The 72,089-nt window shown below is 34.1% G+C and overlaps 2 protein-coding genes and 1 long non-coding RNA gene across 3 annotated transcripts in view; 2 read left to right on the forward strand and 1 right to left on the reverse strand.

The window, feature by feature from the left end:
• The first annotated feature begins 14,718 nt into the window (after positions 1-14,718).
• LOC128228823 (uncharacterized) lies at positions 14,719-58,633 on the forward strand. Its single transcript, XM_052940329.1, has 9 exons — positions 14,719-15,006; positions 49,565-49,743; positions 51,373-51,481; positions 52,911-53,054; positions 53,377-53,549; positions 53,824-53,953; positions 57,230-57,382; positions 57,880-58,029; positions 58,319-58,633. The coding sequence occupies exons 1-9, from the start codon at positions 14,958-14,960 to the stop codon at positions 58,396-58,398; spliced, it is 1,167 nt and encodes a 388-aa protein (XP_052796289.1). The 5' UTR covers positions 14,719-14,957; the 3' UTR covers positions 58,399-58,633.
• On the reverse strand, positions 32,255-34,849 carry LOC128228829 (uncharacterized). Its single transcript, XR_008259988.1, has 3 exons — positions 34,702-34,849; positions 33,386-34,368; positions 32,255-32,382 (listed from the first exon to the last, which is right to left on the reverse strand). It is a non-coding gene; the product is annotated as an uncharacterized LOC128228829 (long non-coding RNA).
• A 6,267-nt stretch (positions 58,634-64,900) lies between the features above and the next one.
• LOC128228068 (neuroendocrine convertase 2-like) overlaps positions 64,901-72,089 on the forward strand; it is a 14,522-nt gene continuing 7,333 nt past the window's right edge. Inside the window, exons 1-11 of the mRNA XM_052939152.1 lie at positions 64,901-65,243; positions 65,594-65,692; positions 67,330-67,467; positions 67,715-67,861; positions 68,207-68,301; positions 68,539-68,627; positions 68,852-69,231; positions 69,314-69,426; positions 69,651-69,757; positions 70,147-70,267; positions 70,502-70,788. Of these exons, the coding sequence (XP_052795112.1) occupies positions 65,043-65,243; positions 65,594-65,692; positions 67,330-67,467; positions 67,715-67,861; positions 68,207-68,301; positions 68,539-68,627; positions 68,852-69,231; positions 69,314-69,426; positions 69,651-69,757; positions 70,147-70,267; positions 70,502-70,788 (1,777 nt within the window). The 5' untranslated portion in view covers positions 64,901-65,042. The remainder of the gene's footprint in view (positions 65,244-65,593; positions 65,693-67,329; positions 67,468-67,714; positions 67,862-68,206; positions 68,302-68,538; positions 68,628-68,851; positions 69,232-69,313; positions 69,427-69,650; positions 69,758-70,146; positions 70,268-70,501; positions 70,789-72,089) is intronic.

Here is a 72,089-nt window from a genome sequence, read left to right on the forward strand (position 1 = left end):
TGAAAAATGAGTTTTTAAAGGAATGAATTAGTTCATGCCATTGATATTTGTGCAAAACGTAGTTGTGATAAAGTTTGAGAAATGACTTCAGTATTTTCATGAATTTGGGGCCTGACCACGAAAGTGGGGCCTGATCTTTTCCGAGGCTTACCATGAAATTGGGGTCAGAACTTTTCCTAAGGATTACCATAAAATTGGGGACTGACCTTTTCCTAAGGCTTACCATGAAATTTGGACCTGACCGATTCCTACAGCTTACCATGAAATTTGGACCTGACCGATTCCTACAGCTTACCATGAAATTGGGGCATGACCTTTTCCTAAAGCCTTTCATGCAATTGGTGTCTGACCTTCGCTTAAGGTTTACCATGTAATTGGGACTGACCTTGACTTAACGCTTACCATACATTTTGGGCCTGACCTTCACTTACGGCTAACTATGAAATTGGGGCCTGACCTTCACCTAAGGCTTACCATGAAATTGGACCTGACATTTTCCTAATGCTCTCCATTAAATTGAGGTCACAATTTTTCCTAAGGCTAACCATGAAATTGGGGCCTATCCTTTTCCTAAGGCTCACCATAAAATTGGGGCCTAACCTTTTCTTAATGCTCTCCATTAAATTGAGGTCAGACTTTTCCTAAGGCTTACCATGAAATTGGGGCCTGACCTATTCCTAAAGCTTATCATGAAATTGGGGTCTGACCTTCACTGAAGGCTTACCATTAAATTGGGGCCTGGCCTTGACTTAACGCTTACCATACAATTTGGGCCTGACCTTCACTTACGGCTTATTATGAAATTGGGGCCTGACCTTCACTAAAGGCTAACCATGAAATTGGGGCCTGACCTTCACTTAAGGTTTACCATGAAATTGTGGCCTGACATTTTCCTAATGCTCTTCATGAAATTGAGGTCAGATATTTTCCTAAGGCTTACCATGACATTGGGGCCTGACCTTTTCCTAATGCTTTCCATGAAATTGAGGTCAGACTTTTTCCTAAGGCTCGCTATGAAATTGGGGCCTGACCTACATTTAAGGCTTACCATGAAATTGGGGTCTGACCTTTACTTAAGGCTTACCATGAAATTAGGGCCTGGCCTTTACGTAAGGCTTTCCATAAAATTAGGGCCTGACCTTTTTTTAGGCTTACCATGAAATTGGGGCCTGACCTTTACGTAAGGCTTTCCATAAAATTGGGGCCTGACCTTTTCTTAGGCTTGCCATGAAATTGGGGCCTGACTTTTACGTAAGGCTTACCATGATATTAGGGCCTTGCCTTTACGTAAGGCTTTCCATAAAATTAGGGCCTGATCTTTTTTTAGGCTTACCATGAAATTTGGGCCTGACCTTTACGTAAGGCTTGCCATAAAATTGGGGCCTGACCTTTTCTTAGGCTTGCCATGAAATTGGGGCCTGACCTATTCTGAGGCTTACCATGAAATTTGGGCCTGACCTATTCCTAAGGCTTACCATGAAGTTTGGGTCAGACCTTTTCCTAAGGCTTACCATGAAATTTGGGCCTGACCTATTCCTAAGGCTTACCATGAAGTTTGGGTCAGACCTTTTCCTAAGGCTTACCATGAAATTGAGGCCTGACCTAATAGGCTTACCATGAAGTTAGGGTCTGACCTTTTCCTAAGGCTTACCATGAAATTGGGGCCTGGCCTTCACTTAAGGCTTACCATGAAATTAGGGACTGACATTTACTAAAGGTTCACAATGCAAATTAGGCCAGACCTTTACTGAAGGCAACTTAGACTTGTTTGACTTGAAAACAAAATTATCTGGTATTATTATATGACAATTACTTGAAAACATTTACACAATGGACCCTACAGAGATAAGCCCAGTCGTCGATCATGCATCTTCTTTATTTAATGACGATTAGTTCGCGTATATTTCTTTGGCTGTGTCATTTGTCGCTTTAATTATTTTGAATGCATGCAGCAGAGGAGATGTTGTTGTTTGTTCATTTAAATGTCCTTAGATAGATCTATAAAATCGATTTTACATTTTACTTATACATATTATGTACGGATTGTCTAAACATCAGGATGCACGGTACTGCCATAATTCATGTTCGTTTTGACATGTTATTTAGATAGGAATATTGCGATTTTCAAAATATCTTAGTGTAAGATCGTTATTATTTCATGAGTGTCATTGAAAAACATCGTTTCACAAGTGGCGAAGATAAGAGTGGAAATATAGTTGTTTTTTTCTATTATCACGAGTGAAATAAAAATACGATTTACACGGAAATAAACAAAGTTTTTGTTTCTTTTATGCTTATTTTTCGAGTTTTATTGTATTTTAATTTATTTTCTACCCCTTTTTTGAAAAGGGTTAAACCGTTGGACGCACAATTATAGCTAGTGGCGTAGTTTGTTGAGAAAAAGGTATAATTTTAAAGTTTATTAATCTATCATTTTAGTGCAATTAATCTATGTTCCAAAAAACACTATTATCTTACGCGGGGCATGAATACATAACCAAATTACTTCGCTGCCATTTATTGAATGAAAATATGAAAGATCTAAAATGTTAGCAAAACAATTGCGGATAATTATCGAATATAAAGTCATCTTACTGTCAGAGACCTGTCTGATTCGCTTTAACACATGTTGTTTTCTAATAACCGATGTGGACCACGCTTTTTTGTGGACAAATTTTGAGGGGTAAAACTATCAGTTAATCGGTAAATTGTTGTTTGAATTTTCTGGGAAGTTCGTATTACTTATACAATGAAAAATAGTTTAAAATACATTTAAATAATGATATAACAATATATTTATCCTCGAACAGTTGTTTTCGTCTGTAATTTGTTTGGTATGAAAGCAAATATTCGACAATTCAGCTTCAAGATGAAGAAAACGTTTGAGAAATGGGATAACCATATTTCTGATAAACGGATAGTTGTTTATTTCCAAATATATCTAGATTTAATCTTAAGTAACATTGTCAACATTTTCTAGTTCATTGTGAAGTGTTTTGTTTTGATCAAGGAAAAGTAGCTTCAATTGATTTTAAAAGTAGTTCTGAAAGTTGATATTTTCACTCCTTATTTTGCAGTCAAAATATTAAATTGATATATTCACTTTTATAATTTCTCTGTTAAAACTTCATATTTCATCGAAAAGCATGACAGAAACTTCGATCTTCTTTGACAGACATTGCCCCAAAACGGTGTGATATTGTCGGGTGAGCATAACGCTGAGTTGTTATTTTCTATCAGAATTTTTATTGGAATGACTGCGATAATATGTTTAGATTCATTGTTTGAATTCGTGATTATTATCAAATTTTTGTCCTTATTAACGTACCTTTGTCCAATGGGTACAATTTTGAAGAGTGTTTCATTAGTTTTGCCTTAATCTCGATTCATTTGGAAATATCATGGTGCTCAGCGGTGCAACAGTTCTGCATAATATCAATGAAGACAAAATTGAAATAATTGAAACCAGAACTAGTTAGCGGTTTGGGTCTGACTAACTTGGAGATATTTCTATCTAATAACCCTTCGTTATGGTATCAATAAGCAAACGTTTGTGATTTGCTGTTATATCAGGTAATTAATAAAGCTGTCATACTACAACATCGTCAACCATATACAGACACTTCTAAGCTTGTAGTAAGTTTTCTTGTTTGACCATTTGCTTAAAGATTGTGCATTGCAAATCTTTATTCGTCATAATTATGGCTGATCAATAAAAATTTCCATGTATTTATAATTGTTGCTTGCAATGTTTAATCTTATTTTTTTTAACTAACTTTCGCACGTGACCGATAAAAATTGAAAACGTGCATACACATATATCATTTTGACTCTTATTTATAATAAACGTTTTAATATTTAAAGGGGTTGTATGATACAATAGCAAAAAAATAAAGAAATTTGTCGAAAACTGACATAAATAATGTGTACTATGCATTGAAGTTTACTGACTGAAGTACCACATAGTTTACAATTTATTTATTTTTCGCAGTTTTTTCGTATTTTTCCATTAAAAAGATTACTAGGTATGTCTACCTAGTAGAATTCATTCCTTATGCGTGATTGGCTAGTCAATGTTATCACCGGATATTACCAAGTTAGGTATATAGCTTAAATAGTCCAGCCGTTTAGTAGCACAGTGGATACAGCACTGGACTGCAATTTTGGCGACACCGGTTCGAACCCGGCCCCCGACTCGATATATCTTTTTACATTTGGTATTTGTTTTACAATTATGATATCAAAGAGAAAAACATTTTATTAAATAATCTAGTGTTAAGTCCCTTTAAAAACGTGTATAAGTATTTGATTTAATATTGAAAATAAGAATGATTCTTTGATGAAATTCGTTACCAGAAAGTGAATGAAACAAACAATATTACTACAATTAGTTTATTTATGTCGTTCATATAACAATTTTTCAAAGATGCATTCGAATAATAAAACAGCATGTAGAAGTGTTAGTTACGTTCATTCGATGTTTTCAAACGTTTCACTATATTTACTGTCATTTTTCGACTATATTGTACACTGTTACTGAATTGTTGCCATATTCCGTTACAATAAGTTTGCTCAGTTGCATGCAATAGTAGGCATAAATAGGACATTGTATCCCCTCTTTTTCACCGATCAGTTGAGTCATCCGACCGTCGGACAAATTAAGTATCATAATTATGTTACTTCCGATACCACAAGCTAACAATTGGTTTCCAACTCCCATGACACCTCTAGGTCCTTCCAATGCAGGGTCCTGGAACGTCTTTATGACGTTCAGGTTCATGTCAAGCTTTGTGATTATTTCCTTGCAACGGTCTGATACGTAGATGAAAGCCGTCACACCTTCAAATACCACTGTTACGTAAAGGGGCAGTTGAAACACTTTCTGGCAACTCTCTTTATATATGCTTCTTATAACATGCCCATTCATATTCAGAACAGCTACCTTTCCGTTATAAAATGACACTATCAATCTTTCGTCATGATAAGCAATACCTTGACAGTCACCATCAACTAATAAACAGTCACCAATAGTTAGATTTCCTCGAGCTTCAAGAATCTGAATACCTTTACTTGCCATAGTTACAGCAACTCTGTCTCCGGGAAGAAGGCATATGTCCCATGGATTACCTGGTACACTTATCTGGGACACCAGGCTGTTGGTCTGCATATCTACCAGCTTCACTGTAGAATTGTTAAAGTCAGCTAGAAGCAACCTGGTCCCGGCCAAATGCTGAATGCTTGACAGGAAACAGTTTTTGTTGTCAGTTGGACCCTTCACTGGTATGTCCACAGTTGGTATAAACTGTAGTCTAGTTAAGTCTACAGCGGCCTGCTTCACTGCATTGAATTATATATATAATATATTTATATTAACATTAACTCAATTTATTGCACCTTATTAAAGTACAAGCATATAGCAATACGGTTTATAATCACAATGCCATATTAATAACCGTCCAGTAATATATTATCAATATTACGATATTGAAAGTATTTTAACGACGTTTTGTTTTTATTTATTCTTAATGCTTATCGAAAAAATAATAGTGCTAAGGATTACATTAACAATAAGAAATTCGAACTACACATATGTTTATGACTCTCTGTGTTCATACCTGTTGTGTTGGCAGATGCATTGGTTTCACTGAAGCCGTAAGCTTGATGTTGGTCATGGTCGCGCTCTGCTGTGATTTAAAACAATTTTTTAATTATTCATCAAATGAATTACTTTAGTGTGAGAGGCTTCTTGGTTACCTTAACTTATGTTCGAACTTTTATTTTCGTATTAAAAAACTGTGACAGTTGTTCCGATGTATAAATAAACATGTCACTTCATCGAGTCATTGATTATAGTGTTGAACTTCTTTCACTTTGAAAGGCATTGCTTGCAGATTCCTTATTTATATAAATAAATCACCGAAATTACATTGTATATATAGTTATTGCAGTTTTAAGTGTGTTTTTATTGAAACAAAAAGCGTGCATGATTTGTACTTTGTTAAACTAAATATCGGCACATTTGAACAACGGTTACTATATGAGAGAAGCTTAAATTGTAAAACTTTAATTATTAATATTGCAACCTTATGCTATGTCAAACGATGTAGAATTTCATCACTACCTTTATTATCAAACCTAAACAAAGTCTTTATTTGCATTCCTTTATTCAATATCAACCATTTGAAATGAATATAATTATACTTAGTCTAAGGTGTAAAATGTTGAACTTCAATTGGAAACCAAATACCAGACGCTGTTGTGTCTTCAGTCATAATGCTCTCTACTTTCCCAAGGCTAGTGCCAGATGCAATTAGTCTCTCTGTGACTGGATCCCTTTTGAATTCGTAGTGTTGAATAACATGTTCCTTGTTAATATCAGCATGGTCATTCTGCAGATCCTCTTAAAGCTTTTTCGCTCTTTTGGTCTCTATGAACAACTGGATCGGGTTATTTTCTTGTGCTTTAAGTTTGACATTTATTTGATCTAGCCTGGACTTAAGGTTTGTATATTTCGGTTTTGGGACCCTAGTAGTTCTTCATCCAAATTTTTCATCTTCTCTATTAACTTAAACAATTCTTGTTCTCTTTCTTCAAAATGCTTGGTTATTACCTCACGATACCTTCTCAGCTTGTTTACCTCATCTTCAAACAGCTATTCTACACATTTGACGTTGTTCTGCACATCAGATGTACAATAATTAATGTCCTCAAATAACCTGGCAATAGTTTTTATGATATATCCATACTCTTGGCCATCCTTGAACACCCTAGATGTATCTGATATAATATCAACATGACATGACCGATGGTTCTGCACTACACAGTGCCCACAATCCAGGGTTTGGTGGGTTGGGCAGAAGTATTTGATAAACTCGTTGGGGTGGACCCCGCATGGCTCTGTGCATTCATGGTCAACTTCTTGGCCATTGATAGAAGAAGGCATATTAGACTTGTCAAGGAGGGTATGAGATCTAGACATTTTCTGTTTTCTATGGAGACTTGCGCATTTGTAGCAGAAGAACTCTTTGCAGACAGTACAGTATGCCTCAGCAGGGAGAATTTTGTCATCCTGTTCACAGGGCTGGCAGTAGATTGTGTCCTCTGCACATGGTCCTGCTTTCAATTTCTTCCCTGGAACTTCCATAATCTGGTTGCCTGTGGAGAAAAGAAATTCCGATTATAAAATGCGTCGTATTTAATTAATAAATTATCAAATATATATCGGACAGTTGAAGCGACGAAGCCTACCATCAATAATGTAAATTAAGTGCGATACTTTCTTTATATACATGTATTGTACAATTCAAAACATGCAAATTGACTTCGAAACGCGAAAAAGTACACGGGGATTTTAACCCCGACATGGTAGTGTATACTTTTGATGAATATATATAAGAATACGATGAATACAAATAAGATTTCCTGCGAGAAACACGGTAACAGTTAACAACATTGGCATCATTACATTTCTAATCACGTGACCTTCTGTAGATTAACAAAATGCGTACTATGTCGGAGAGTGTTATCGTATATACATTAACTCATAGGGGCAGGGACAAGAAGAATAATGAAAAGATGAAAGATGAATGGTTTAAGTATCAAAGCGATGAATTATAACGCTTTCCATCGATACGTTCCCTTATTAATTAATTCTGTAGTAGACAACATTGAACAAAACAGTTCCTTGTGGCCTACTGCACTCGTGATTTTTTCAATAACACGGGATGTGAGTGCAGTGCAATGTTTATTACATAATGTTGTGTAATAGAATTCAAGATTATACTACTAAAGATGTAAGTTGACACTGATATATAAGTTCAATTATTAAAATAGACTAAAAAGTCATTTTAGAATATCGGCTTCTGCTTAATAATGTCTCGAATAAATTGAAAATCGAAACTAGACCAACCGGTTTTCAGAAAAGCCTAAAAGGTCACATATTCAGTAACCCATGTCTTTAAACACTGATGTGTACATGGTACAACCAAACTCAGTAAACATGTGTATACTCATTAGTAATATATATATATTAATGTACGTTATAATAGAAATAATTTCAAGCTTAATGGGAAAGAGGAAGTAAATAATGAAAATTACACTGGGAGATAAACATGATCAGAAATTAGGTCAGGGCTAGTAAGGTAACTCTAAACTGATATTTACCTGTACGGATATAGCTTGTGTTAAAAGTGAAAATGAAATAAGTTTCAATAGAATCGAGACTTTAGTATGGATGTTTAGGCATAAAAATAAAAGATCCTAATACAGGTTTATTAACGAAATATATTTATTATCTGAAAAACAAATCCATAACAAATATGTAAACAACATTTTATCAAATTCTTAAGACATACAGAAATGATTTAAAAATCGAAAAAAATTCTAGCTAGATAAATATTTGGACTTTCATTATGTGGCATGTCAAAGGTAAATAAGTTGTATGCCTTGTTTTCTGTGTATATGAAAAAAAATATGTAAACGGAATTGTGTCATTAAACTTATCTTAGTATGCAAGGAAATAATTCTAAATACCTTTATACCTATGTATATAGTTGTACTAACTCTAAGAAAACTTAAGTAATCTGAAATATTTGCCTTAATCAGCATCAGACTCATGTTTGGAATAAAAAGCCATATAAAAAAAAATAAAAAAAAAACAAAAGTCATCTGAGTAATTTGAACAATCTTATCGATAGATACATGCAGTTGGATTTAGGTTGGTTATGTAGTTGCGATTAGTGTTTTCGGTCATAGCAAATTTATTCTTAATTAAGCGTAACCACCCGCGACCCCCCCCCCCCCCCACTCCCTCCCCCATTTTAATAGCCTACCTACCAGAAAAGAATAAGCAAATAAAACGCGCTGTAGCCCTAATTCAAATACCGAGTTTTATGAGTACTCTCTTAAAATTATGAGTTTAGTTCATTTGTTTCGAGTAATTGACAAACCAGGATGGAAATTGAAAAAATGTCATTTATTCACATTAAATGACGTATATCGTTACAAACGAACAATATACATGGCCTAAACAAAGTTAGCGGTAAAGAAGGTCCCCAAAAAGCCGTACTCCACAATAGAGTAAACAAGAATTGGCCCCAATAGCCGAATTCTACAGTAGAGTTATATAACAATAGGCCCCAATAGCCGTACTCAACAATAGAGTTATATAACAATAGGCCCCAATAGCCGAACTCCACAAAAGAGTAATACAACAGTCAACCCCAACAGTTGTTCACTACAAAAAGAGGTACACTAATATCGGCCCCAAAAGCCTAACTCCGCAAAAAAGAGTTATACAACAATCGGCCAAAATAGCCGAACTATTTATATATACCAGGGCTCTCGCGAAGAGCTGACTTTGGCAAAGTGGTCGTCTAAAATTCCCTAACTTCATCTATATGTCACATCAAGTGACATTGACTTGCCGACAATATTTGCACTTGTAAATCAGTCAATAAGAGAGTATATGGCCATTGTCGAATCCGATATAATGATAGTCAACCAATCAGAATGTACATTGAGAAGACCCTGATCAAACAACACAAGTTTGCCAAAATATGATAGAGAAAGTGACAAAATTATGAAAAATCGTGTCAAGCATGAATTAAGTAAAGCATAATTGATATACATGTAAGTATTGCACAAACAAGCTTACTCATTCTAAACATAGTTGCATTTGAAGCGTACAAAAAATAAATAAAAATAAATAACATGACATATAAACAAAAATATGAGTGGTTGTAGTGAAATCTTCATGATATTTATATTTTGTAATTACAATATAAATATTTCTTGCTTTATGAAGAGTTCACTTACGATATTGTCCTCGATAAGTTACGTTGCCAGAAATTTTGGCAAAATGAAACGCCATTTTGTCAGAACAATTTTCATAGAATATCTCTTGATAATGTTTTAATCAAGGAATGTGACATTCGTACCCTATCCTGATCGTACCAAAATCAGATTGGTCCTTGCACCGAATGAGAAATATGTATGGCAGGAAGTAATTTATGATTGTGAAAGCATTGAATGTAATGAATGATCAGAAACTTTTAAGGTTGACGGAAATCGGTTATAAATGAATGTGCATACTGTGCACTGAACAATTAAATGTAAATTAACAACAACAAAAACAAAAACAATATTGCCATGCTCAAACAAATTAAAATAAATTGTCAAAGTCTCTCTGTGTATGGAGAAATTCGGCAGGAGTTGAGCAATGTACAAAGTTAATGTAGTCTCTAACACCGAATAACAGCTCCTAAGAGTGCCGTGGAATAAAAATTGAGTCCTCTGGCGTTAAAAAGTACACCGTCCAGGCAGATAACGTTGGGGGGGGGGGGGCGGCAGTTGTAGCACTTACTAAAGCCAGTAATGAAAACAGCCCTGAGGTCCATATTTAGTTTTCAGGGCTCGATGGAATAAACATGAACCTCGTTAAATCTCACAACACTAATGTTAATGTTCCTTGTGTCTCATTGAGGAAGTAGCTGTGGAATAAAAAATCCTTGTAGATGGAAGCGGGTTGCCCATAGCGATACCAAGGCAAACATGCACAACACCATTGGGGATCCACTATTCCATTCGCGCTGACCACGCCGTTTTCTCCAATCATCATGATAATATAGAGATAATTTCCTTTCAAAGTTGCAGATAACACTGCAGACTGTGAATCGTCCACTACAAAAGCATCTTCCACCGTACTAGAATCCTCGAGGAGGAAATGATAAAGTCCATTAACGAAGGGATCGTTCAAAATAAGTTCATCCAGTTTCTTTGTTTACATCTGAAACTAATGTTACGTAAACACACATTAAGAACTGAAAAAACATGTTCGTAGCTGGACGAGACTGCCCAAATGCGTATATCCATAAAAGGTTAACAATTAATCAAATGAAATCGATCAAAAAATGAACACTGAAGTCCTTCAATTGGGAATTAACTTGAAAATAAAAAGCTTATGAAAATACTGCGTAATTCAGGTTAGCATAAGTTATCTGTGAAATTATTGCGTTGTGTTATCCGCAAGATAATATGGTTATTATTAGTTCCGTAGTGCTACTTTAATAACATAGACTGAGGTGACATATACATGTCGTATTTTTCGAATCCCGTTAAAAGTACTATCGTATCCCGTCAAAACAAGTTAAAGTCTCGTTTAACGAGGTGCGTATTGTATAAAGGGGTTTTAATAATTATATTTTGTGGTTAGGATTGTGCGGCTGGTAGAATTATAGAACGCTCTCCCCCTCCTCTTTCGGTTTCCCCATCCCTCCCCCACCCCACCCCTACACACGATATACAGTACATTCAACGAGTTAGACTCCCTTTCCATTCCTCCGCGGAGTTTCGCTTTCGTGGCCAACGCTATGAATTTACCGACTGTCCGCATTCCATGAATTTTGAATTTTAGGCCTTCGGAGGGTGATCAATCGACTGACTGAAGTATTCCTCGGAGAGATTAACTCCGGGAAACTCCGAGAAAAGACAGAAATATTTTTTTCTTTTTTTTTAATAAAACTTTTTTCGATTATGATTGCTTTACTTAATTGCTGTTATTTTTGTTTAGATACACTTCTGAGTTAATATTAAGAACCTTTCAAACATTACGTTTTGCATGAAATTAGCTTACCACAAATATGAAGTTGTATATGCCTATGTGTATCAGAATGTGAATTCTGCTCTTGTTGACAATATTTGATTATATCATTACTGAAAAAAGTGCCATTTCATTTTGATATAAAATAACAAAATAACAAAAACATTACACCCGAAATAGTATGTAAAACAAACACTTTGAATAATGGTTTACATTACTGTATGGAACACATTGTATGTTTATGTACGCACATAACAGCTCTTCTTAAATGAACTTTAAGAAGAGAAAGGTAAGGTAATCATAGCATAGCAAAATAATTGTAAAATGTATTTATCATTTATTAAGTACACATATGAAAATAATTTTTCGAAGGTGGTTCACAGTAAAAAAATGAGATTGCATTGACGATTTGATACGCCTACATCACTAACGCGTTGTTACGATTACGATTAACAATGAATAGCAGAAAAGAGTTACTGGTAAATTTGCTGCAGTAATTAGACTATTCAAAATATTTGGAAAAATACACTTCATACCTGGTTAAGCTCCAGAACTTTATCTTCCATTTTGTGTCTGATATGACTTAGGCCCTCTACAAGAAACGCAATGTCGAAAATGCTACACGCCTGCCAAAAGACTTTCAATCGGCCTCCTGTGTTTGGCTCAATTTTTGAGTGTAGAATATACTAAAGCGTATTTTTATGTGTAACTGTTTACCCATCAAATTATTAATTAATGAATGCTGGAACCGGGCATGACTTTCGTATGGCTTCAATATCATAAAATTACTGTGTTGTACTTTTATAAAATAAAGAATAATAATATAGTCCATAATATATAGAGAATAGTTGGCAAGTGTCGTGAATAGGTAAAATAAACCAGGTACTTGGAATTCATCGTATGAGCCATACACGAATCTGATAAATGCTGCATCTGCGCCAGAAAACGTTTGCTGTCAAAGGCACTTCCCTGTTATTCTATGTTATCTGTCCTGTTTGTTGTAAACCTCATCTTCAAAAACTTCATTTTAATCAGCTACATGTTTTAAAGAAAAAAGCAACTTGTAAATAAGATAATGACGCATGTACGTAAAAGGAAATATTTCGGCGAACTTACCAAGCTTAATGTTAAAAGGATGATCATAGACATTTAAATGTACCTAGCATGCTCATTTCTGTGCACATAGTAAAGCAGACTTTAGTTCATCGACAGTGACACGCATTTTGAATCATGTCGCCATTTTTTCCCGACAAATACTACATATATCCTCTCTGTATTTCTTATTGGCCACGTAACCAACTTATCGCAGATTGAAATCACGTGGTACTCTGACCTGATAAAGCAATGTGTGTCAGGACGGGTCCATTAGATTGACATTAGAGGTGGCGTAAGTTAGGGGTTCAACCTTTTGACATTCGCCCACCCTCAAAAACGAAATATAAATGCCTTAAAAGGTTGGGTGGGTGGTTGAAGCTTACTCCCGCAAAAAAACAATTCTAATGCGAATTGCTGCATTTTAAGCGTATATTATGGTTTTGTTCTCCGAAATTGACATATAAGGGATTTTGGACGATTTCAAGGGTATAGCGCACCAGTGCCCTCACACCCTAAACCTGCTAGTGTTTATCAGGTACCCTGTTATCAACGTCGATTTGTTTGCTAGTGACATGATAAAACCCATGACCTTTTTGTACGTTCTTAATCGGATTGAGAACAACCCTTGTTTGCAAATAAACATCCGTTTGTATGTGATGCAATAGTATTAGTTGATTTGTTCATGTATGTAACAATTCCGTTACGACAATTCAAAGAGAGTGTTGTTTTGCTATGGTGACAGTTGGATGCGTTCGAGTTAGCGAAATAGCTATAGAATACAAACCACATTTTCAGTCAATGAAATTGCAGTCAGGCTTAATGTACTTGGCTTAATCATTACGAATTTTAACTTTCGCGGGTGTTTAAAGGTCCGCCTACTGCCACTCATCCGATACACTTCCTGCGTCAGAGTTTGCGTTGAAAATTTGTCAGCCAAGGAGGTTGTATTCGAAGATGGTAATAAATATGACATGAAATAATATTTCAATCATTAAGAAGGGCTCGTTCGCTAGGTTCAACCCAACCAAGTTCCTTATAATAAACTGTTACTTCATGTCATCTTACTTTTGCTTATTTCAGCGTCACCTTTACATATGTATGTGAAGGTAGCGGCCAAGCGGCCAAGCGGCGTGAAGTTAGTGGCCTAGCGACGTGAAGTTAGAGGCCTAGCAGCCTAGCGGCGTGATGTTGGCGGCCTTGCGGCCTATTTTTCCTCTATTTCTCAGCAAATGTGCATGTGTTTTCTTGGAAAACAATGATAAATCAATGTTTTTTATTCATACATTTACATAGCGGCCTTAAATTGTTTTCTATTCAGAGCATTTTATATGTGTTTTCTTCTAAAACGATGATAAATTAACTGTTTTAATGCACAAATTATAAATCTGAAGCGAATATAAACAATTTTCAAACAACGATATATTTACTGTTTTTATGCACAAATTATCACTCTGTAGCGCTTCAGCGGCGTGAAGTTAGCGGCCTAAAATGGTTTCCTATTTCAAAGTATGTATACATGCCAGTTCTTCTAAAATAGTGATTTACAGTGGAACACAGTTAATCCGAAATCGTAGGGACCCAAATATTTATTTCGGAATAGCGATATTTCGGATAAACAATTTTCAGAAAATGACAGCGTTCGCAAATTATAGATGAAGTGAAATACTAAGTCGTGAATATTGCAATGTCGATAACACGTTTAAATTACCAATACGATACGTTTGGTTTGAGTGATCTTTCGTATACAAAAATATTTGTTAATTTTATTGTTTCATAAATGACAAATAATTCGTTATTATACTTCTTTATTCAAGCAACATAAAACATTTAAGACAAAATGACAGCACATGTATGCTTTCGGAACATAGCTGTTGAAAATTCGGTTTTCCATTCGGAACACCTCGGCCATTTTTATCAAAAATAAACTCGGATGTATTTGGACGGTTTACATACGCAAAAAGAGGTACGTTTAAGTCCGCTGCAAGTAGATCGCGTATTATTTTTATGTAGCAGTCAAACTTTATGACTTAACTCTTAGCAATCTTAACTATGCTTGCAATATTATACTTCACTGGCAATCAATTTAACTTACTGGCTTCACGCATACAGCACGACGTATCAGATGTTATCTTGGATTTTCTGAAAATCGCGTATTTTCTGTTTGCGAACCGGGACAAAAACACGTACGCTTCTGTTAGAGCTGTCTTAAGTTTATACATTCAGGCCTGCAGAAGTTTAAACACATCTACACAGTGAATTCAAAATGAAATACTTCATGCAGTTATGGTTCATATGGATATTCAACATTTACCGTAAGTACACGAATAAGATTATTATTACAATGCTAAAATATGTTATTGTATTATGTATAAACATTAGTTGATGATTATATTTATTTATGCACCAGTCAATTGAAACCACGCCCACCCACCCCAGGTCCGGCGGTTTTTGTTGAGTGCTTATCTCAATAACAAAGTATTGGGGTTTTTTTTCAGAAAATAGTGGGCGATATTGCTAAATAAGTTTAAGTCATAAATGTGATAAAAAGCCTCGATACAGAATTAATAAAAGTAAATTGGTATCCAGTGGCGTAGCTTCATACAGGCCTTGTAGGTCTGGACCTACAGCTTTTTTTTGCAAAAAAATAATAAGCAAAAATGCATTAAAACAAAAAGCTACCCAAACACTTTGAACTACTCAAACGTTTGTTTTATTTTAACCAAAGTTTTGTTTTTATTTAAACTACATGTATTGTAGGATGTATTGCTTGATTTTATTGAAATAATTGCAAATAAAATTAAGTGTTTGAAATGCACATAAAAATGTCCCAAAACTCACATAGAACCATCGGGCCTACACGTTAATTAGGCCTAGCTATGCCCCTGGACTATCTGCGTGACACTGGTAATTAAATGCAACTACATGTATAGTCTTTATGTTTAAATTTGATACCTGTTGACGCTTGTTCGGAGGGGAATACAAAGCTATCAGGTTAAAATATCGCCGAGGATTGAAATGAATACAATGCGGTTGTATTTATAAATTCAATCTGAATCAGGTCACTGATAGCGATGGCAGACAGTTAATATCCACTTCTAGCGTACGCATACCGTATAGTAAGTCACTGGTAGAAATGGCAGACCGTTAATAGTCACTTCTAGCGTACACAGACCATATAGTAGTAAGTCAGTTATAGCGATGGCAGACCGTTAATGTCCACTTCTAGCGTACGCATACCGTATAGTAAGTCACTGATAGAAATGGCAGACCGTTAATGGTCACTTCTAGCGTACAATGACCATATAGTAGTAAGTCACTAAAAACGAAGGCCGACCGTTAATGGTCATTCCTAGTGTACTAAGACCGTATAGTAGTAAGTCACTGATAGCGAAGCCGAGCGTTAATGGTCACTTCTAGCGTACGCATATCGTATAGTAGTAAGTCACTTATAGCGAAGGCAGACCGTTAATAGTCACTTCTAGCGTACGCATACCGTATAGTAGTAAGTCACTGATAGCGAAGGCAGACCGTTAATGGTCACTTCTAGCGTACACATACCGTATAGTAGTAAGTCACTGATAGCGAAGGCAGACCGTTAATAGTCACTTCTAGCGTACACATACCGTATAGTAGTAAGTCACTGATAGCGAAGGCAGACCGTTAATGGTCACTTCTAGCGTACGCATACCGTATAGTAGTAAGTCACTTATAGCGAAGGCAGACCGTTAATGGTCACTTCTAGCGTACGCATACCGTATAGTAGTAAGTCACTGATAGCGAAGCCGAGCGTTAATGGTCACTTCTAGCGTACGCATACCGTATAGTAGTAAGTCACTTATAGCGAAGGCAGACCGTTAATGGTCACTTCTAGCGTACACATACCGTATAGTAGTAAGTCACTTATAGCGAAGGCAGACCGTTAATGGTCACTTCTAGCGTACACATACCGTATAGTAGTAAGTCACTTATAGCGAAGGCAGACCGTTAATGGTCACTTCTAGCGTACTCAGACCGTATAGTAGTAAGTCACTTATAGCGAAGGCAGACCGTTAATGGTCACTTCTAGCGTACAATGACCATATAGTAGTAAGTCACTAAAAACGAAGGCCGATCGTTAATGGTCATTTCTAGTGTACTAAGACCGTATAGTAGTAAGTCACTGATAGCGAAGCCGAGCGTTAATGGTCACTTCTAGCGTACGCATATCGTATAGTAGTAAGTCACTGATAGCGAAGGCAGACCGTTAATAGTCACTTCTAGCGTACACATACCGTATAGTAGTAAGTCACTGATAGCGAAGGCAGACCGTTAATGGTCACTTCTAGCGTACACATACCGTATAGTAGTAAGTCACTTATAGCGAAGGCAGACATTAATGGTCAATTCTAGCGTACACATACCGTAAAGTGTTCAGTCACTTATAGCGAAGGCAGACCGTTAATGGTCACTTCTAGCGTACACATACCGTATAGTAGTAAGTCACTGATAGCGAAGGCAGACCGTTAATGGTCACTTCTAGCGTACACATACCGTATAGCAGTAAGTCACTGATAGCGAAGGCAGACCGTTAATGGTCACTTCTGGCGTACACATACCGTATAGCAGTAAGTCACTGATAGCGAAGGCAGACCGTTAATGATCACTTCTAGCGTACACATACCGTATAGTAGTAAGTCACTGATAGCGAAGGCAGACCGTTAATGGTAACTTCTAGCGTACACAGACCGTATAGTAGTAAGTCACTGATAGCGAAGGCAGACCGTTAATGGTCACTTATAGCGTACACATACCGTATAGTAGTAAGTCACTGATAGCGAAGGCAGACCGTTAATGGTCACTTCTAGCGTACACATACCGTATAGTAGTAAGTCACTGATAGCGAAGGCAGACCGTTAATGGTCACTTCTAGCGTACACATACCGTATAGTAGTAAGTCACTTATAGCGAAGGCAGACCGTTAATGGTCACTTCTAGCGTACACATACCGTATAGTAGTAAGTCACTGATAGCGAAGGCAGACCGTTAATGGTCACTTCTAGCGTACGCAAATTCTATTGAAGTAGGTCACTGATAGCGAAGGTAGGCCGTTAACGGACACTTCTAGCATACACAGACTGTGGTTAGTCAGTGATAGCGAAAGCAGACCGTTGATGGTCACTTCTAGCGTACACAGGCTGTATAGTAATAAGTCACTGATATTGAAGACCGACCGTGAATGGACACTTCAAGCGTACACAGAGCATATAGAAGTAAGTCACTGATAGCGTAGGCAGACCTTGAATGGTCCGATTTAGCGTATATAGACCGTATAGCAGTATGTCACTGATAGCGAAGGCAGACCGTTAATGGTCAATTCTAGTGTACACAGACTGTGGTAAGTGCCTGATAGCCTAAGGTCAATAAACGTCATTGTTAACGTAAACAGACCGATAAAAGTCCCTGATAGCGTTAACATACGATAAAAAGTCACTGATAGCGAAAAACACACCGTAAAAGATCATAAAAAGTCACTGATCATGTAAACAGACGATACAAAGTCACTGTTAGAGAAAAGACACAGTAAAAGATCATAAAAAGTCACTGTTTAATAGCGTTAGCAGACCGTAATGTGTCATGTTTCGTGAATACTGATCGTAAAAAGTCACCATTAGATGGAAGACACCGCAAAAATACTGTTAGCCTAATAAGACCGTCAAAATGGTAATATTGTTCATATTTTGAGTTGAATGTTTTTGAAAGTAAACATTTTTATAAATGGATATTGTGATAACCATCATTATGGCTGGCCAAATATTGCGTACATTATATTAACTGGTGGGTTTCTTAGAAAACAAATATGTTCTAATGACATTTAAGTAAACAACTAAACAGTTTACAAACCACATGCACATCTTAAAGACTATATTCATCATGATTTACAATCTTCATCGTTTAACATTGAATATAATAATCAGGAGCTTAGGCCACACTAAATTGATAACTTGTTCATCGGATTTTTTCCAAAAAATAATGGGCCGAGCGAGCGAAATAATAATAAAAATATTTGTTTTGCATTTTACAAAAAAGAGGAGCGGGCGAAGAGCGAACAAATATATATAGTCATTTAACTCACTTTTGCTCACATTTTATTAACTTATTAACTAAACAATGATATTGTAAATAGTAAAAGGATAACATCCAGTGAAAGAATGATAACACTAAAAGATAATTCTATACAAATATTAGTTTTGATATCAAACAAATGCTATTTGAGATCAAGCAAATGTATTTCTTTAAACTATTTCATAAATGAGAGAACTTAAAACCAGTTTTCCAGTTTTTTAAACCTTTTTTATAAGTTATTTTTCAAAATACCCTATGCATGGCTAAGTTAAAGCCTGGACACAAACACCAATGGTCACAGCCACCTGCCTGCCCAATGGAATATCCAAATCTATTTACAAGGTTTTCCACTTTTCCTTAGGAAATCTTGGTTAAAAAAATTCTCTTTTAAAATACATTGTCATATCTCATGCCATGGAAACGACAAGACAAGGTGACTTGAAAAATAACTCACAAAATGAATATAGGCATTTGCAATCAAATATAAACTACAGCTATCATTTTTGTATTCACTACATGATTGGCAGCCATCTAAGTTCTGGAAGAGAATTTACAAAAAACCTACACTGTAATGTAAAGTATTTCAACTGAAAATATGTCACAGAAAATTCCAGCCATCGCCAGATTGATATTAGAACAGTGAATTATTTGAATCTAGAAAAAATATTAAATCTAGAATGCTTAGTCCAAGTTGAGATTGAGATCTTAGATGTCAACGCAGTGGATCGACTCTATACACTATATGGATATGCACGATATACCGCGACAGTACATACACTGGTGTTATATTCTATACCAGTATATACTGTGCACGGTATTCATTCTCAGAGGTGTTGAAGCAGTGCTTCAACACCCCTGTTCTCTATACAATGTATACAGCCAGAGATTTTGAAGATTTACTTTAACTCCTCTGTTATAGTCTATATACATTGTGGAAGCGTGCACTATACTCTATCCATTCTCAGAGGTGTTGAAGCAGTGCTTCAACACCCCTGTTCTCTATGCAATGTATACAGCCAGAGATTTTGAAGATTTACTTCAACTCCTCTGTTATAGTCTATATACATTGTGGAAGCGTGCACTATACTCTATTCATTCTAAGAGATGTTGAAGCAGTGCTTCAACACCTCTGTTCTCTATGCAATGTATACAGCCAGAGATTTTGAAGATTTACTTCAACTTCTCTGTTATAGTCTATATACATTGTGGAAGCGTGCACTATACTCTATTCATTCTTAGAGATGTTGAAGCAGTGCTTCAACACCTCTGTTCTCTATGCAATGTATACAGCCAGAGATTTTGAAGATTTACTTCAACTTCTCTGTTATAGTCTATATACATTGTGGAAGCGTGCACTATACTCTATTCATTCTTAGAGATGTTGAAGCAGTGCTTCAACACCTCTGTTCTCTATGCAATGTATACAGCCAGAGATTTTGAAGATTTACTTCAACTTCTCTGTTATAGTCTATATACATTGTGGTAGCGTGCGCTATACTCTATTCATTCTCAGAGGTGTTGAAGCAGTGCTTCAACACCTCTGTTCTCTATGCAATGTATCAACCAGAGATTTTGAAACTTTTCATCAATTCCTCTGTTATTGTCTATATACATTGTGGTGGCATGCACTATTCTCTATCTGTAAATTTGAGCCTCTGTTATAGTCTATATACATTGTGGTGGCGTGCACTATACTATACTCATTCTCAGAGGTGTTGAAGCAGTGCTACAACACCTCTGTTATCTATTCAATGTATACAAATGGAGATTTTTGAACATTTGGAGAAAACTGCACAAAAATTATTTTGATGAATTTATGTCATATCAGGCAACATATTTAATATACTTAAATCATAGAAGTCTTTCAAAGATGAGGTAAACCGGGACATTCTTGACCTTGATGAAAAAAATGCTACGACTATCCGGCATGACATCAGAAAAAGCGGATAGAAATCTCAATATAGTGATTCGCGGGCTCGGATTTCATGAGGGAGAAAACCTTAACTCTAAAGTCAACACCCTGATACGTAATGTTTTAAAACTTGATAGAATACAAGTTGTGGACACAAATAGGAAACAGTCAAACTCCCCAAATCGACCCGGTCTAGTGATAGCCTCATTTCAGTCTTACGAAGAAATCTCTGCTTTATTTGGTGCTAAAAACTTGCTGAAAAACTCTGATCAATACAGAAATGTATACTTGGATAAAGACCAGTCAGCTGAGCAGAGAGCAATAAATAGCAATTTGAAGACACAAGTTACTGCTCTACAGGATGCTGGGTTTGATGTATCTATCACAGAGTTGAAAGATCAACTGGGACCGGCGACAACAGAGCCAACAAGGACGGGGTTCGCAGGAACAATATATCAGCCCGCAACAACACATATAACAGTCATAGTGCTAGAGACACACGCGATTCTCTTTCAGGTTCAAGATCTTCTGGTAGACAAGACTATCGTCAGTCTTTTTCCGGAAGATTTACTAATAATAAAAACACTCAGTCTTTTGATTCACGTGGAAATTACGATAACTACCAAAACTATGGCATTGACAGATTTGTTTCAGATAACAGATACAACACGCTTAGGTAGGACAGTGGGCATCAACAAGGGTACAGAGGACGCCGCTAGCTTTTGACAGGGATTTGGAATGTGCGGGGATGGACAAGCAACATATCATCTGATAATTTTATTCTTAGACATAATTGTATTAAGCATTTAAACTTTGATGTACTAGGTTTAGCTGAAACACATTTACTTGGATCGGATAAAGTTGTTTTAGATGGTTTTACTTGGTTTGGTAACAATAGAAAGTACATTCATAGAAATGCTAAATCAGGGTCAGGAGGGGTAGGATTTTTAATTAAAAATGAGCTTTTAAATTATTTTGATATCAAAGTCGTTGATGACAGTAATGATGGGATATTATGGCTAGAAATGAAACATAGATTTGATGATTCTGTACTGTACCCATGTGTCTGCTATTTGCCACCTGAAAATTCTTCACGATACTCAGATGTCAATATGTTTTTTGACAATCTGCTACACTCTATCTACCAATATCAAAATTCAGGTCTGATATATATTTGCGGTGACTTTAATAGCCGTTGTGGGGATTCTGAAGATTATATTGCAGGAATTGATAATCTTATTACACGTGATGTAATCGATTTTAAGTCTAACACATATGGTGATCATTTTATACAGTTTCTTATTGACTGTAATATGTGCATGTTAAATGGTCGCAACTTTGTACACAATGATTTTACTTCAATCTCATCTAAAGGTTGTTCAGTTGTAGATTATTGTATATTGAATCATTGCAATTTATCATATTTTAGCAATTTTAATGTAGTCAGTGTGTCCGATTTAATGAAAACTATAGGTATTCAAAATACACTAGCTAGAAATATTCCAGATCACTCTGTTATTGCATGGAATATTGATTTGAATATATGTCAAATGTCTGAATGTACCTCACACACTGCTCCAGGCTATGAAAAGTTTGACCTCAAAAGTATTCCCGATTCTTTTCTTAGTGATAACGACATTTTACATTCGGTTAACAATTTAATCTGTGTTCTTGAGGAGGGTTTGAGATTACAGTCAGATGTTGACACAGCATATGATGGTTGGTGTAATATTGTTAAAAATGAAATGTATAGTAAATTGTCATATAAAACTGTTCAACCTGGTGTATGTAAAAATAATTCTTTTAGAAAGCCTAAACCTTGGTGGAATGATGAATTGAGTGATATGTTTAAACTTGTTCATGCTGCAGAAAAGAAATGGATACAATGCCAAAATAGATTTACAAAAACTTTGTTAAAACATGATTATTGTAGTATTAGGAAACAATTTGATAAAAAGGTTCAAAAATGCAAACGTACACACTGGCACAAAACACAGAGTGATTTGCTTTCTGATTTAGGAGATGATCAAAAAGAGTTCTGGAAAAAGATTGGTAAAATTGGCATTGTATCAGATCGTAATAATTCAATACCAATGCATGTTGTACTTGAGGATGGAAGTGTATCTGATGATGTTAAAACTGTACTTATAAAATGGCAAAAAGATTTCAGTAAGTTACTAAACGTTGAACATGATGTACACATGAATGAAACGAATATGATTTTTTTTTTGATGTTGGTATAAGTATTAATGAAATTGTCAAAGCTGTTGGGAATGCTAAGCGATGTAAAGCAGCAGGTGTTGACTGTATACCATCCGAAACTCTGAAAAATGAAACTGCTATTATAGTTCTACATAGTCTTTTTAAAGTATGTTTTCATACTGGAATAATACCGAAGCTTTGGTCCAGAAGTATTATAAACCCGATTCCTAAATCTAGTTGTAAAAATCCAAATGACCCCCTCTCCTATAGAGGCATTACACTAGCTCCTAGTATGTACAAAATGTATACCAGCATATTGAATGAACGTATTGTAAAATGGGCTGATGAAAATGATCAAATTGCTGATGAGCAAAACGGCTTCCGAAAGAAACGAAGTACAATAGATCATATCTCGAGTTTGACAAATCTTGTTGACACAAGAAAGAAAAATAAGCAATCTACTTTTGTGCTTTTATTGATTTTAGTAAAGCGTTCGACTCGGTCAACAGAAATTTGCTTTGGAAAAAATTGGAAAATATTAGCATGACAACCAAAATGCTCTCAGCAGTGAAATCCCTGTATCACGATATTTCATCCTGTGTCCGAATCAATGGCCACTATACAGAATGGTTTAGCATAAATACTGGCCTGCGACAGGGCTGCTCTTTGTCAACAGTACTTTTCAGTTTATACTTAAATGACTTGACATTAATGCTTAAAAGTTTGGGAAAAGGTATAGAAATAGGCAATGAAAAATTGTGTATACTACTATATGCAGATGACATTGTTCTTATAGCAGAGAATGCAAATGACTTGCAAGCCATGTTATCAACTTTAAATTCTTGGTGCAATTCAAACGATATGAATGTTAACACTATGAAGAGCAATGCTGTACATTTTAGACCAAATTCAGTGAAACGTTCTGACTATGTTTTTAAATGTGGTACATTCACTATAGAATATTCAGACAGATATGTATATCTTGGTGTAACACTCACAGAACGTATAGACTTTAATACAACCGCTAAAATTGTTGCCCAAAGTGCTGGTCGTGCCTTGGGACTTCTCATCGCTAAGTTTAAAAACAATGGTGGTTTTCCATTTGACGTGTATTCAAAGCTCTATTACTCCTGTGTAGTGCCTATAATAACATATGGGGCTGCTGTTTGGGGAACAAGGTCTTTTTCATGTATAAATGCAATACATCACAGAGCAATGAGGTTTTTCCTAGGCACAGGCAAATATACCCCTAATGCTGCAGTTTATGGAGATATGGGTTGGAAACCAATCATTGTTGATCAATGGAAATCAGTCTGTAATCATTGGAATAGATGTCTTAGATATGATGTATCAAGAATTAACAAGAAAGTATTTGATTGGGCTACAGTAAAAGGAAATCATAGATGTAGAAATTGGGCATTTGCTGTAAAGGATAAAATGTTGTCTCTGAATCTGAATTCATATCTCCAGCTACCATTTTCATATAGTAAACTTGTTTCAGATCTGACAGATGCAATGTTTAAAAAACATGTTGAGTTATGGAAGAATGATGTGAATATAAATTTTAGAAAACTTAGAACATATAAATTGTATAAGCACTCATATGAAACTGAACTGTTTTGTAAATTGAGTTTTTCTTTTCCACACAGATCTGCTCTAGCTAAGTTTAGATGCGGGGTTGCACACCTGAGTATTGAAACAGGTCGTTATCAGAATATTCCAGAAATGGAAAGGGTATGCCCCTTCTGTACTGATGTTGTCGAGTCTGAAAAACTTGTTATTCTACATTGTCCAACATACAATGAGCATAGAAAGTTACTCATTGATAAATGTAAAACGTTAGTTTCAAACTATGATAGTTTAAATGATGATGATAAGTTCATACTTATATTCACCCATCCAGATTTAACTAGAACATTAGCCAAAACCTGTCATGAGATTTTAACCGTTAGAAACAATATGTTGTATAGCAAAAATATGTAAGCTAGTCAGTTCTGAATATGTATACAGTTATCATGATAGTCATATTTATGATGCCTGAGTACTTATTATTCAGCTCTTTATTAGTATTTTAATAATATCAGATGTTTTAAAAATGAAACATGTCTTTGTATTTTATAATTTTCAACCTTTTTATATAATGGTAGGATGAGTCAGTTAATCAGTTCGCTCCTAACCTAGTTAGAGGTGATACATGGTTTATTACAATATTTCTTACCAGAGCTTATTTAAAGCACCAAAGATGCAGCTGTTACATTTTATGTTCTTCTCGCTTTAAAGACTTCTTTTAGACACCTAGTGTCACGATTAAATGACTCAACCTACTTTTTAGTGTATTATTGTGTCTAAGTATACAATGATATATAATGTATTCATATGGGTTGTTTGAAGCAGTTTGCACACTGTGAAATGTTATGTAAAAGTTTTATAGTCTCTTGTAATTCTATAATAGAATGGCCGCATACATATCCTGTTTTGTACATACTATGTTTTAACTGATTTGAATATATGTGGATGACTTTAATAAATAAATAAATAATAGAACAGTTACATGGCGCAAAAAAATGATTTTTGGGGTAAAATGTTGGAAAAATTAAATGAAAAGACAATTTATGGATTTTGCCAATAACTCTGCCTTATTTTGCAATAAAAACCCCAGAACTACTGCAGCTAATATATAACATTTAACATTATTATATATAAAAAATATAGAAACAGTTTTTTTTTTTAATATGATTTTCGGGGTAAAATGTATGAAAAATTAAATGGAATTGAGAATTTCTGGAATTTGCCAATAACTTTTTCAAATATTGCAATAGAATGACCAGAATTACTGTATTTCATAAATATTACAGTTTAATATATCAAAAGTAAAGAAACCATGTAATTTTGTGAAATGTGAATTTCGGGGAAAATGTTTGAAAAATTAAATAAAAATGAGAATTTCTGAAATTGCAAATTATTAGCACAAATTTTGCAATACAATGACCAGAAATTTTACTGTATTCAATAGATACTATAATACAGTATAACAAACCTAAAGTGTAGAAACCATGTATTGTGTAAAGTGTGATTTGGGGGGTAAAATAAAATTAAATAAAAATCGACACACAGCAGTTATCAAACAACACAAATAAACAAAAATCATTTATGTGCATTTTTTCTGAAATTGTCTCCTTAATTTTTGAAGCTCTGCATCAATTCCTCTGTCAAATCAATTAACCTTGTTCTCTGTATTCATTTATGATGATCCCCTTTTAGTTAATAAATCTTTTGAAATCATTGAAAATTGACCTTTTTCTCTGTCACCTGTATGTCGATGAATTTTATAATGCAGATATTTGCCAGACTCGCTAAATTCATAACAAACCAAAAGCCCAAGGCACTTTTTCACGAATATAATGCGACAGTCACTTGAGTGAGGAGCCTTGCCCAGCAACGTCTACATTTTTAAATTGTCATAGCCTAAAATTGTCATTTCCCGACATGCCAACATTTACACATATCCAACATGATAACCCAAACTAAGGTCTCCCTAGGCTAAATACGTTTCCAGCTAGACACTAGAATTGGACCTACAATATCGAAGATGTCCATAAAAGCCAATTCACATAACAGGACAGGAGACCAGGACAACCAAAAGACATGGTTGTCTATGTTATAAACAAACAAGACTATGCATTTACCATAACTGTATCTATTTTGAACATGAACAGAACATAAGTAAATTTAATCCTAAGAATCTGATGTCAATAATCCCGTACATGTATGTATATCTATGTCCATCAATATGATAAGAAATAGAAGTTTCTTCTAAAACATACACAGAAACAGCTATTGTTCATATAAACCATAACATAATGTGTCTTATAATAATGTCAACAATGGCTGTCTTTGGACAGCACGCTCAATTAAATGAGGCTTTGTCTTAAAAATGAATACAATAATGGTGTAATATGTGCCTGTCGAAAGCAAAAAAAAGAGTCAAATTAAAAAGTTAACAAGAAATGCTGCAATGCAACAAGAACTTTATTGTGAGATTCAGTTTTAAATGTATTAAAACTGAAGTTATTCAGTACCAAGCATTTTTCTATTTTTAGTTACAGTGACCATGACCCTAGGGGCCCAAATCATATATAAAAATGAATGGAAATTTTGCCTTTAGACAGTTACTAAATGGTAAATAATATTTGACAGTTACCTATGATCATCTACATTTTAACTTTAAAAAGGTTTCCTTGACATTAAACAATCATTTGTTTTTATAAACAAAAAATTAACAAAACAATGTGGCGAACAGATCAAGAATCTAGGTTTCAGAAGTGACATTTCTAGAGGCTTACCATGTGCTCCAATATGTATGGAATTTAATGACCATGGTTTCATTGAATTTATACTGTCATATAGGGTAATTGTGCACTATATTTAACAGAACACTCAAAAGTACAATGAAACATTTATGTTAGAAGTTAAAATATAATTAGACAAAGTAGCCATAATTGACCAAGTCAGTATGGAAATTAATAACAGAACAAGGTAACTAAAAAAATATAGATTAAAAATAATCATATATGATTTGCATTCATTTCATTCAAGTTTAAAACAAACTTTTAATAATGAGCTAGCTCCATTGTTACTAAGCAAGGTGCTTTATTGCGCACCTCAGAACCAGACACATTATTTGTTTCAATAATATGTTCACAAGATTTTATTCACTAAAATATGTGCCTAATTATTAACTTTTTACCTGTTATGCCTAATTTGTTGAAAAGTCTTGCTGGCTAAGTTGTGATTTATGATGAGGAAATGATACCTCTATGAATAGCAATTTTTAAGGTTTTTAATACTTGACTTAGTGACTCATGTTTCATATTACCTACATTCTTTCTTTAAGGAAACCTTGGGAAGAGAATATGGCCTACAGGCGCGTACCCAGGCATACGCCAGTACGCCAATGCGTACACTTCGTCAGAAAAAAGCGAAAAAATAAAAGTTCCAAAAATACAATAAAAAGTAAAGGCTGGGGGGGTATAAGAAATAATTACGTCAGAATTTTATCGTTTGTTAGTTTTTATAGTGTAATACCTAAATTCCGCAAAAAAGGTGATCACGATGTAGATCTCAACTTAAGTTATACACGCGTTATTTTCCCATAACCTGCCAAATCGGTGTGGATCCTGTTGACCTCCTGGTAAATGATCCGAATGATGTTTACAAGGCGGGACTTTTAAAAATGACTGAACAGAAAGTTCTTTATTACCGTGGATCTAGCTCTTAAATGCGGGGTTTATGGTCTTTATTTCACAAAAATTCTCCAAATATTAAGAAAGTTATCTTTAAAAACCTTACCTGAATCGAGACTTGTTGACATTTGTTGCCGTGCACTTTACCGAATAAGTCACGTGGGTTCTCCACCGTGAGAAGAGTAAGAAATAACTGATCCGATTACGATAGTTGTATACCTGAGTGATATATTTCATGTAAACGCCACAGCAAAGCACATTAACAGGTGCGTTTAATTATCATGTTTACAAATCGTCAGGTGTGCATGAATACAAGTTGGATGATATTCTGATTGTTATCATCATTTTAGTACCGTGAAAGAACAGATATTTTCCCATACATTTTAAAAGCAAAATAATTAAGTATAGATCTATTTGTGTTAAGTTACAATATTTTATTAACTTATCTAGATGCTGTTAAGCATAGCATGGAGACAGTTTCAGACTCCGCATGTGATTAAATATACCGGTGAGGTGCGCGGCTGTCAGACTTTTCAACCCCAAGACTTTTCAACCCCTTTGTCATTTGTGAAATCAAAGACTTTTCACCCCCTTTGTCATTTCAACCCCTAAAAGTGCTAAGCCTTTTCAACCCCACCTTAAACAAAAACTTTTCAACCCCTAATAAACGAAGACTTTTCAACCCCTTAATTTCTCACCTTTTTAAGAAAATAACTACAACAGTAAACTATTTATTATGAAATTTCTTTTAAAAATCAAGAATATATTAAGACTAAAAATATAACAAACAAAAAATATGTAATACATACAAAATATACATACTTAAAACACATGATAATACAATAATTCATTAAATATTTACATTTAAATAAGTAAAAAAAATGCTCGACTGTCCATTTAGCTATTTAGTCATTTAACCATAAATCTTCCTTATCTCCCTGAGGAAATCCTCACACAATATATTATGTGCATTGTACTGCTCTATCAATTAATTGAAACAGCGGTTGTTTGTTTTTCTTTTAGTTTTTTTAAACACTTTTTTAAAGCATTTTGTCATCAATAAAAAAGACAATAAAATGAGTTGAACTTTAAATAAAATTCTTCATAATATTTCAAAATATCATGATTTAGCAGACAATGTTTAAGAAATACAAAAGTATACATTGAGTTCAAAGATGTTATAAATGTATTATAGATTGAGTTCCAAATGCTTTCAAATTACATAAATGTAACATAAGATTTTATTAACGTTTTTTATTTCTCAGTTTAAAAAAATAAGGACATTCTATTATAAAGTGGTATATATGTAAAAAAATGCTATAAGCATTGTATTTTCTTTTCATATATGCAATTAAAGAATGGAATGAAGGTCGCACATTCATTAATGGGCAACATGTGTGACATTGTCATAAATTCCTAAGGGATTAAGGGGCTTTATAACACCTTTAATTGAGGTTATAGTAACTTGAAAGTGGCAGTTAACTAAGGTTCTAATATCATGGCCATCATTCCAAACTATGGCCAGCTTGAAAAATTTTGTGTATAATTTTCAGGATTTAAAATCAAACAAAAAATATATTTTATTTATTTATACCCGCAAACTCTGAATTTTTAGATAATACATTATCAAGAATTAAAATCAAACTGTACTGAAATAGCAATATGGTACTACAAAAATACTTTCCACTGTTGACCTTTTTTAAAAGCAATGAAAGTTTTATAAATGTTCAAGTTCAGGTTTTTATTGGCATTCTACAGGCACAAAAAGTAGAATGTTCTTTTATTAGTTATTAGTTGTAGTTATTCCTTGCATTCATTTTCTTTTGCAATTATTCAAATTTGTTATTTAAAGAACACAATTATGGTAATAACATTGTACATAATATATGTGAATTCGCTGAGATATGTAATATCCTTCAGAATAATACAACAATTGCATGTTCGGAGTAACCGGGCACCAAAATCTTACTTTACCGTACCATTGTTAATGTTCGGAATATTATTTTGAAAAAAAAACTAACCATCAAGTGCTTAGTAAATCAAGGCAAAGCCTTTGTAAATTTCATCCAATACTTTGGAGAAAAGTGTAACAAATAAGCCAAACAAATCTCGAATTGTATTTCAATAACAATTGGTTAAGTTTCTTGCAAAAACAATGAAAAGACAACAAATGGCTGACAAAAATAATAGGGGTTGAAAAGTCTTTGATATAGGGGTTGAAAAGCCTTCAATATGGCTATCAAAATATTTCAACTAGGAGTTGAAAAGTCTTTGATTTAAGGGTTGAAAAGTCCAAACAGGTAGGGATTGAAAAGTCTTTAAAATAGGGGTTGAAAAGTCTTCGTTTTGAGAAGGGGTTGAAAAATCCTGCTCCCAGGTGCGCAAGCCTTTCTGGTCAACGCAATATCTCAATTATTCAGCGGATTGGATGTTAAATAGAGACCCCACCCATCACCCCAGATCTTTTTGTTTATTTAAATCAAATACAAGTATTGATTTTTGGAAAAAATAATAAAAAAATATCGGGACTAACAATGTTACTTAAGATAAATATTCATCTATTTGTATGCTTTTATACGTGCCAAAACGCCCCTAGATAGCACCAAATGCGATGTTGCATTTCAAAATTTTCAGGGGGGGCATGCCCCCGGACCCCCCTAGACTGTGCGTATCCTAGATTTTGACCTAGGTACGCCCCTGGCCTATAAAACTAGAACATAGTTTTTTTCTAAAACTTGACCAAATTTCATTCATATAAAGTGGAACTTGAGGCCACTATAATCAAACACATTTTGACCAATAAACAAGTTTCACCTAATATTATTTAAATGTTGACGAGAATAAATACTGACAAATATCATGAAAATTATATATATAGTTTCTGAAGCATTTACAGTTTATATTTTTAGAACAAACAACCTACATGCTTTTTGTCCAACCTGAACAGTTATCAATCTCTACTAAGATTTCTTTGGTAAACATATTCTGGCCAGTATGAATAAAGACCAAAGAGACAAGAGCTGTCACAGAGACAGCGCTCTCGACTATTCTGCTGCTTTTCAGTGTAAGGATTGAAAAGTTTTGGCGAAACATGCATGGATCACTGTTAGATTAGATTTCAATGCAATACATGATGTGCGGAGATATTAACATAAATGTGGTTACATGCAAAATTTTAACCAGAATTTTTAAGTGCAATAATAAAGGGCCATTATTTGCAAAACACAGTTATCTAACTTGATTATTCAATTAGGTTGGGTGGTTATATAAAGTCTCAATGCAGTTCATCCAATAGTTGCTGAGATATTAACCTATGTGTGCTTAGATGCAAAACCTTAACCAGAATTTCTGCGTGAAATAATAAAGGCAAGTATTTGCATTAAATGCAAACTATAGTTATCTAACTTGGAAAATTAAGTAGGTTGGATGGTTGAGTACCATTGTATCAAGTCTCAATGCAATACCTCAAGCAGTTGCTGAGATATTAACCTATGTGTGCTTGCATGCAAAACCTTAACCAGAATTTCTAAAGTCAAATAATAAAGGCCTATTATTTGCATTAAATGCAAACTAGAGTTATCTTACTTGTTTAAATAAGTAGGTTGGATGGTTGAGTACCATTGTATCAAGTCTCAATGCAATACCTCAAGTAGTTGCTGAGATATTAACCTATGTGTGCTTGCACGCAATACCTTAACCAGAATTTCTAAGTCAAATAATAAAGGCCTATTATTTGCAATAAATGCAAACTATAGTTATCTAACTTGGTTAATTGAGTAGGTTGGATGGTTGAGTACCATTGTATCAAGTCTCAATGCAATACCTTAAGTAGTTGCTGAGATAAAACCTTAACCAAGGGGTGACGCCGACGCCGACGCTTGGGTAAGTAGTATAGCTCTCCATATTCTTCGAATAGTCGAGCTTAAAATGAGTCCCCATACTTAAGTGTTAACGCTGTATGAAACTGTTAATAAAAATGAAGGACAGACTATGATCAATCACAATAGTTCAACATGAGCAGTTTGTACTGTGTTGAGGTAAATGTTAATCATCCAACTTATTTAAGGGTAATCTATTTTCAAATCTATAATGTATTTGGCTGTTAAAGGTAAAATTGGTATATCATTCCAATTTTAGTGAATCTTTATGCGACGGATGTCTTGTACATTTAGTTGTCTTCAATGAAGATTTTGAAGTCAGACTGTCTCTTGTTGGATGTGGGGGGTTTTCTGAAAGAAAAATGAACATTAAGCAATACATAAACACAGTTCCATTGTTGGCTTCAAATATTGAACTATTAAGGAGCTTTTCATTCATTTGTGCCATTGGCTTTAATGTTAAAATTTGATAGTTACCCCATATAATATAAGTATCATTTGAAAGGGCTTTGCATACTGATTACTTATAAGTAAAATCAATGACAAGAACATATTTTCACCTTGAAAAGTTATTGCTGGCATCCCAAAATCACATTATTGTTCATTAGATACATTAAGTTATTATCCATCTTGCAAAAGCTCTATGGTTGATTTTGAAATATGATAGTTCTTATACATATTATATCTTAATATTAAAAATTAGCCACACTTTTTGTGATATAGATTTTATATATATGCACATAAAAATATGTAACAAAAAATAAACAAATAAATAAGAAATGATAAAAAAACACGATTCTTAGTTTATTTTACATTGATAGATAGTTCATATAAACTTTGCTAAACACAGAAAGAAACTAATTGTTTCTATTACAGGATTTGAACCTGGACAGTTACTTTTAATGTGAATGAGCATATTTGAGCATGATCACAACTGTGCATTACAACAAAGGATAACATTGAAAACTAACAAAGGGCAACCACTACAAAAAAATCTTGAGTTATGGTTTCTGTGCACTGCACTTCTGCTAAATGAGATCTATCTGTACATATTTGAAGTTTAAAATCAACACCTCAAAGACTTTTCAAGTTCTGCTGACAAAAACTCAGTATGAAATATAACAAAGGGTTATTACAAAAAGAACTGTAAACAGAGTTATGGTCCCTTAACACTGCACTTCTCCTCAATAGGGATCTATCTGTATATGAAGTTACTGTATCCACTTTGCCTTTTGGCAAGGGATAATCAATAGATTAGTCCTCATCATCATGGTCTTAAACAAACATAATGAACATAATCATAGCATGCATAAAACAGTTTACAGTTGTATCAAATCTGGAATAAAAACTGTACCTAGATGAATTTGTAACAGGTGGCGATCAGTCATCACTTTCCTGTTTCCTGTTTCTCATTGTGTCATTCCTGTATCTCATTGTGTCTTAGTTGGTTTAGTACAACTCTGGCCTGGTCCACAATTGCGACAACTGAAAAACAACTGAACAATTAAAAAAAGAGAACTTATACCTAATGTACATAATATACTGCTACTAAAAATGACTCATACTGTCAAACACTTTTGTTTCCATGGAAAACTACAGCTATCACCTATTGTAATAAGAGGTTTCACTGAGAGTGATGCTTGCTTTTTAGCATACAGTAACCAATTAGGCAATAATTTTAAAACTGCCAAGCACAAAATAAACATAAGAAAATAATCCTTAATATACCAAAAACAGAATAGTGTTTTGTTAAATTAAAGTAAAAAATGAAAAAAGTTATGAAGAGAAGAAAAAAATAAAAAAAATATAAAAATAATAATCAAAGGTTTACAACTCTTTGACTACCATACACAATTTAATGATTCATATGCACAGCTATTTTTCTTATCACGTCCAATATGTGCATGAAGTTTGAAGTTAATACCTCAACAACATAGAAAAGTGTAAGAAAAATAATTAAAGACCAATAACTCTAAAATACCATAAACAAAAATGTTTTTTGCACAGCACTTCTCCGCAACATATTTAATGTGTGTTAGAAATCTCAGAAGCATTTGGAATTATGGATAAAAGAAGACTTGTCCAAATGAACCCTAACCATCAAGTGGTAGGAGTATAATAGCAGAGACAAATCATATGTCTTTATATTTAATATGTCAATGTATGTTTGAACAGAATAATTATGTTAATTCTCATTTCTTGGCTTACCACATATTTATATTGTTATACATAGAATTAATCCAAAGAGAACTTACCATTCACTGACAAGATTTCCTCATTATACACAGGAGTATCTTCATACTTTTAGAATCTCTCCATTTTTCTTTTCCATGGGAACTGCAATGCAGAACACATAAGAAAGGAAATCAAACAATTGCATTTTTCAAAACAATCTGTAGAGAAAAATAAAACATGACTTCAGACACATGCAGAATTATTTGCATTTATTTTAAGCAAGTTACAAGAGTAACTGTACCCTATGCCAACTGAGTAAAATCTGCATGCAACAAACATGTGCATGCAAATTTGCATGGACTTTCATTTATTTGCTTAACAGTTTCAATTAAACCTAAAAACCTGACCAAATACTTGAAATATCTTTTACTTGAATACATTATGTTCTACTAGTAGATGACATTGAGTACATGTAAATATGTGTTAAAAATCTACCTTTCAAATCCAATGCTTTCTTTGCATCAAAACGTTTGTCTGTTTGCCCTTAAATTGGTCCCTCAAGAGTATCTGGTCTGAAATAAATATAAAATTCACCTACTTTTAAGCTAAAATTAGCTATAATACTAACTTGGCTGATCTTAGGAAAAATGAGTCTTAAAGCTGCACACTCACAGATTGACTGTTTTAACATTATTATTATCTCAGAGAATCAATGCCTTAAATTTCCTAATAATAAGACATAAATCACAATAAAACAGATGTCATGTATTGAGAAATCTGCTTATTATTTCATTTTTCTGAAAGTGTTCGTAAAATTTAAGTCACAGAACAACATTTATGAATGTAAATATGAAAAACAGCGATCTGATCTTTTTTGAGCAGTTTTAAATCATGGTTCGCAGACATATGCACTAACATTGCATGGTTCATTCCATGATGAAAAAAAAAAGTTGTCAGAATGGTAAATCTGTGAAAATGCAGCTTTAATAACAATCCCCAACAGTTGTCGAAGACAAGTCTTCCTCCCAAAGACTTGTTTAAAAGGGGCTGTACGTTTAATGAAATAGCGGAAAAAAAAGAAAATTGACGAAAACTGACATAAACTTGGTATCTATGTGTACAATGCATTAAAACTTACTAACTGAAGTACCACATAACAATATAACATTTACAATAAATAAATTTGCCAATATATTACAAGTTAGGTATATAGATTAAATATTCCAACTGTTTAGGATAAGCCTTCATAGCACAGCGGATACAACACTGGACTGCAATTTTGGAGACACCGGTTCCAACCCATTCTCCGACTTGATTTTTTTTTTTACATTTTGGTATTTTTTTTACCATTTATGATATCAAAGAGTAAAAGATTTTATTGAATAATTGTCCTGAGATTCATTACAGAAATTTGGGGGGGGGGGGGGGGTCCCACCCCCTTTTTGGATCCGTTAGTGTGGGTTACTCCCATAAAATGAACTCAATTTAATTTGGCAGGTTGTAGAAGTTTTCAGGCGATTTCATTTTATTTTTTTATTTTTATTTTTTTTTTTTTGGGGGGGGGGGGTCGCACCCACTTTCTGGATCCGCTAGTGTGGGTTACTCCCATAAAATGAACTCAATTTAATTTGGCAGGTTGTAGAAGTTTTCAGGCGATTATTATTTGGGGGGGAGGGGGGTCACTCATTGGTCTTAATTTTTTTAATAACTACTTGAATATTAGTGCTCAGTATGACAATTATCTTTAATGTAACTAAAACATCCCATAAAATTCCAATGTTAAACATCAATGTATTCTTTATAAAGTATTATAATAATTTGAATAATAATGAACGAAATATGTGTTTATCTTATAATTGTAAATGTAAATATGAACTCAATTTAATTTGGTGCAAAGCTCTAATAAAAATTGGTGTATTCAATTAAATTCATATTACTAATTAATGTAAACAAACCATTTGAAACTATCCCTGAATAACTTCTAAATGATAGTGATTATTTTCATTTGCATGATAACTAAGAAAATATAAACTAACACTTGAGTGTCCTGTATGGTATCCCAATATAGTCAATACTTACAACTTACATGTGCAGGAATCAGGAAGGAGTTCCATTCTACCAACTTTATACCATTCTTATTTGTCGTCTTCTTAACCGGATGCTTGAATTTTTGTAAACAAACCCCATGAACCTTGCATCGTTCCACTAGACTTTCTCGCTTAATATTTACGCTCGAATGTGCCTGTATCGAAGAAAATGAAGACCAGTCCAAAACATTGCGTCATTTGGTATTTAGCACGCGCGAGAGTGGTTCAAACGGGTTCAAAACATCGAATTTGACCGACACTGAACAGAGGTATATGGCTATTTTCTTTGAAAATATAACACTTTCTAGTTCAAAAGGTAATTGAATTTATGTAGATACGTAAATGATTGACAGTTTAACGAGTATATTTTATTGACATAACGAAGTACTCCTTAAAGCTGCACTCTCACATATTTTGACAACTTTGTTTTATATTTTTTTATTTTTGTCTTGGAATGAGCCAGTTTCTGTGTAAATATATGTAGATAAGTGATATTAGTCTGCTGACAAAAGATCAGATCGCAGATTTACATATTCCGTTAAAAAATGTTTTATCAGTGCTCCAGCCAGGATTTGAAAAGGGCAGGGTGGAGTTTTGAAAAGGGCAAACTACATGAGTCGTGTAGGGGCGATTGGGGGTGGTTGTGGGAGGGGTCCACCCCTGTCACAAAGTTGTTTGTTGTTGTTGTTTGTTTTTTTTTGTTGTTTTTTGGGGGGGGGTGTGGGGGTCTCCACCTAGAATTTGATTTTTTTTCATACTCAATTTAAATCATTTTTCATGATTTCCAGACTTGAACAAAAAAAGTTTTGCTTTGTTTTCTCCAAATTTGGAAGGGTGTGTTTGAATATCAAAATTAAAATTTGTCTTTTTGTCTGTGGTACTATGATTGTACTTGTCTGGAGTCTCCTTTAGTGCAATGTCACATATTTCTCCAAAAATCGAAGACAGTTAAACATTTGAAGCAATCAAATAAATAAATACACAAAAAACAAATATGTAGGTGACGAATCTTAGTTTGGTACGATCTGGATTGGGTACGAATGTTACATTCAGCCTGGCTGTTTTTAATTGTCTTTGGTAAAATAATGTTTAATATGCTTACGTTTTAGAATAAAATGACAATAAAAATCACTGCCCTTTCTTTAAAAATCACTTATAAAACATAGACCATTGATAAAATAACTCCGAAATTCGTTCTGACAAAATGGCGGTTTCGGCGAATTTTGACATGGTCGTAACCACGATAGGTAAACACTACATAAAGCATCAGCATATATTTGTGGGTTACAATGAAATTTTCATCAAGAATATTTTTCAAATAAACTTTAAAAACCATTTACTGAAATAGTGAAGTATTTGATTGTGTTAGCGCCACCTTTGTTATGTTTACAAATCGGCAGTGACCGTCTGCTTCAAATCAACAATGTTTAAATGACGATTTTCGTCAGTACAATACAATTAACAATTATTTAAAAAGATTTAATTGTGCTTGACAACATTTTTCACCATCCCTTCGCATTTTCTATCGCATTTTACGAACTTTCATCATTAAATGAACGAATTCTCAATGTATACTGGTTGAGAAGCAGTTTCCGACGGAAAGCAGTTTCCGACAAATTGCTTTTTCACGTACTTTCTTTAAATCTTCATAAAGAAGGTACTGTAATTAAATTATGCCTAAAAGTGCTACTAACAGTTGGAAGAAAAATGCATAAAACATCATTTTTTAAAGCTGCACTCTCACAAATTGAACATTTTGGCAACCTTTTTTATGTTTTGTCTTGGAATGTACTATTTTTTTGCGAAAATCCATGGAAACCAGATATATAAGACTGCTGACAAAAATTAGATCGCAGATTTTTATATATCCCCAACGTACAAAATGCCGGTGGTTACCTATTACCGGTGTAATCCGAAAAGTCTGAATTTCTAGGTCATGAAGAGCACTTCCGGTGTTCTTTGTTTACAATATCTCTTCGTATATCTCAATATGAAACATATACAAGTTCAAAAATTGATGTTTTGTTATTTTTTCTAAAACGTTTATTAACGGTTTTAGCCATAAAACATTAATTTTCTAACGGAAATATGAAAATCTATGATCTGATTTTTTTAAGCAATCCTGTATCATTGGTTTGCAGATATTTATACAAAAATTGCTCTTTCCAAGACAAAAAAAAAAAAATGGTATATCTGTGAGAGTGAAGCTTTAACTTAAATATGCAATCCGATATTTGTTTAAGCAGTCTTGTGTGACTGGTTTTCTTGCACTTTTGCATTAATTGGCTTGTATAAAACAAAAAATAAAACAGTTGTCAAAACATTTAATCTGTTAGAGTGCAATTTTTATTTAAATATACTTGATGCTTGCCTCAATCATTGCCGCTGACAGATCATCAGATGACAGCACCAACATCCAACAATGCAGCGATATTTTTAAAGTCTCTTTCACATCATTCTGTATCCTAATATTTTAATTTATTTAAGATAGTTGCTTATCAAGATATTGAATGCATATTTTACAGCCTTTTAGGCTTTAGAGTGTATTCAATGTCATTTTCAGACAGAAATATCTTGATCGAAGCTATGTTCAACTTTACAATGTAAAGTTACTGTAGATGTAGATCGTGTCGATGAGAACCAGCCGTTCAGTTAGCTCAGTTGGTTACAGCGCCATGCCAACGCCATGGTAGTGTTCCAGCAGTTGTTGTTGGTTCAAGTGTGTGGGGCACTTCTCCTCCCAGGTTTACTTAAATCGTGGATGCGGTAAATGGCAGGAGTGACTCCGTCAGCTTTAAACTAATATATATAAAGGGTTAATGGAGAGGAGTGGAGTGTATTGTGTGTCACTGTCAGTGTGTAAGAACCAGCCGCTCGGTTACAGTCTGATCATCAAGTTTATGGTTATTGAGATTGTGGAAATACTTGTACCATAAGTCATGGATTTTAAGTTTATTGTTTAAAGTTCCATTTTCTCGTTGTTTGGACCTTAGAGCTGCACTCTCACAGATTAAACGTTTTGACAATTTTTTTGTCTTGGAATGAGGCAATTTTTGCGAAAATCCATGGGAACCAGTTATTTAAGACAGCTGACAAAAAATAGATAGCAGATTTTTATATTTAAGTTTAAAAAGTAATGTTTTATGCATTTTTCTTAAACCATTAGTAACAGTTTAAGCCATAAAACATTAATTTTCGAACGGAAATATGGAAATCTACGATCTGATTTTTTGGCAGCAATCAAAATTCATATCATTGGTTTTCAGATATTTATGCAAAAATTTGCTCTTTCCAACACAAAAAATAAAAAAGTTGTAAAAATGGTATATCTGCGAGAGTGCAGCTTTAAATTTTTATGATTTAATGACAACTGCCTTGAAATAGATACCTGATTTAAGCAAAATGCCAATGTTTATAAATTTCTATTATATTTTACTGTGAAATGTAAATATATACATATAATTGTTTGTGTTAGTTTAAATTTGCTTGATTTATCATTAACCTAATTATATATTATTTCATTTATGTTTGTATTAACCCAATATTATGTCATATAATATATCTATGAGTACATAATACCAAGGTAAACACATGTATACAAATCACTTATTATTATGTATAGATAGTTTTTGTTTCCATGTAACTCATTTGCCTACATACATTTTGGAAAATGTGGTCCATTACAGATAAAACCCAGAGTAAACATGGCCTGGATTTCCATATTATGCTGCCCAGAATAAAAGACGATGCTGTCCAGATTAAAACATTGTACGGCTCAATAATTTTCACCAAACGTGGTAAAAAAACTTTGTCATATTATGAGAAATCCCTGTTGTTTTGTTATTTATGTTCATTCACATATGCAATTCACCAAGCAACACAAGACTTCTAAATGTCCACTTGACACATTTCTAGTTTATTTGGCTTGTACATAAACATCACTTTTTCATAAGAGAATAAATCCCATGTAGGACATTTAGATTGCTCTAGAAATAATTGCTAAGATGTTTTGCATTTGAATCATCTTTAAAGCATACCCAACATTATTTGCAGTTATTGTGTTCATGATTGTGTTGTATTCTTCCTTTTTAAGATGCATCAGATGAAGTCTTTGACTACCTAGAAAGGGATTTTGTAAGCTAGTACTGGACTTGGAGACAGTCACTTGGAAATGATGACTGTGCAACAGCGGTTAAACTTATGCAATAAATCATATGGTAATTTCTTTTCACCTCAATGAATATTTAAGTGACCTACCAACAAATAAAGTGATTCTCAAATAATTCCAATTTCCACTTTGATTTTGTAATACGGTATTCTTCATTACTACTTCCGGTATCTAAAAATAACATTATAATATTCATAAATAATATCATAAGACCATGAGAATATTCAGTAATTTATATATGTAATCAATTTGTTTTTGTGTATGTGGTGTTTATATGTTGGAGTTTGTAGTTCATTGTCAGTGATTTTTTATGGTTGTTTCCCCTTGTGAAAAACTCCATTTTCCCCAAAATTAAAAAAAAATACATTACATTCCGGATTAAAATAGCAATGAATTTCTTGAAATATAAACAAAATCTTGACAAGTCTTACTCTTTCACAGCATAAGGTATGCATAAAAAAGTTAAAAAATGTATATTTGCCATTATATAAGCTATTTTGGCCTGATTTTGTATTTTTCCCAAAGTTAACTTTTTACCGAATATGCAAGATAAAGTAAAAAGAATTCATAAAAAATCACTGATTGTTGTTAAGTGCTTTTTTTCATGAATGTTGTTCAAGTTTCGTCCTTGGGGTCAAAGTTGTCCCAACCAGTGTTCCCATGTTACTGATTTATATATAGACTTCTAGAAAAAAAATGATACACATTCAAATCAGGCAACGACTTCTGCAGTAATGTAAGAATTCCTTAGAAACTGATGTCTAAACTAAAAGTTATTTAGTTTCAAAGATTATGAAACAAGTTGTTACAACAATATAATAATCACCTTTTGGCACGATGTTATGCAAGGTTTGGCCTTGTTGAGGAAATCGTAGACCTTGTAATACCCTTAAGGAACCCACTTGTCTGACTTAGTGATACTTTCAAGTTTTGTCAATAATATATATTATCAATGTTTTAATTTTCAAACAGGTGACCAGACCGGGAGAAAACTAGGGAAATGGTTATCCACCAACAACCCAAGTGCTTGGTTGATAAGAGGAGCCACAGCATTAAACATTACTGCACAAAGTGGTGTGCTTTGCTAACACCTATGATTGTGATTTGATAAAAAAGCTATGAATGAACGCTCATGATTCATAACTCTAACTAAAACATTGATGTCAAAAGTTGTCAATTTTCAACATATATGGTATTTGAGATCCTGATCTATAGTTGTGTGCAATGAATTATCAAAGAAAAACAAAAGAGTGGACAACAAAATGAATTGCATAATGCACCAGTCAAATGTAACCACACCCCCGTCCCCAAGTCCGGGGAATAACAGGGACTTTTGACTTTCGGTCCAGCCTACCCCAGGTTAAAGTCCCTGAATTGATGGTAAAATCCCTGCTAAATTCCCCTGCACCCAACAGACCCTAGGTAAGACAAAACACCGCATTCACACCCAGTATACCCCCGGACGGAGGTGGTGGTGGTTACAATTGACATGTGCATTACCCACTACCCATTTACACCAGTACTTTATATTTATATTTGATAGACATGCCTCTTGTCGAAGTTTTTGAAGGGTATGAATGTCAGAACTACCTGCCTATGGCCTTTCAAGATTTTATTACATTGTTAAACTAAAGAAATTATTATTTAATTTATACTAGATCTTTGTTAAGAGTGACCCCTTTGATAATTCTGGAGAAAAACTATTAGGACTAGGTTCTGTATTTGTCCATAATTTGTCATATGACATGTAAGCAGAAGTTCATTCCTTCAAAGAATTGTGAATCTTATATAATTATGTAATTGACATCTTATGAATTTTATCACACTTCAACCTAGAGGCAGTTCAAATAATAATGCTATGATTGAACCAATACTGAATTAGGGCAAGAATTCCAAAGAAGACAGTATACATCTAGTATCATGTATGTTTGATAATTTTGAAATCATAGTGATTAAATCTAAAAGGATGTTAAAGCTGCACTGTCACTGATTAAGAGTTTTCGCTTTTGCTTTGAAAAATTTAATTAAAATAGGCTGATTTTTGCATGAATGCCTTCAATCCAGTCATATAAGATAGCTCTCAATGAAACAGAACTCATTTGTCTGAAAAACTGCCAAAAATTTCATTTCTCCTCAAGCATTATTAACCATTAAACATAGATTTTCAAATGGTAATAGGGAAAACTGTGATTTTGTATGCAGTCTCATATAACTGTTATCAGACATGTGCACAAAAGTTTTTCATTCCAAGTTAAAAATAATAAAAATGCATATATCTGTGAAAACAATTATTGAAAATGGTATTTCCAACTGTGTATAATAATGCTACAACAATTTACCTTCTACTAGCACATTGAATTACAAGTTCTGCTTTTTCAAAGAAAACGGGCGTATTTCCAGCAATATTTTTGTTGTAGCTTTTTTTAAAAGAGACATTGGCAAAAACTGTTTATAGATTGTGTTATAAGGAAAATTACTACATATGTGTATGTTTTTAGACAGTACTCCAATTCTCTTTAAAATTATGTTTGTTTCATTTACGGCTTTTGTGTGTTTTAGGGCTGTTTCAGACCATTCCTGATATCGTATTTTTATATAAACCTGGCAATCATAATTGCATACCTCTTTGCAAAAGAATAATAAACATTCACAGAAATTTAACAATGACGGAATTTTTCAAATTTTTACTCAACATAAGAAGAGACTTTTGTATTTTGGCCCAGCTGATGTTATTATATTGTTGATTAACATAAGCTTACAAGCAAATTATCAGGCAGAATAGATAAAGAAAAGATGAGCATGTAGTCTTGTTTTGCATAAAGAAGTAAGGGGCTTAGCTAGCCCTTTATATGTGGATTCATAATTGCTAGGTGGGTCTCGGGGCATGCCCCCTCAGAATATTTTGAAAATTATGGTGCATTCTTGGCGTTCTGAGATGCTTTATTTTGTACTGGAAAATAAATATGACAGTAGGATCATGTAGTCAAGTACGCATACTGCAACTTTGGCTGATTTTTTATCAGAATCATGTGGATTCATCCGCGTACTAGTGTTATATGCAGCTTCACGCCTGGTAGCTCAGACAGACATTTTTAGGCTTATGTAGACGTTTGCAAGGCAAGGCTTGGCAAACCAAAGTGCCTGTCTCGTTATATTGGTTACAAAGTGCTTTTGCATGTTGTTTGCATTTGTGCATTTTGCGCGACTGGTAAATATCTGCAATATAAAAACTTAAAATTCTTTCACACCTAGGTGACCAAATTTCAAAAATTTTAATTTCATTTGTCAAACATTGTGCCCCAAAAGCACATTTCACATAATTAACAGAGGTGTTGAAGCACTGCTTCAACACCTCTTAGAAAGAATAGAGTATAGTGCAAGCTTCCACAATGTATATAGACTATAACAGAGGAGTTGAAGTAAATCTTCAAAATCTCTGGCTGTATACATTGCATAGAGAACAGGGGTGTTGAAGCACTGCTTCAACACCTCTGAGAATGGATAGAGTATAGTGCACGCTTCCACAATGTATATAGACTATAACAGAGGAGTTAAAGTAAATCTTCAAAATCTCTGGCTGTATACATTGTATAGAGAACAGGGGTGTTGAAGCACTGCTTCAACAACTCTAAGAATGAATAGAGTGTAGTGCACGCTTCCACAATGTATATAAACTATAACAGAGGAGTTAAAGTAAATCTTCAAAATCTCTGGCTGTATACATTGTATAGAGAATAGGGGTGTTGAAGCATTGCTTCAACACCTCTTAAAATGAACAGAGCATATACTGTGCACAGTATATACTGGTATAGAATATAACACCAGTGTATGTACTGTCGCGGTATATCGTGCATATCCATATAGTGTATAGAGTCGATGCACTGCGTTGACATCTAAGATCTCAATGTCAACTTGGACTACGCATTCTAGATTTAATATTTTTTTCTAGATTCAAATAATTCACTGTTTTAGGCTTTTTCAGAATTTAACGCCTATCTTTTTTAAACTTGCGGATTTTCCTTATTTTTTTAGATATCTTGTTCAAATTTAGACAAGTAATTAAGAAAACATAAACATATATACAAAATTAAAAGACACTTTTACTTCTGTTGTACTGCAAATACTGATTGTGTCAATTTTCATTTAAAGCAAAAAAAAAATTTCAAGAAAATACAAGAATATGCAATATTTTTTCATAGAAAAAAAACAACAATCAGCATAAATATTAACACTTGAATGATTTCCATATATAATTTAAATATACACATGAACATCTAAAAAATCTACAAACAAACACAAAGTGTGATTAACACCTTTTTCCAATCACACAGTCTGACACCATTTTTTTATCCTTTTTGACTAATAATTACAAAATATACACAATCTGGCTTGTTTGATGTTTTTTGTGTGAATGGTAACACTCATGTGATTGAATAAAGCACATATGTATGTAAAATTCACACTTTCGTTATCAATGTGATTTAAATTCAATATTCAAATGAGAAAGGTTTTAATTTGTCAAATTATCTACAGCACTAGTGATAGGTCTAATCTAATATGTAAAGTCAGTACAACAGGATTTTTGTCACACTTTTTTATTCTTTTAAGTCTTATGTTGCATATATACTTTTGACACGTACGACGAAAATGTGAATTATTATAAACATGTACATCATGTAATAGGTGAATAAAAGTCTTCATTTCCTATGTAAAATGTGCTACTGTATTGCATGTATGAGATCATGTCAACTTAATATTGATGCACGTTTGCCATATTATATATTTTGCAAATTGTACCACATGGGACTATGACCTTCTGGGAAAAGATAAATAAACTTGTAAAAACTTGTAAACATATGAATGTCAGTCAGATTAATTTTTAGCGTCATCCTACTGTCATCCTACTGTCACCGAACATTGACTCATTGTTGACCAAGGCCTCCTACCCAAGCATGCCGTCGTTGCCTCATGGGGACAGGAATTTCATGATCCGCTGCGTCGGAGGAATCTGAAATTTTAATAAGCAATATAATACATAAATGTTCATTGTAGTATAATGTAGTATGCATTACTGAAACAATTTGATGATAACACAAGAAAGGTGGTGCTCGTTTCTTGACAAAACTTTATTTTTCTATTCCTTTACATGCATTGCATATGAATTAAATAAACACTATACTCAGATCTGTAACAAAATAAAAACAAACATGCATAAATCATAAAATGTATATTGTATTTTTGAAGCAAACAAATAATACAAAAACTACATATTTGCTTTATTAACAGCAAAGAAGTTAAAATACACACATGAAGTTTTTACCTGGACAGGTGTAGTAGGCATAGATGACAGATTGGAAACTGTCTTTTCACTGTAAGGTTCATCCGAATTCCCGTCAAACATGTCCGAACCAAATTCACTTTGGATAATCTCTGTCATCAGGGCTTTTTCTGTCCATTTTGGGAAAAAGACCCTGGACATTTTGTGAAATTTTGCGTCGTGAAAATGCCGAAATTAGAAAATTTTACAGTTAAAAGAAAAAGCTGTCTAGTTTCCTGCGAATTAGGAAATGATTTATTATTAGTTTATTTTCCCTTTAAAAGACACAAAAATATCAATCCTTGGGGTGTAAATATCTATTGCAATAAATTATGACAGATAATATTTCATACTGATCTCTAAATGTGATGATTCAATTATCAAAAAAAACTTTACATCACATAATTTATTAAGATGTTGAAAATGAACTAGTCGTTCTAAAAAAAAACTAAAAAAATATTTATTTTTTTATTTTTGATTGGGATTTTTTTCTGAAGATTGGGAAAAATATCTTATATTTTGCTTTGGGAATGGGTCCGATAGTCGGGCCCGTGGGTACTGTAGAAAAAGCCCTTGTCATTCACGATAAAATTCAGCACTTCTTGTCAAGTATATATACGTTTACTTTTAGCGGGAGCCAAATTCAAACAATCACATTTGTCCAAAATTTAATCAATCTTTAAATGGTGGTAGAATTGTCATTTGTTTACTTATTAATTTTCAAGAATCAGGAAGTGAACTGTTGCCTAATTAGACTCGATCATCTAGACGCTTGTATCCGGGTCTATATGATTGAGTCTTATTAGAGCGGCTGCATGATTGGGCCGGTGCTTTGATAATTGTAATTATTGAAAAACGCGGGGGGAAAAGGCTACATTCTACTAAACAAATTAGCGTTCGTAAGAAAATATAACTTTTTTTTGCTTTTCTGAAGAAATAGGTGCGGGAAATCCGATGAACAAGTTATTAATTTGGTGTGGCCCTAGGAGTCAAGGTAAACTGTAATTCAAAATCGATCAAATGCAAAGTCAAAAGTTATTTGGTAAACAAGGTTAATATATGTCCTAAGTTGCAATCTCTTATTTCGGAAATTTATGGGCATATTCCTCACTAGCGGCTCAAAAGGTGACGCGCCTAAGTTACGACCCCTCTAACGTCGAATCATGGAGCCGCCCCTGATACCGAATTCGTTTTGCGGTACAATATTTTTTTCAATTATTGAACATTTTTCACAGCATGTTTTGGTGTGTTAAGTGTGGAATGGATTATCCGCCACTTCACATATTATGCTTAATAAAACTCGAACATTAATTTATTTCGTTTGATTTCAGAATTGCAATTTTATTGTATGCCAGCTGTGTTATAGATTTATATGCTGTGTTGTGTACTTGGTGACGTAGTTCGAGCTCTTAATGAAAATTGGAACATTTCAACTATACTTCGTTGCAAAGGCTTCATGAATAATGATTAACATGCAAATATATATAATATGGTGTTGAATTAACTAGCTTATTATTCGTTTTTCTTTTATTTGACTCTTTTCTAAAATGCGTCTGATATACATTTCATTTTAACAGTATTTCAATATTTTCTTTTCACTACAATATCTGCCAACTAGAAAACAACAGAATGCATGCACTAAGACTTGAAATGATGTATTGCTAAATAAAAGTTAAAATAAAAGTTTGTATGATAAAATTGTTTACGACCAAATTTTACTTCAGAAAAGGCGATAATGGTCACAATCGGGGATGGGGGTATCTTAAACATACTTACGCAAAAGAGATCTTATTGCTAACTTTGGGGTTAGTACTACATGTAGTAGAAGTAGGTGGTGTGACACCCGCATACAGGGTACTGGAACTTAGGGGACAACTAGGGCTAAAATCTGGTACCAGTAAATAAGGGTCAGCTTGGTGTCCGGTTGACCAAAACAGACTCAAGAGGTCAAGGACCACATATTTTGCTACTGTAAGCCAGTATGAGGTCTTTTGAGCGGAGGGTCAATGGACGCGATGTGACGCCCGTGGACCGGATACTGATACGTAGGGGGTATCTTGCCTAAGGGCTCAAACCTGTTACCAACCAATAAGAGATTTTCGGGTCAGGTTGACAATATGACAAAAAGGGTCAAGGATCGCAGAGTTTGCTATCATAAACCAGTGTGTGGACCTTGGGTGAGGATTAATACTACTAGAGTGAGATAATGTGAAGCCCGAAGACCTGGTACTGGTACGTATGGGACATTTGTACCTGGGAAGAAGGGCAATCTTGGGGTCAGGTTGACCATAAATGACACCGTGTCCAGGTTTATTCGCCTAACGCTTTGTTAAACATTTACCAGTCCGAAAATACGGAGTCTGTTAATACGTGAAAATACATCTAAAATGCCTGCAAAACAAGTTTGAAGATAATTAGTTAAGATGGCTTTTTTTGCTATTCAAAATATAGGACGAAATTTGAATTATGTATGACATAAACATTGCTGAAATACAAATACGTATTATTTGAATAACATTATTTGTGTGGAAATACATGACCGATTTGATCCGGAAAGATGATCGACTTTGAATATGCGATTACCAATCATCTGCTTTTTTCAGTATTAAATCTCTCAACCACTTACGTGCAAATGACAAAGCTCGTACAAGACTCGTACTACATCTGTTCTGTACTAATGCCTCAATGAATCGTACCATATCGTGCCTTAAACCGGCGTACAAATGTGTCCCTTACTCGATACGATTTGCTTCGCAACTCTTCAAAATATACATGCATGAATCTTTGAAACTCAACCTATTTTATTTCAAGGCAAATTGTTGTTCCTTCCTGTTACACAGTAGGTTTTAAAATTTAAACCTGAATAAAAATAATTTACTACATCAGTACATGCATATATACCACTATAGTCGGAATGTGTAAAGTCAAATATGAATGACAGTATATGTACTACGTATATAAAACTTGTAATATTGCGTATGATATGTCCCATTATCATAACAGTTTATGGTAGATCCCCAGTACACGCATCTAACAAAGCATTTTGCTTACAATTTGCGACATTTCTACATGATTTAGGACAAGGTTAAACCAGCCATGCAACGCCAAATATCGCAAACTTGTGTCGTCAAACTTTTACAGGGGTCCTTCATGTTAAAATGCATTCTTATGGTTGATATACGGTCTGTGGATCTTCAAGCACTGTAGGTGATTTTAATCTAAGGACATTATAAAGTATATGTAACTTTAAGGACGATATACGGTCTTGAAGCACGGTATATGGTTTAACTCTAAGGAAAATGAACGGAATGATCACCTTTAGTGATGGTATACGGTTTAATACTAAGAACTTTGTATTATAGAACTAACGAGACTGTACGGTGCAAATTTACAGATAATACACGATCCATATATACATACGCATTTGCAAAAGAAGAACCCAGTGCGGTTCATGTTTACATCCAATACGATCCACATTTCTAATGCGGTGTAAGGCAATTTACTTCGATAGCAGAAACTTCAATAAGCGGATACCACAATGACTTAATCTGATGAATGTACGATATTGTACTTCAACTCAACCAAAGAAAACAAAATCGGTATTTCTTTCAAAACTTAAACAATGGTGTGTAGAATAATTATACCCGGTCAATGCAAATGATTGCAGCATTTGGCACATGCTATTCATCTTTTCATCCGGCCTTTTTCGATATTTACAGCAATATATACTGATATATATTGTACCCGGTTACGCTTATAACTTTTTATGATGTTGTTTTTTTTCAGATCAGGCAGTATTTGGTGCGGATCTTGGATACGTCCGGTCAACTCTGACTCAGCATTTTTCCGATACACGGCACCATGTTACTAATCCGGCTTACAAAAGTCGAGCTCGCCAATTCATCTACGATGAATTCCAGAAACATGGACTGGATACAAATAACCACAATTTCACCTTTCTTGGGGTACGTAATTATAATAACACTTATATCTTACAAATACTGCTATTTAAAACACGAGAAACATGTATGTTCATTAATATGGTCTTACATTCAACTGTTGCCAATAACTAGTAGTGTAACAAGGTTATGAAATATTGACATTTTCATTATAAGACTTAATGAAGACATAATTATAAACCCAGCTATGTTTGATAGTTGTCGTTCAATGACTTGGTCGTACCTCTTATTACACTGGTGGTCCTGCTTGATTCCTTCGTTAACAGGTGATGCAGGTATCCGGTCGTTTAGCACTGTTATAAGTTATCATTTTATATTTTATGTTCTGCTTTTTTCATTGTTTTCGAGCTGATGAGTGCTCTGATAAGGCTAATATTTATTTTTTATTTTAGTAATTTATTATATAAGATGGGACAAGTGTAACGCTATGGCCATGCTAACTAGAGTAAGCCCCCCTCCCAGTAGACATTCATAACGGTAGAGCAGTTTTGTTAAGGTAGTGGTTTGTTTGTGGCCTTTGTTTATATGTATACGGTGGTTATATGTTTGTTTTATATGTCGTCTGGGCCTTTACCTTGTGGCTGTAAACAGGGTTTATTTTTGAAGGTTTGACTACTGGGCTTGTCCCTGTAGTTTTTATTGTATTATTGTCCTCCGCATAAAACACCATGTATCAGTTGTCCACTTGCAATATACATTAGATGTTACTCTTATATATATATAGTTGTTTTTTGCTTATAAAACACGTTTGCTTGGTATAGAATGTGACGTTTCGGGAGAGGGTCGTAACTGATGTTGGTATAACTTGTGGCCCAATCCCTTTGCATGCTTGATTTTATAATGTTGGTCTTAATATTGTTTGAAATTTGTATTGATATTGTCATTGTCAATTGTGTTCTCATGCAATAAAATATTATTAAATAAAAATAAAAATGTGAATTTCAAATAAAATTACACTACATATGACCTGTCAATCAACTTTACCGAGCAATGAACGGCACAATTACAAATAGAACTTGTTGAAGAGATGAAACTGTTCTGTTGGTACAAATTGCATGTCTCTTCTATAGAAAATGGCATTGCGATCGACCTTTGTTTATTAGGATTGACCAGTGCGTTTAGCTTATTTTTTTGCAAACAGTAGTAATCATAATAAAACAAATTGTTGTCTTAATATTTTCTAGAATTAATTTAGCTGACCATCAGTTTTTAACTGTTTTGTTTCAACATTTATTTGATAATAGTAGCCAAAACTAAAAACCGTACAATAAACATAGAATCAAGAACTTCTTCGCTTTAAATACAGTTTGAAATAATTACAAACGGAACAACGAACGGACTTATAGATTTAAACATAGTTGTATTTCACTCAAAACGCAATTTCTGAATGTAAACATGGCGGCACAAATAGCGCTTTCGATGAGTCTAGTTAATTGATTACATACGCAAAGTTTTTCACTATAGATTATACATATGCAAAAACGTCCAATGTCATAAAATGAAAAACAATGCTGGATTTCTTCACTGATAATTGTTCCACCTGATAGTTCGCCTTACTTCAACTCTTCCAGTACTTACGGTCATGGCATGTTTATAAACATTTGAATGACGTTTACCTGTTTGTCATGATTTCAGGTTTCCTATACGAATGTCATAGGGGTGCTTAAAGGCGAAAAGTTTGGAAAGTATGAGGATAAAATTGTCGGTGTTGGAGCGCACTATGATACCGTAAAAATAACAAAAGGTGAGAATGTATTGTAAAATGCACTGGCTGAGGATATGACTCCCCTCTTTCAAATAATATTTTCAACTCGAATATTGTGTCACTATGTTTTTTAATTAATACTTTGAGGGTCTGTTTTCAGAACAAATTCCCAAGTATTTTAAAACCGCACACTAAAGATGCGTTTGGGAACAACCGCCTGAAATATATATGATTTTGCCCGTATAACCATACTTGGGAGTACAAAGCCAGGTGCGGGCATCATATCAAAAAGCAATTTTTTGGCTTTTGTTTAAAACCGCGGTGTTGAACACGTATCTAATATACATTACACTTCTTGTGTTTCGTTTGATCTCAAATGGTATAAGTTTCCATTTAAATAGTCATTGTACACACTCTTTGCCCCAGTCACAAAACTATTTTAATCCTATATTTATCCAAAAATCAACTCAATACCACATATATGCATAAAATTATTCAATCCAATATATATCTAAAAAATTAATAAAGTTTACTCATCATAATAGCGAAATTATTCCAAAGACACATATAAAAGAGTATTTCGAATAATTACTTTTGATATTTTTCTAATTAAAGCTTATGTTCAATTTTTTTGCTGACATACAACATTTCTTAAATTATGGGTAGAAATGGATTGTACCTGTTCTAGAAAATGTTGTTTGATGTAAATAGTGCTCATATATTATGTCTGATATCTCTTGTGAATTTATTTATGTTCACATTTGAAAATGCCATGATAGATGTTAAAACTTTGTGAACTTTTTGACATTATTCTTTATTGCAGGAGTTCAAATGTTCACAATACTGCTTTTAAATACATTTTGCTGTTGTTTACTGATGGTTTCATTGTTTCTCATTCGCTGTTAAGTTTTGCGGTGTAGCAAATGAAACTGAAAGCGTTATGAAATCCGTTTATATCCTGTTGTAAGGAATGTAGAAATTACTACACTACCTGCACAGATATGTCACTTCATTGAACTTTGATTGAGTTTCACGATAGGAGGTCCGGAAGTACGGCAATGCTTTTAAGCCTTTCACAAATTGCTTTGGGCAGCCACGGAATAATGTTAGTCTTAACCTGTCCCCGATGGTCTCCAAGACCTTGGAGGAACAAGGGAAATAAGCACTGAATGGTTAAAAAATAAAAACGTACGCTCGTTTTAAGCTACAAATTTGTACAAACTTGTATACAGTACATTTGATATATATTCTGTGCTCATGTTGAAAGAAAATACATCTTGAAAAGCTTAACCCCAAACGGAAAGTCAAATTTTATTTTATTATGGAAATACATCAAAAACGGTTGGGAATATGCCGTATCTTTTTATATTTTTTAATAAAGTTGATTCCCTTTAATGCCACCAAGCATCACAAAAAGTGAAACCCAACAATTAAGGAGAAACCTAGTTTTTGTTTGCCTTTTTTTAAGGGGTTGACGATAATGGGTCCGGTGTAACGGCAATGTTAGAGTCTCTCAGACAAATCGCTGTGGGCAACCAAGGTGGCAAACGCCGCAATAACACCATCATCTACATGGCATTCGACCACGAGGAATATGACAGTCTGGATAATGGTAACCGTCGAATTCTACGTATACAATTACTAAATAATGTATTGATAATACTTGATTACTTCAAGGTGATTTGTAAATATTTAACATATTGAGAACCTAGTTTACTGTTATTTCTGCGATTATATTTAGAAAGTATCATCCGACTTTGAATAAAACTTAAGATCCTTATTTGTCCACATTCAAAACCTTTGGCGGTGACCGAATTATTGCAATTGGTTTGTAGTATTTCGCCCCTCACGTTTCATGCGTAAAGCAAGACATGTATCTTTTACACTATTGTGGAAGTCATTTTTAAGACAGTTTTTGTCTGGAATTTCCACAGGACTCATCGGCAGCAAGTTTGCAATTGAGCAATGGTTAATGCCTTGGCTAACGAAGAACTATGGGCAACATTGGGAGACACTAAAGCCACACGGAATTATCGTTCTTGATACAGTCATGAACTACAACTCTTCCGCACAATCACAGATCATCCCCCCAGAGTCTGAGCCTCTCGTGAGACTGAATTTGTCATTATAATTATTAAATTTGAATACTGTTTTTGTCGAAAAACATGTTACTGTAAAGGACGAGCCAATTTTACCAAGTGTATAACTGTTATTGAAGAAGAAAGATGAATTAGCTGCAATGCGCTGAAATGTTTGAAAACTGTTTATCTGAAAAAACCTCGAACAAAAAGCATGCACCTAACAATAATTGCATTTTAATGAAAGTCACTGAAATTTCTTACAATAGACTAAATGACTAACTTCTGTGGGGGGGTTCTTAGTTTCAGGCGTATTTTCCTAAAACAGTGTCGAGTTTAAAGTCAGACCAGTTCCAGGGAGATTTTCTAGCAGCTATCTTCAGGCAGAATTTGGATGGAAATCTTGCATCTACCTTTAACAGCGAGTGGCTTGGTAAGTTCGGTAGTCAAATTTGATCCCACCAATTTAGCATAGTTGAATACCAGGGTATTCATCCATTCCGTTTCTCACTATTCATCGTAGTGTTACAGGGTACGGAATGGAATGTGTCAGTCGTGGGTTACAAAGTTACTCACCATTCATCGTAGTGGTATGGAATGGAATGGGTCAGTCGTGGGGTACCACGTTACTCACCAGCCATCGTAGTGGTACGGAATGGAATGGGTCAGTCGTGGGTTACCACGTTACTCACCATTCATCGTAGAGGTACGAAATGGAATGGGTCAGTCGTTGGGAACTACGTTACTCACCATTCATCGTAGAGGTACGAAATGGAATGGGTCAGTCGTTGGGAACTACGTTACTCACCATTCATTGTAGTGGTACGGAATGGAACGGGTCAGTCGTGGGGTACCACGTTACTCACCATTCATCGTAGTTGAACGGAATGGAATGGGCCATGGTCCAAGCTTAACACCCTCCGCCTGTGTAGTATCCATCGGACTCGAAATGTGTTGAAAAACAATAAGTTGTCAAACGGCACATTAAGGCGGGGGTATAAGTAGTCGGTACTGTATTTGGTACGCATAATACAACGTGTCTAATTCGTGCTAGTTACCCTTTCCATACGGTACGTGTATACTTGAAAGGTTAACGAAAATTGCGACGAGGGTCAGTTTTCGATTTGGTTTCATCGACACGATGCGTTTTACCTGTTCAAAAATAATTTTGGGACGATTGATCGGACATATAAGTGGGAAAAAGAGTGATATTTTCCTACCTACCTTAGGGACTTATCTGCAATATGCAATATTGCAGCCAACATGCAACATTGTCAATAGGTTGGCACTTATAATGTAATCATTTAATCCTTTTTTAGCTGAACAATTCTTATTTGTATTTCATCATGTTCTTTCATTCAAAACTCTTTACTTCCTGCGCTTTGCACTTTACTTCAAAGAAGAGATTGTACAGAAGCAAATCCATGTTTTATACAATGAAGCTATGCATGATAGTTTTCATAATGGTATACTAGTTATTACTCTACCTGAACTTCTAAACATGCATTCGGTTGACAAAATCGAAATTGTAAAGTCAACATTCTGATGCTGGAGTCTCTTTTATGTTTCAATACAGCTTACGGTTACCGTAAGCTTAAATAAATAAGATATATTTGTTGATTTCAGTGTAAGGTTGTATTTTATTGCAGAGTGTCATAGAAAATACAGTATTATTGGTATTTAAATTTATTTTTTCTTAATACCCCATTTCTTATAAGAGTGTGTCACGATATATGGGTATTCAATCAACACTCAATCAGACGTCAGTCTTATTTGCTTGTAAAACGGGATGTTTTCCAGTGAAGTCCATGATCAGTTAACTTTTTAGGCAGGTTTGGTAAAAAATATATCAGTTAAATGTTACGTGAATTTTCCAGAAAGTTCACACAACAAAAAAAATCGAATTTATTTAGAAGTTGTTTTCGTCTGTAATGTGTTTCGTACGAAAAAATGTAAGGTCATTCAGCTTCAAATTCACGAAAATAATGATAAAATGATTTACCATTTTTTGAAGTAAAGGGTAAGTTTTGTTATATTGCAAAACTGTTTATATATACACATATGCAACCTTTTTTAAATCAAACAACTAATGTTTGCAGCAGTTATTTATTCATGTCAATGCATATTTTTGATGAAGGAGAAGATGCTACCATTGATTATAAATGTAGGTTTGATATTGATATTTTTACTGTTGTTTTTTTCAGTGATAAAACTCCATAATTCTATTTAAACATGAACCAAAATGTTTGTTCATTTTTTCAATACCATGGTTTAAAGGAAGCAATACCACTGTGACAAAAAATCATAACTATTTTTTCGATCCAGTGTAGTACGGATTCTACTTAATTCCGAGAAAAACAAAACGTGCTTTATTGTAATCTGCTGTTTTTCTGTCGGTTTTAGGGCGTTTTGATTGACATGATATACTGTTCTTATAAGTTATGCAATTATATGAATTGTTTTTCTTTCCAAATCGAAAGGGCACATCAATGAATTATCGTATTTCTAATAAAACAACACAGTGTAGCCATCCATTTGATTCAGTACTCTATCGTATTGTTTCGCAATGGCTGTCTATAATCACATGGTTTCTGGCAGTGGGGTCAAAATAAGAACAATTTAGTGACTAATAAGGCATACAACCATAACTTATCCGGATTGACCGAACATGTCACCTCTGTAAATTATTTTAAGTAAACAGTGAGATAGGTTTATGAATATCATTTTCACATTATATTAAGATTGTTATTTATTACTGTTTCCCCATTTTACATGTACATTTTTATTATATTGTTACATTTTTGTTACATTAAAATAATGAGGATTTTGTTGGAAAAAATTGGATAGGAAAACAATAAATTTTAAATTAAATTCACAAATTAAATTTGCTATCAATAAAACAACTTTACAAAAACAACTCTATGATTAAACGAATGAAGTTTCAAATCAGAAATTCCCAACTTCTGTTTGTTTACTTATTTACTTTATGATACACCCTGTTTTATGACATTCTAAATAATGTTCAAGTATGCATACTGTTTCCCCTTGAATCATTTTGTTAAAACCTTTTTCCACACTGAATGTATACAGTTGTATATTTAAGCTGTCTATTTTACATAAAAGCATTTAGTTGATTATGTGTAAATGTGCATTTAAACCAACCCATAACACCATAATATGTTTGGCTCCTAATGGCTTCCCAAAATATATCAAAGGCCATAGTGTTCCAACATAAAGCCTTACAAGCACAGATTGGTGTAAATACACAATATGCTTGTCAGTTTGACAATGTCTCTATCATGCAGCAGTGATACTGTCAGGTGCCTCACAGCTTCTTTCTAAATTCCTACACTATCCAAGAACAGTTTAGTGCAAAGATGGCATAATCTTGATTGAATAAACAGAGTAACTAACAGTTTCAGTTTGGATTTTTTTAGAAAATGTTAGTGAATAGGCTTTTATATCTGGCTTCAAAAAGTGTTGATTAATGCCCCCTTTTCCACTGTAAAATAACAGACGAGGGTTCGTTTTAGTTTCAATCTAGTAACGGATAACTGTTTGATTAAATATGTAAATAAATGATTTGATGCACCAACGCAAAAGGTACATGTCTTAACTGAGGTTTGCCCTATCATTTTACAATATACGTGACAAGGATGGTGTAATAAAACAAAAACAAAATCTGATTTATTTATTCTTATATCCATAGGTGAACCCCAACCTGAATTCGAAATAGAGAAGTTTGGGATTGATTACCAGAATGTGAGTGACGACACCTGGAACTTGTTTAACGACTTCTTCCGCAGTGACCACGTCAACTTCTGGAAAACAAACATACCAGCTATCTTCATCACGGACTCTGGTAAGTCTCTATGTGTTTTCCATTCTCATCTCCTCAAATTCTGTGTGTTTATCCAAATATGATGTTTTTGTTAAGAAAGGAAATATTTCTGTGTGTGTTTTTCTTTAAAGTGGTAATAATAGAACTATGATGGTATCCGTGAATCACTAAACAAGGTCATGACAGGTGTTCGGGTACTAACCTTGTCTTTTGCATTGCATCACTGGCGGATTTGAACACGGTGCCTATCCCGCCTTACCTACGTGTGACTCAGCAAACATTTATTTTCCGTTTTTATACCAAACATGCATTTAATATGTATCAACTATGTGTAACATATTAGAATTGTTGCTGTAGAATCAATATCACGAATAAGTCCGACAAAACTAATATTTCCGGTATGCCAAACAGCTAGGTGAAGTTTGAGCGCATTACATTCTGATATGTACGCAGCGTGCATATAAATTATGCGTTGACATTAGAATATACCTATACCCTGATTTCTGTTTTTCCTCCAGCTAATTTTCGCGGTCAGATGCAGCAGTGCTACCACAATGCCTGTGACAACTTGACCAACATACTCACCGATAACAATGTCCGATTCCTCGGCAAAACTGCGGATACCATTGCCGCGACCTTGGACAAACTGTCCGAGGCGTACAACACAAGTAAGACACACTCAAATAATTATTGGTTTATTTAATGTGTACTGTATATTAAAACACACCTGAGGTTAAGTTTAGTGTTAACATTTCATTTACTAGCAATTTTACTGGTAAGGTGTGCCTTGATAAAATGCTTCAAAATTTACAATCATTGCATGACAATTGCTATATATTAAGGGCAGGTTTCGTTTTGACAGAGACATTAGATAGTCACTGTAATACAAGCTGTATAATTATTTTATTTTATATTTGAATTATTTTCGAATAAATGTTGTTGTTTTTATTATTTCAGACCCGAGTTCGGCATCATGTAATGGTGACTTCATTTCCATTTTGAGGATTTCGATTGGACTTATGCTGGTGATGATTTAAATGAATAGATATACGTATGAGTGTGTTTCTTTTGCTTGGGCCACATGCATCGAGTATACGGACGGTTGGACCATCTGAACTTGGGTTTTAATGGATTAGGATTACTTCTGTGTTGCTGCAGTTTGATTATTTTGCCAGGTTCACGTATTCACAAAAAAGGAGTGGATTAATTTTCATTGCAAATTTGTATATATCTGCTGTTTGCCTTTATTAAACTCATATATATAAACAATAACATTTTTACTTTGTGTCTGGTACAGATCATTTTAATGTCATATTATGATATACCTATATTTATTACGACATATGGACGTTTAACAAATGAATCTGAGAATCTAGAACTGTGTAAAGTAGCATAAGTGAAAACAAGATTGGTCCTTTGGATGCAATTCTCAACCAAACAAAGAGTGGCCATATTCGGGAATGTTCCCTAACCCATGTTATTTAATCGCTAATATAAACGGCTACTTAGACAATTATTTAACATTCTTTCTATCTTAAGCGAGATTGCGAACACCAACCTTAGGAAGAATAACACAAAAAATAAAAAATGAACCCTGTTTAGGTGCACAAGGCATAAGGCCTGGCTAGGAGTATTTTAATAAGGACTACCGAACTCAGTATCTGTAACACGGAGATTTAACACAACAACATGAAGACTAAAAACTTTTATAAGGTATGAAAATAACATACTCGACATTAGAATCAAAATTTCATTTCATTTGCTTTGTTTCCTCGTCTATACCATTACCAATATATTGACTCAGTCTCTTACTATATAGCCTGGGCTCCAAAAACTCCATACACAATATCCTAGTCTGTTCAGAGTCTTTCCTTTGTCCGTCAACTGGGTAACGATACACTATCTCACAAGCATATATGAAATTCACCGAAAGATCAAAGCTCCGTCCCGTATTTAAACTAGAACCTACAAATGAAAAAGACAATGAGTACGCCGTAAGTAATTAAGAGCGAATGACAACGCCCGTCTGTTATGTTGTTTTATTAAACGAATTCAAGGGTGAGCTCAACGGCTATTGAGGCCAAAGTTATAAACTTGACAATCCATATGTCGTTTGTATCTTGCAATGTGCGTATTAAGTTTAATTTTGAAAGGGTCGATTGTTGGTCTAGTGATACGATGCTAGGCGAATATGCGAGTGGGCCCGGGTTCATATCCGAGGTTAGCCATCGCATATTTCAGAAATACCTTCATGTATTTTCCAATTCGGCGGACTACTATAATATTGACTTTCAACTCGTATCTACATTAGCCTCAGTGTCGACCTGAAACACGGACATACTGGCTTTGAAATGAAGCGTTGGGCGCTTCTGAAGAGCGAAGATATCAACATTTCTGCCATCGGAAGTAGTACGTGGATTGGCGCGTAGTAAATCTGGCGAATGAAAAATACAGGTAATAGCTGCACTAGAGGATGACCAGATAATCAATTTCCGGGGAAGGGCTTCAGCGAAGTCACCTTCACCGACGTACAGCCAGTAGTTGTGATGACCAGCGGAAGCCAATGTGTGGTGTATAAGGCCAGGAGATGAGTATTGAGGGATGGAACAAGGTTTCATTGGAACATCTTTTGACAATGCTTTTGTACTACGGCAATGGTACACAAAAGACACAAAAGCTATTACAATACCTCTTCGAAAACCAGACGAACACACAAGTTACAAATTTGACACATACTTTATGTAAATCTAACACAGGTAAGAAACTAGTATAATATGAATCGTATTGGTCCACATATATACACAAATGATAAATATCGTAATAATCATGTATAACATCTTATCTTTTATTAACCAGATATACATCACAGACATCTGCAGAATATTACACTGACTCTCATTATCAGGCTCAAGTTAGTTGATCCCAAATTGAAATTTACCATTCGTTAGGCATTTCCGGATTTCCGTTAATATTATATGACATCATGTGATATTTTCAACCTCACGTGAAGCAAATGAATATTTTTACGGTCTATCAGCTGTCACCACATGCGCTTGTCAGTCAATAGTTTCATCGACGTTAAATTTAGACCAAGTCCTTTTGACTTAATCTATAAAACTATTTGCTTATCATGATATGAATTTAGATAAAGGCATGGCCTTGGCTTGTTATTAAACAGATGCTTTAGCAATCGATTGCTCTATATTATTTCAAAATATTTTCAAAATATCTAATTGACACCTGCCGGTTACCGTAATGAAGCTATTATACAAATGAAAACTATGACATTTTGACCAATTAGTAGATAGAAAGAAACTAAGACCTTAACAAAATTATATTGGCGAAAGCCATTGTGTTACACATGCTTTGTAAGATAGTGATGAAAATATCAATGTAAGCGTAGCGTCAACATTATTTTTACACCCAAACCATCGTGATACACTCTGGTGTTGTTAGATATTTTAACTTACGCAAATGGTAGTAACGAATATATTCGAGAAGCACAACCAATGAAATTATAAGAACCAAAAGTAACATTGTTGTAACATAATGTTGATGTACGTATTTTTCATCCTAATTACCAGGCCGTTTGCCTTGGTTGATTCCGGTCGGTACGCGTGGCAAAACATAAACGCGTTATCAAGAACGACTGTTCCTCCAGATGCAAACATATCCCTATCGATTACTGTCTGAAATTATGATGTCATTTTTTTACAATAATTTAAGATCCGGTCGGTAGGCGTGACCATGCAAAAGCGCGTTACCACGGACAGCGTAGCCAACATGTGCTTTAATATCCGTATCAACGTAATTAAAAACGAGAATAAATTGATAGCATGGTTACGGACACCCGTAGCAAGAACATTCCGATCAATAACTGCCTAAAAATATAATCATATGACTGTGACATATTTATATACGAGCAGGCAGATTGGTAGGTTCTGGTAGCAATACTTTGACATAGGTACAATAAAAGTAGGATATACTTTTTGTCTACAACTGAGGTATGTATCTCCATTTATTATTGTTATTATCATTGGGCAGTTTCCCGATGATGAGGTCCTTTTGAAGACGGTCGAAAGACTTCGAAAACTCTTATAGTAATTTCAAGTCTTATGTAAGGGTTTTAGATGAAAGTATTTAGTCCGGTGTAAAAGTCAAAGGTAAAAGTATAGATTCCAGTGAATGTTTTAAGCATGATGTATGCGTCGTATGTCAATTTATCGAGTCCGCTGAAAGGGTCTAAGGTTAAAGTATTGAGCCCGATGTAAGTGTTTAAGATGAAAACATTGAGTCATGTCTAAGGGTCTAATATGGAAGTATTGAGTCCGCTGTATGACTGTATAAGGGTGTAAGATGAAAGTATTGAGTACGGTGTAAAGGTTTTAGGTAAAGTATATTGAGTCTGGTGTAATAGTCGAAGGCGGATATTTTGAGTCCAATATAGGGTTTAATTTGAAAGTATTTAGTACGGTGTAAGAGTATAAGGTAAATATTTTGGGTCTGATGTAACAGTCTATGGTAAAAGCATTGAGTCCGTAGTAAGGGTTTAAGGTAAACGTATCGAGTCGTGTGTAAAGTTCTTAGATTAAAATAGCATTGAGTCCGATGTAAAGGTCTAAGGTAAAAAGTATCGAGTCCTGTGTAAGGTTCTTAGATGAAAATACTCAGTCCGTTGTATGGGTCTTAGGTAAAAGTATTGAGTCCTGTGACAGGGTCTAAGGTGGTAGTATTGAGTCCGATGTAAGATTTTAAGTTGAAAGTCTTGAGTCCGGTGTAAGAGTCTAAGGTGAATGTATTGAGTCCGATGTAGAGCCCTGATGTAAACGTATTGAGTCCTGTTGAAGGTTCTTAGGTGAAACTATTGAATCCGTTGTAAGCTTCTAACCTGAAAGTATCGAGTCCTGTTTATGGGTCTTAGGTTAATGTATTGTATTCAGTGTAAGGGTCTCAGGGTAAGATTATAAGATGAAACTATTTATCGAGTCTGGTGTAAGGATCTACGGTGAAAGTATTGAGTACGAAGTAGGTTCATAGGCAAAAGTATTGAACCCGATGTAGGGTCATAGTTGAAAGTATTAAACCCGATATATGGTCATAGTTGAAAGTATTGAACCCGATGTAGGGTCATAGTTGAAAGTATTAAACCCGATGTAGGGTCATAGTTGAAAGTATTGAACCCGATGTAGGGTCATAGTTGAAAGTATTGAACCCGATGTAGGGTCATAGTTGAAAGGTGAAAATATTGAGTCTTGTATAAGAGTTTTAGGTGAAAGTATTGAGTCCGGTGTAAGATCTAATATTGAAGTATGGTCATAGCTGAAAGTATTGAACCCGATGTAGGGTCATAGTTGAAAGTATTAAACCAAATGTAGGGTCATAGGTGAAAGTATTGAACCCGATGTAGGGTCATAGGTAAAAGTATTGAACCCGATGTAGGGTCATAGTTGAAAGGTGAAAATATTGAGTCTTGTATAAGAGTTTTAGGTGAAAGTATTGAGTCCGGTGTAAGATCTAATATTGAAGTATTGAGTCCTATGTAGGGGTTTATGTTAATAGTATTGACTGCGGTGTAAGGGTCAAAGGTAAAATATAGTAAAACTAAATAATTTTTCGAAAGAAAATACATTTTAAATGTACCTTATTTTAGTTGTGTATGTAAGTGATCCTTTGATCCTACCTTTACGGTATATAACGGTATTTAAACGTCTTTTTATGTTTGATTATTGCTGAATCTTTTTTAATTGTTACTAAAATGTAGTTTATTTGAATGTTAAAAGATTTGCTAATATGTTTCTAGATTTTAACAGTTACCGCTTAAGTTGCATTACATACTGAAAGCATCTTGATTGTTATTCTATCATTTCGTGGAGAGAGTAATAAAATGTAGTAAATTATAAAAAATATCAGCGCCTTATTTCATAGGAAAAGATCTTTTTACATGTTACGTTTAAAGAATATTATTGGAGCATTCTATATGTGTATCAGTACGATTGCGTACTTTTTTCAAAGAAATAAACGGACGGTGAGTGTTTTGCAGTTCCAAAGAGAAAAGTGTTTAAAAAATATTTATTGTATATAAGAACAAAGACATAAATAACTTACATGACAAGTAAGGATTTTTTACATCTTTATCATGAGCCGCGTCGCAAAACCTTCGATTTGCGGAAAATTGTGAGAATTTAAAAGCAGTAGTCTCTGTTTTGGTAAGTTCACTCGTTATATTGAAGAACCATGAAATAAATCACAAGTTCAATAATAGCTGTTCATGTCTTCTCATTATCCGATTACATAGTAGCAAACATTATTAACAAAAGTACAGCTTTGTTCCATAGAATGTTTACATACATTCCAAAACAATAACTTTAAACATACATATATTAACAACTTACATTCGTTTCAATGTTGACAAACTACGGCACAATTTTGGTTGTGTTTTATGTCTTTCATTTAACCTTATAATGGTACCTGTATAGAAGGGAGTTATAGATAGCAGATCTTGACGGGGCTAGATTACCGCTGCATGTGTATGTTATTTTCTAAACAAAATATGATTGTATTTATAAAATGAATGTCATTTTCTTACTTATGAACAAGATATATTTGATTACATTAAAACAGCCCTTGCTGGAACTTTTGATATTATGTAATGCACTATCTTAGTAAAGATGGTGTAATCCAATTAATAAGATGGAAGTATCGGTCAAGATGGCGTAGAGAATTAGTATGTATTAAGGCGTACGGCTGCCCCCGAGAACATAATCACCCTTTACCAGATAAACATGAAAATAGTTTGCAAGCAATAAAACCAAATAAGTGGACACCCACGTGTCCTAAGTTGTTTGATGCCAACATCCCCATAGGTAACTTTTTTTTCCACATCATGTAGTAGTTAATTATCAACATTGTTACGCTTAAGGTACTTGTAGATGTAAACTTATTCAAAAGCACAAAAGTTACCTGTCTGTAACTTTGAAAATGTAGTCAATGTTATTTCTTGGCAGTTGTGGGCTTCTATCATTTTGTTTTCACTTTTAAACATTTAGAGCATATAGAAAGGTCTTTACCGTCTATCGGAAATGTAAAAAAAATGTGTTTGATGCAGCGATCCGGGCGGAAATACTTTGGTGACATCCGTTTCAAGTTTAACCTTGAACTCAAAGAAGACAAGATACAATACGAGAAAAGAACGTTAGTCTTGAAATCTTGCCTCTGCAATCCGTTATTTCTGCGAATTTTCCAGATGTTCAGATGATATTGTGTTACACTTATCGAAATGAATAACCACTGCTTGAAATGCACTTTCCACTTTTTTACGGCCCATTCCTTGTCAATAATATGTTCCGCATTATTTGGTCGCTTTTTAAATGTTTACATTGTAATAAATTTACACCTGTGCTGATCTAACGATATATATTTAAACACTGATCTAACGATATATATTTAAACATAGATAAGAAAAAAATGTATTTCGGCTTTCAATATATTCCTTATTAAGATAAAGACAGTAATACCTACTTTATACACATACATCGTAAACGTTCGGCTACTGAGCTTCTGTCGTTTTTTCATATAAATAGTGCGTGTGTTATTCTTAACATGAACCACGAATGGCATTAATTCATTAGTGATCTACGCCTTTCTGAACTTCACTAAACTACCCTACATTAATTGAAGAGAAATGCAAATGAAGCTGTGTGAAAAAACGTTGAATAAAATTATAATATGTTATATAATTCTCACATGGAATAGAGGGAAACGTGAAACGGTGTTACATGGGGAAGTTGAATTTACGAACGAGTTTTTCGTCGTAATAGATGTTTCTATGGCAGAGAAAGTTAAAGCCTTATTGAAAGAAAAATATTTTGATTTTCAGTCACAGGTAAAACAATTATACTCTTGTGGCATTTGTTACTTTAAGTATTTAGATTAAAAACGTTATATGTTAGATTAATATATAACATTATGAAATAGTTTCACTATGACGAAACATACATATACATAAATTATAATTAATTGTACTTGTTACTTATTAATGTCCAAAGGTAAATTGAAACGAGATTATCAAACAAATATGATAAGGGAAATTTGAAAGCATTTACACTAAATATAAAAAACGGCCACGAATCCGGGCAATGTACTTAACATTTGGTAGCATTTTAAAGCAGTCATACAACCATGAACATATTTCAATAAGGTTAACGGAAACTTCATTCTCAACACTTTATGCAGGTTGTTGACGATCTTTTCATCGCTTCATATGAAAAGGATACTAAAAAGGTCTTTGAAGAAACAGAATTACAATTACTAACAGAGAGCTTTCATGGAATGGTAAGTGTCTTACGTGCTTATTTTGTTTATATTTTTTAACCTTTAACCTTTTTGTTTGTGTATGTCGTTTACCTGTACCTTAAAATAACAACGCATCCTTTATCGCGAAAACCATACAATTATACTCGGTTTAATAATTCTTGTAAGGGGACATACTGGTTTCAGCTTGTCCGTCGGTCTGTCTGTTCTTTTGACATGTACTTTATCTCCGATATCCGTTAACTGATTTAGGTGAATCTTCATCAAAGTGTTTGGTACCAGACGAAATGTTGCATGCCAGAGTCAGGGTTTGCTCTGTTGTGTTGTACAGGGTTATGGCTCTTTAATAGAATATAGTTTTTATGGAGATTTTTTTTCCAATTCCGAGTGATTTATTTCAGCCGAGTGTTGCAGGGTTCGCTCAGACTGTTTATCACATAGTTATGGCCATTTGTGTTTTTACAATATCTTCATCTCAATAAGTCCTAGACGAAACTCAACATAAGTGATTTCTATCCATATAAGTGGTGCATGCGGTCATCAGGATTTGCTCAGACTTTCATTTACCGAGTTATGGTCCTTTGGATTATTTTCCTGCAAAAGATAACATAACATGCTTATTATATTGATGTAAGCATATACAGCTTATTATCAAATACAATCATTTTTTAAAGATAACTTTAAAAAGCATAATTCCTAAACCGGACAAATATTTATTTACAAACATCACATTCAAAACATACTCAAATTCGTACATAGGAATTTATATATATTTCATTCAATAAATAATACTAAGACAGTTAATTATTTTCCTGAATAATGTAAACAGATTACTTTTGTATTCATTGCTTTTTCCTTGTTTTTGAAAGTTTTACAAGTTAACGTACATGATATTTTTTTCTAATAAAAGCCTAGTAATATACTATTCACGTCAAGTTCTCTATGTAGGGCACACTAAAACAAAGTAAAGTTCTTCTTCTATAGTATTACTTCCTCAAATAGTGCTTTTTCGCTGACTTCTTGTAATAGTTTTTTTACCGTGCTTGCTCCACAAGTAGATGACTAGACATACCAAGTTTGGCTTAACTGCACTTATACCCTCCCAAGCCATTGCGGTATGTGGAGATCGCTTAAACTCAATTTAAGCTGTTTTAAATACTGTAAATCTGGTCGGATCCGAATGTTTCGGGAAATATTATCCCGTCGCCAACAAATATTTTTCACATATAATGTTGTGCTTATGTTTATTGAATTGTTTTATTTCATTAACAAATTTCAACTCAAATTTCTTGAATTTTACATGGTTTACCTGCATTTTATTGGAAGTAAACCAGTAATCAAAATGATACTTTCTTCTTCAAGAGTATTCTTAACAACATTAGGATTTTGATCACACACAGAAAACCTATTGTCATCTGCATAATTATACAGAGCTGCATTCTTGATAAAAAATGTCATTGAGGAAGATGTTGAAGGCTAAAGGCCCTAATATTGATCCGTGTGGCACGCTTTTCACGCCTTTACGTTCAGTAATGGTTATATTTATGTATTTGTGTAATGCATAAGAAAATATCAACCGGGGTCAAAGCTTCGTACGACCACATTTGGTAGATATAGTTTGTTACTATACTCTTGATACCATCATTATTTGTTAACAGGTTAAGGATATTCAACAATGCAGAATTATGCAGAATGCAGATTTAGCAATAAAAAATTACCCTATTGAAGGATTCGACGTTGATTACATGAGTGAAGATATCCAAAAAACAAAAACTAAAAGAGAAGGAACAGACCAAGTGAGCTTCTTGTTTTCCTTTAGCTATGCTCAGTTCGTTCTATCAAATTCAAGCTCAAACACTAGTCATTTAAGATGTTCGTTCCTTCCGATAGTCAAATAATGAAGATTAAAAAAATATAGGACAATTCCGAAATAATGCCTTCTAGCAATAACTCACATTGCCAAATCCTGCTTGGTACTATCATCATGTAAGCATCACATGAAATAATTGATCTATATCTAGCACTCACACAGTATGTTCACAGCAGGAACGTTTCGAGGAGGAACCGTACTGGGATGAAGGAGAAGGAATTGATGAAACGTGGAAATTGGGGATAACCGGCGAAGGCATTACTGTGGCTATTCTTGATATTGGTTTTACCGTTGATCACCCCGAACTACAGCCAAATATAGTGAGTCAATTAACACTGTATCAATAAGTGAAACTTCCGTTGTTTACAATATTATGGAAATTACATGTACTTGAACATGTTGCCAATGGTCATTGGTTGACCTGACTTACTCAAAAGTATACTTAGTCATGTTTGGAATACATTTCGAAAGTACCTTGCCTAGCAACAAAACCTTTAACTAAAGCAGAAATGGAGCGTAAGATTTTACAAAACATACGGATGTGTTGTCGTAACAAAACCTAAGCCTCAAAAATGGATAAAAAGGTTTTAATAATAACTGAAGTATTTTCGAGAAACATGTGCCTGTATTTAACTATTATTTACCTGAACAATGTTCTTTTGCAGAACAAAAGTCTAACCTTCAACGTCGTTACATATGACGCGGACGTGTCTGCAGTTCTGTTCCATAATTATATTGGAGAAACAATCCATAAAACAAAGTATATTCGAGACAGTCATTATTAAAAGTAACACAAATTTCGCCAGATAAATTAAGTCATAAACCATTTCACGTTCAACAGGTATATTTTATGAACGTTAAACTCATCTATCATTATGCTAACATGATTTTCTCGTAAGCATAACTTTATTAATTTGTACGTAAACATTTAAATGTTTCGTTTGGGTTATTTGTTTACCTTTAATATAGATATATACACATTTGTATGACGTTTCAGTCACGGAAACGACTGTGCAAGTGTCGTCGCAGCGGTGAAGGGAAACAAGATGTGTAGTGCAGGCGTGGCGTACAATTCCAAAATAGCTGGTATTCATTCATTTAACAGTACTATCGTTCGGACAATTGGATCAAGTTTTTAAGTCGCGTGCGTTGTCTATATTGCATTGCGATTATGCCATATCAGAATAAAGATCGCACATTTTTTCTTCTGTTATTCTTTCATCAAACTTAGTTGTTGCTATGGTGTATTTAATATTCTTCTTACTTCATTTATTTAAATTGTTGTCATAAGCAAGACGCCGTGTTTTCAGCGCTGTCAATCGGTACGTTTACAAAAAGAATGCCATTGAAGACAATAATAACAACCGCTGGCATGTGCAAAGGCCTTGCTTATCAGCAGAGTAAAATAGACATTTATTCGTCAAGCTGGACTTTTAGTTCACCATTTGAAGAAATGGATATTGGATCCGAAAGAGCAATAATTGCTGGAATTATAAAGGGTCGGCAAGGAAAAGGCAATGTGTATGTTTCTGCAGTAGGTCCTGTGGGAAATGAGTTCACAAACAGTATTTTTATTATCGCAGTCAACCAGATTGGTGTGAAAGGAACAATTCCAAAGAACAGCTATGCTAATCCAGGGATTCTGATATCTTCCTTTGGAAAGGGCAAAACACGTGCTGATGATTACATGGTACATGTTTGTTCATACCTGTATATGGAAGTTCAATATGTGTAGTCGATACAAAAAGATAACTTTTTATTTCGATTTTCAGTTTACTGCTTCCCAGAGGTACAAATCTGGAATACTATGCAACGCAAATTTCCAAGGGTCATCTGCGGCAACACCCAAGATTGCTGGTATGGCTGCCCTCATTCTTCAAAACAGGTACAATGTAGTAATTCAAGCGTTTCTGTTCTAATGATTTTATTTTTTGCTATCATTTAAATTCATGTTTTATATTGACGATGATTACACTTTCTCAGTTCGATTGTAGTTACTTTCTTTGTTTCGCGAATAAATGATTTCTTCAAAATATATCTTAACCGACATTTTAAAATATTGAGTCTTAAACAATAGAAAACCATTTCATATTGGTTGATTGATTGCAGTCCTGACTTGACATGGAGACAACTACAACACCTTCTTGTTCGATGTTCCAACCACACTAATCTAAAGGAATCTATCAACTTCAAGCGAAATGGTGCCGGATACTTTTGTAATAATCTTATAGATTTTTCTTTCGTTTTTCTAGCATTGAAAATTCATAATTTGGAAGTTTTACGAATTATATATTAAATACAAAGAGGAAACACGATGAACATTATGAATATTTATATGAAAAACTACAGAAACAAGTTCAGTAGTCAAAAGTTCAAACATTTACCCAGTTTAATGGAACAGGGTAAACATAAAATGCATATAACACAAAAACAAACAATCACAAACCAGAAACATGGAAAAACAGCACAAACCTCATCAAACAATACATTACATATATACTAATTAAAAAAACTTAATCTCTAACAAATGTCTAGATACTGTATAGAGCTTGTTTAGAACAATGTCTGTATGCAGATACGCACACATGATCGGTTTTCATTTTAGATCATCGGCATTTTGGATTTGGATATCTGAACGTGGCTAAGTGTATAGAACTAGCAGACACCGTGACAAACATTAAAGAGCAAATGCCAGGCATAGCTACATTTCTCTTCGAGTTGCAAGGGTAAGAAACGCACCATCACACCATGTGCTTAAACTACCATTTCGCAACGTTATACTGTCCGCATACATGTTACATATAAGCTACTTGATTTTGATTCAGAATCATATCCGCAAGTCAATAAACGAATAACAGGTTTACCTTAAACGATACATGTTTTTTAACAGATTTATGCAATTTTCATACTCTGTAATACAACATGATTTTTATTGTACAATATGTATTTTTGTGTTGCAGCCCCAGAAATCAATCAGATGCAATATTAAAGGCCAAAGTGAGTTCATTGAACGAAACATTGGAGCGTGTGCAAATCAAAATACACAAATCATTGCTAGAACACATTTCAAAAGCTGTATTATATTCTCCCATGGACACCTCGTCTGTCCTCATCGATGGTTCAGAGTGGACAAAAGATGTACATATGCCAATGAAGAGCAATGCAATTACTTCAACTCATTTTTGGGGTGAACGTACAGCTGGAAGATGGACATTAAGTTTGAAAGGAAAGTTTCAAAATGTAAAAGGTATATTATATATATATCAATACATTAATCTAGACAATATATATTTAATCAATGCTGAATCATACGTAAATAATTGTATACAGCTTGATTACAAAACCATGGTAAAGGCGAAAGGAAAGCAAAACTCATGGTCTTTGTAAGTTGTATTTAAATAGATTGTCTATACCATAGGTTTCCATTGTCAGCTAGCATGACCTTTTTGCACTGGAACGGATGATATAAAACTTGTCAGCAATTACTTAAACTACGATGATTACATTCTCTTAACATTCATATCATTTTTTAGATTACTCAGTGAGCTTGACGTTCACAGGTATATTTATGACGCCAACGGAAAACAAACAAGATGAAAACACTCAACACTCCGCTTTTGAGTCCATTGTCACGAAACTTGTAACTGCTATTTGTCATCTTGTTCATGCCGTGTTTTGGATATACTATTTAAGAAATAGGAGGAATTAAAAAAAACAAAGACAAATGTTTACTCCCAAAATCTAACAGCTTGGCACACAAAACTGTTGACAGGAAGGGCAAACATACCTATTTTGTTTAATAGTATTGAAATATCGTTTATGTATTAATTGGATCTCTCTGTATATAAATATATAGATATATACTTCGTCAACATTTTGACAGCATCGCAATTAAACAAATAGAAATCAAATATGCAAGGTAATATTGAAAAATAGATCAAATAAAGCTATAATAGTTTTTGTATATTTCCCATATTTTAGTGCGTTCTTCAGTGTTCAATGTTCATAGAACGCTGTAAAGGTCTATTGCGACCTTCGGATGTCTGTCGCTAGAACTTTGTCTGTCGATTGAAAACCGTTTCAAGCATTTTAAGAGAACAACTACCAAATTTGTTCTGAAATTTGACCGCCATTGGTGGACGTGGTTTTCTCAGTATCGGTAATGAATTGATAGTAAATTTTAATAGCGTTCTGGTTTTTAACCGGAGTGATCATCTTCCTCAATTCATTAAACACGTCGTGAAAGGTATGACAACGAAGCCAAAAAGGCAAGAAGAAATAATCAATAAAACAAAGTTTACCATGTATCTTGCTTTAAGTAACAGACTTGATCAAATTTACATGCACAGAAATGGTCATCGAATGGTGTATCGATTTGTCAAAAACATGGCGGGTGCGATTAATTTGGCAATTATCGATAAATGATGGAACAATGGTAGAGTTTTACGCATGTAAATTAGTTTAAACTATAGTAAACTCGTTTCCAGTGAACTCGTGTTTCACTCAACTGGTCCAATGTGATTATCCCATCATTTATTGATAAAGCTA

Source organism: Mya arenaria, chromosome 1 (genome assembly GCF_026914265.1).
Source record: "Mya arenaria isolate MELC-2E11 chromosome 1, ASM2691426v1".
Classification (NCBI taxonomy): Eukaryota; Metazoa; Mollusca; class Bivalvia; order Myida; family Myidae; genus Mya; species Mya arenaria.

What these genes read in the sequence shown, in the direction of transcription:
- LOC128228823 (XM_052940329.1), top strand. Translation starts at nt 14,958, where the DNA reads ATGAAATACTTCATGCAGTTATGGTTCATATGGATATTCAACATTTAC. An exon ending in CCCCAGAGTCTGAGCCTCTC is followed by an intron (nt 53,550 to 53,823) that starts GTGAGACTGAAT and finishes GGGGGTTCTTAG; the next exon opens with TTTCAGGCGTATTTTCCTAA. An exon ending in TATCTTCATCACGGACTCTG is followed by an intron (nt 57,383 to 57,879) that starts GTAAGTCTCTAT and finishes TTTTTCCTCCAG; the next exon opens with CTAATTTTCGCGGTCAGATG.